Source organism: Coturnix japonica, chromosome 21 (assembly GCF_001577835.2).
Source record: "Coturnix japonica isolate 7356 chromosome 21, Coturnix japonica 2.1, whole genome shotgun sequence".
Classification (NCBI taxonomy): Eukaryota; Metazoa; Chordata; class Aves; order Galliformes; family Phasianidae; genus Coturnix; species Coturnix japonica.
Genome location: NC_029536.1, coordinates 2797693 through 2869097, shown reverse-complemented (window position 1 = coordinate 2869097; position 71405 = coordinate 2797693). Strand labels below are relative to the sequence as shown.

The 71405-nt window shown below is 45.3% G+C and overlaps 2 protein-coding genes across 3 annotated transcripts; both read right to left on the bottom strand.

The window, feature by feature from the left end:
- Positions 1–23893: 23893 nt before the first annotated feature.
- Positions 23894–49415, bottom strand: SPSB1 (splA/ryanodine receptor domain and SOCS box containing 1). Of its 2 annotated transcripts, none has more exons than XM_015882783.2 (3): positions 49262–49415; positions 28761–29589; positions 23894–26046 (listed from the first exon to the last, which is right to left on the bottom strand). In XM_015882783.2, the coding sequence occupies exons 2-3, from the start codon at positions 29452–29454 to the stop codon at positions 25919–25921; spliced, it is 822 nt and encodes a 273-aa protein (XP_015738269.1). In that variant the 5' UTR covers positions 29455–29589; positions 49262–49415; the 3' UTR covers positions 23894–25918. The 2 variants fall into 2 exon arrangements, with proteins under 2 accessions (XP_015738269.1, XP_015738268.1); XM_015882782.2 differs by lacking the exon at positions 49262–49415 and adding an exon at positions 46847–46975.
- A 6307-nt stretch (positions 49416–55722) lies between these two features.
- On the bottom strand, positions 55723–66348 carry H6PD (hexose-6-phosphate dehydrogenase/glucose 1-dehydrogenase). Its single transcript, XM_015882795.2, has 6 exons — positions 66258–66348; positions 64926–65090; positions 63247–63903; positions 62271–62388; positions 60444–60713; positions 55723–60330 (listed from the first exon to the last, which is right to left on the bottom strand). Exons 3-6 carry the CDS (start codon positions 63871–63873, stop codon positions 58973–58975), a joined length of 2373 nt encoding a protein of 790 aa, XP_015738281.1. The 5' UTR covers positions 63874–63903; positions 64926–65090; positions 66258–66348; the 3' UTR covers positions 55723–58972.
- Between the last annotated feature and the right edge of the window lie 5057 nt (positions 66349–71405).

The following is a 71405-nucleotide window of genomic DNA, read 5'->3' as shown; positions in this document are numbered from 1 at the left end:
AATCAAGACAGACTTTTACCACTTGAATGTGAGCATGAAACACCTCAGTGTGGTTCGATCTTTTGTGATGGGCTAGACAGACAAACAAGCAGAGACATTTCTTCTTGTTATATTCAATTACTGGAGAAAGGAAAAGAAGGAACGACAAGCAGAAAAAATGGGAGATTTTTTTACTTATTACACAGCAGTTGCTTAGAATGAATACATCAATGAATAAACAGATCAAGTCATTTCAACTGTTTTTGCTTTATGGATGCCCTAAAAATTTCCCAGCAGATGTACTGCCTCCTGACAAGTGAAAGTAACCCTCCTATCTGTTAGCTTTTCTTCTGAGCTCATTTGGCAGGTGCTTCAGAAATAAATAATGGATTTGAGGATCTCAGGTTAAAACATGCCGGTGAAGACCTTAAATTCATCAGCTTGGATAACGTTTTACATACTGTCTAAAACTGGAATCCCATCTTACAGCCCCAGATCATATTACATCTGTATCTATTAAACCAGATAGATTTGGGAATATCCCCCCACACTACATCAACAACCACTTCTGAATTTGTACAAACTATCATCAGGTAGGAAGGAGAATGAATTCACTGTGTTCAACGTGCCCGTGTTCCATCACTGTGAAACTATAAGCAGTTGCAAACATCTGAGAGTCCCAGACAAGCTACAACCCATCTGTGCTTATACACATGACGGCCTGTTGTACTGTTGCCTTTATCTTATACAACCATCTTTATGGCACAGATCATTGTTTTTCTGACTTGCAGTGTAAAATCAACCAAAGCATTGAGACTCTGCAGGCATGAAAAATAGGAAAGAGAGAAACATATGAGAGAGACAGAGACAAAGGGAAACAATTAAGAAGGACATCAATCATCCACATACCCTCTCTTCTTCCTCCCCTTCCCCTTTTCTATCCCTTTCAAGCAGCTGCAGGGTACTACTTGGTTTGTGTTGGACTAAGAGGATGCTGCCAGGCCAGCAGGATATATTGTCCATTGAGACACAAGGAGCATTATTTAGTCTAGAGACTCTCAAAGGAAATATCCATTTGCAAGTGAAAAATCTCTGGAATTCCGTTTGCTCTCTTCAGTGTTCCTGTATCTCTGCAACCTCCAAATGCAATTACTGCTTTCTCCATCCTCTGTTGGTTCTGGGTTTAGCACTGGGTTTTTCCCTGCCCCAGCCATGTTAAGTAGAAGGTTGAAATACAAGTTTCTATTTCTGTAACTTCTGAAACCTTTTTCCTGTTTCTTTTTGGAATCACTTTTGAGTTCTTTAGCTGTGGTCCAGTTCTGCTCTATTTTCATTTCCTTCACTGCAAGAATAGTTTTAAATTATCTAAGAAACCGAGGTTACCTGCAGTACCATACCAACAGAGCATCCGAGTATTGTATTTGTAGTGCCTGTGTGAGGTGAGCCAGTGCATCATTCCTAGATGTACGCAGAGAGAAAAGGTATTTGTCTAAGGCCAGATATAACATCTGTGAAGGTGATAGGGATTGAATCCAGGTCTCTTCAGAAACAGAGAAAAAAAACAGCCAAGGAGGGAACCAATTGGGTGAAAGGTTCCAACAAACAAGGCACATTTGCTCAGAGAAATATTTCTGGGTGTCAGCTAGCAAAAAAAGCAAATGTACGACTTTGCCTTTATTTTTTGAGGATGAAAAGGATTAAAATAGAACTAAATGGACTAGGGAGGACTAAAGAGACTGAAAGAACTAAAAAGGACTTAAAAAAGTATTGCTCAAAATACCAGATTTCCAAACTGTCATGCTCAAAAATTGCACACTTTTATCTCACCCTCTCCTGCCCATCTCAGGACCTGCTGGATGGCTGAGCATCATTTCCTACTCAGCCAAGGAAATGAACGTGTCGTCTTGCAGTGATCTTTGTCTACCCCACTTTTAACTGGCAGAGTGGAGCTCAGTGGCCTCTAGAAATACAAGGCAGTATGGCTGCCCAGATAGCCAATGAAAAGTCATGCTAAGTCAAGCTTTTTTGTGCATTTTTTTTTCCTCTGACAGCAGTAAGGAGGGCTGGGTATCTGTGTGTACTGTAGCTCATCTGTAGAGGCTGCACAGCTGCGGGAACCAGGCAGCCTTGCTAGAAAGATGATTTCTCTCTGGACCAGCCTGGAGCTTTGACTCCACACAGTTCAAAGAAGAAGGCCACTCTGAAAGCCAGAAGGCAGATGGTTAAAGAACACTGGCATAAAGGACATGATGGCAAAGCTGCAGCAGCCTCCCTCCAGCTGTCCATTACATAGATTTTCCAGCCAGTTGGCTGTGGTCTTTCCCTTTCTCCATTACTTGGGCATCCCAAGTTTTCCCTGGAAACCCCGAGTAATGGACACCTGCTTCTATATTGGTTCCACTCTGCCATCAGTACCAGATGAACAACTCATTGTAAAGCGGCCTGGGAAGTCCAGGAGCATGTCAAACACATGTCCAGCAAACTAGGCAAGTTGATAATCAGGTAGAAACGAGGGCACCTGAGCTCTTTAATGAATACAAGCCACACCTGTATGAACACAATTCAAGGCTTTAAAGATGATGTGACTGATGAAAGTACTCAGCTTCTTTGCATGGGGGGACAGACAGGGGGCAGTCCTAGCAGGTGCAGAAGACCACGATGCCATGTTCAGGTAAATTTCAGGGAGGTCCGCACTGAACTATACAGGCTCCACTTGGCTGTCTTTGCAACTGTGCTCAGGTTTCCTTACTCCCTTCCAGGAATATCAGTGATGAAGTCAGATCTCTCTGGGCTGTAAAAATGTCCTTTCACCATCTACTGTAATGGTAAACCCTTACCTGGAAGGTAATGAGTCCTCCCTCCAGGGCCATCCCTGACTGGCATCAGCTCACCTGAAGGACATGCCTAAAGGAATAGTCAAGGCTTGCCCAAGAGCATCACAGCCAGAGCCTGGTTGTGCCCACACATGCTTTCCATCTATCCCTTCCCATAGCACTCACACTTCCCTATGCTCACGGCTGGAGATTTGCATCATTGTATTCTCTGTCTCGTTATTAAGATTTATCTTTTAATGAGCCCACTGAGATCACTGGAGTGACGCACTTGCCCAGTGATGTCATCACCCACACGACAGCTTCCAAGGCACTTTTGAGTCATTCTCTTGCCACACAGGCAGAGACGTTTGGATTAATAACAAAATCACCTTCCCCTCCCAGAACAGCAGACGCTCAAGGGCTGGGAGTGAGCAGGCTCACATGCACTGAGCTGTTACTGGGAATGACGGAGCCTGGTGGAACTGCAGCCATCTCTTATCTGCTCTGCACCAGCAAAACTTGAGCCAGTCCTTTCCTTCAATTCCTTGCTGTACTTTAAACCTGTCATTCCACAATCTTACTCTACTGATTAGGTCAAATGCTGTTCGTACCTGAACAGAAGCTTGTGCTACATTCTGCAGAAGGACAGCACTTCCTCATACTGTCACTACCTAAGTTTGGCAAAAGTGAGCAGTACTTTTCCAGTTTCTGGGGACTACTGGCTTGGCTGGTGCCTAAGCCTTACTGACGTTATCTTCTCCTTACTACTGGACCCCAGCCTGTGTCCTGGTTCTTCCACTCTGCCTTCTCCTCACCTCCTAATTGCTTCTAGCTCTGGCCAAATTCTAACAGAGACCAAAATATTAAGCACATAAGTACTTACTAGTTTAAACAATGCTTCATACCCAATATTGAAAGTGCTTCCTGTATTCTGATAGGGGGGAAGGGCTGCCTTAGAGACACTGCAGAGATGTCTTTATTTCTCTCTTGTTCCTATTAGCCCATTTGTATTTATTTATTATTCTCTCTTTACTTGTTTTTCCAACTGTGTGACAAATGAAGGGGGGCTACAAGTCAATCAAGAGGATGTGCCTGCATCTCTAACTTCAACTGTCACACTGAGCCCTGAGCAAGAGGATCATTCTTGTTCCTATGATAGATGAATCATAATGCCTGCCAACCAGATCAGCATCCTAAAGTAAGCTACAGATGGTCAAAGCAGCTGTGAGACAATGCAGAACTGGATGGCACTGTGGCTGGTCTGTGCAACTCAGTTCCTCTGCTAAGACTCAAGCTGATGGAACCACATCATGAGGTAAACAGCGATGAACCAAACCCAGCCTCTGCTCCTTTGGGTGGAAACAGCCCCAACATTTTGTGTTGCAAAGCTTGCCAACCAGATTTTGGCTGACCCAGAACCTTTGCCTATTCTCAGAACCAACCAACCAACCAAAGGACATGTGGTTTTTCCACTCATTTTCACCAGGCAGCTAATATAAAGATTCAAGCTTTTTAACATGCCCGTTTAATTGACAGTGGAGCACAGAAATGGGAAGGACAAAAGGAAAAAAACTTCTAGATTTCTCCTGACTCAAAATTCATCAGAATAATTCAGAATTGTGCTGGGAGTTATCATTTTTAGTGCGTATCACATCATGCCTGCCAGATTGCAGATTTCTCACCTCTGCATGCTATAGTCCTGACAGCTGGGCTGGGAAAGGCTCTGGTTAACTGCTGCCATCATTGGATTTATTACACGCATAGATTAATGGCTCTGGCCAGAGCCCCCTTTCGTCTCCTACAGTCTTTCTAGGAACTTAACATTAATGCTTTGTACAATTCTCATTTTCAGTGCTAGAGATTATCTAATTCCATAGACAGACAGATAGTAAATAGCACTGTAAAGCAAGGTTGCCTTTCAACATCACGGGCAATCTACCTATTTAGCCAGCCCTTATGAACTCCAAGCCACTTGCAGCCATGACATAGAACAGCAATGTCCTGATGAGACATTTGCTGGATACCTTCTCACCTTATGTTCTACTCCTGGCATAATTAGGGACTGCATGCATTTAATTCCTTTGATTTGCTCAGCACAGGGTTCCTTTCTGTGATTCTGAGTATAGCTATTTGGCTGAACCATGGCCTCACTCACAAATGAGAATCCAGTTCTTGGTGATTCACTTATTCTTGTTGCAAAAAACATCACTTCTGGCTTGGATTCCCCCCCTACTTGGTGTGAAGACACTGACCATGGCCTTGTGATAAGGATATTATTGTTGAGAAGTTATAAATAGTCATCAGACAGGGGTCACTATGTCTGTGCTACAGCAAACGTGTTAGCCAACATTAGCCCACAAGGAAATGGCATTTCCCACTCTTGGTCTGTCTCACTCTCTCCTTCCTTCCTAGAGGTGTCTGTTCCACAGGGTATTAACGTCTCTCTTCCCAAGTTTTCTTCCTTTCCAGTTCTCATTCTCTGTCTTTATTTCAGTGTGACAGGGTGAGAGACACAGACACTCACTATAGCAACAACACTGCCCACCAGGATTCTCTCCAGTCCTGACACCATGGTTTGGAAAGCACATTCTGACATAAAATTGAGAGGTGCCTAACTAATGCTGCTCCTGTGACAATGATTAAAGTAGTCATGTGCTCATTAAAGAATGTACAGTCAAGTTACAGTAGAGATAAGTAAGGACTGGAAAGTCACAACGCTGAACTGCTCAAGACAAACTGAGGAACAGATATAAGAGGAAGCACCAGTGAACCCACTGAGGAAAGGGCAGTGCTGCTCTTCAAGCAGTCCTTTTCTCACAGCCTATGGGAACCTCAGCTAGGAAACCAGAATTGATACAAGACCATTTTTAGGTAGTAGAAAAAAAGCTGGAAGGGTAACAGTGCTGGTTCCAAGGATGTAGCTGGGATTACAGAGAAATTAGTGTTACACAATTGTCTTTTATGGAGACTCAGTGGCAGGTGAAAGGGAGGACAATGTGCTGTCTTCCCCTGAAGTCTCTGTACTTGGTATTCTCAGAAGTTACTGAGTAGAAGACTGAATTACAAGAGTTCTTAATATAGCAAGTTATATGATCACAGGGCTATTCTGCTTTTAAATTTTGACTCACCCATTTGTACCCTCCTAGTGGTAAAGGTCTTTTCTTTGTGGAAACTCTTCCTACCAAAAGCTGAACTGACTCAAGGGAGCATTTATTTTGGGACACTGTCGTTTAGAAAGAAAACAGAAAAATCAAACCGAGCACTTTTCACGTTTATTCATGACTTGAGTAAACTGCTTCCTGTGCAGACAGAGAAACATAAAAACTAAACAACATCCAAACCCAGAAGCACCGTGCCCCTGTGAAAAGAGCTCTGGGCAGGAATTCAAGAGACTGTGGCTCTGTTCCTAACTTTATACTGTCCTTTTCACTGCTGTTCAATGAGTCAATTCATTGATCTGTGCCTCAGTTTCCTTCTGTAACAGGCATCCTTGGGAGTCTATTCCTCAACACTGTTCAGTTTAGTCTGATTCAGCCTCAGCATGACCCCTGTTCCTAATGTACTTGATAGACTTTGTTCTTTCTAAAGGATCCTGTATTTCAAATGCTTCTCCCAGGAATAAAAGGCAAAAATATATACAAATATGTAAACGAACCACAACTTCAGCAGTCAGGAAGTAAAAACAAATTAAAACATTTCAGACAAAGAGATTTATTTGGCTAGGTGACATCCTGCCCAGGCAAATTCCTAATTGCCCAAAAAGCATCTTGTGAACAGAGCTGTTATTGTGTCCATGAGGCTGTGTTTGATTTGAGGAGCATGGGAAAATGGAAATGGCACAGAAATGAACTCTTTTAGCTAGGGAGGAGAAGAAGGGGTATGTAAAGATGATCTTCACAGGGCCATGTCAGTAATCAGCCTTCCCTCAATGATGGCTTCATGAAGGCACAGCAGAGGCTGGGCTGACCCTTGTGTCTGTCTCTTCTGGCACCTCAAGGAATGCAGTTTCAAATCCCATCTGCCTCTTGATCCTACTGAACAGCAGTGAAACACAACAGAGAGAGAAAAGAAAACAACCTAAAACTAAATATCTTTAAAGGAAGTTAAAGGCCAGATGTTCCTTGCTTCCTGTCTGCTGCTGCCACAGTTGCCATAGCCTGTGGTTGTGGTTAGTCTACAGGTTATATGTGAGAGACCGAAACCAAGTTTATTGGAAACTCCCCCAGCTCTGTGGCTGATCATCTGCAGCAATGCTTGACAACAGATGGCCTGGACAAACCCAAGGTTTATCTCAAAATAAGGTTTGGTTTCTTCTAGGTTCAGATTGAGAAAGATGCTTCTCCTTCAAAATCTCAGATACATAAGCACGGCACCATAAAAAAATGTTTTCGAAGAACTTTGGAAGAGAAAATGGTTTGTATCTTTCTGCATGAGGAAAGTAAAGCAGCTGCTGTATTGCATTTCAGGTTGATAATACAATACTTTCAGTATGCACCCTGTGATTAGATGTGCATAAAAGCCTTCTGCAAGAGCGAAGATAAATGGGCATGTGTGGTCATAACTGGAAATAAATGAGATCAGATATACACCCTCTTGCATGAAGGAAACCAGAGTAGTTCTGTAACTGGCAATAATAAGGTTATTCTACACTTAATGTGAAAGCAAAGGTTGACCCCGTGATCAAAATTAACCATTTTAAGGAGGAAAATACAAAGAGAAGTGTCTGCTATAGTTACAGTTAATTCAGTTAGCTACTTTCTGCTTGAGGAATTACACAAATTCTTCCTTGACATCAATGGAGTTTGGATTGGAAACTGTCTCTTGGATGGATTCCTTTAAAAACTACGATTTAAGTACAGCGAGGAAAAGAATAAAATCCAGTCTACTTCCAACAAGTAAAGAGGATGGAACAAAGAGAGCTGTAGAAAAATTCCGCTTGTTAAGCACCATCTACCACTCTTCCTAATCCCACTAAGGAAGTGTTGACTAAGTGAGGCCAGCAAAGTGTGTTAATGTAGGATCTGCACAGCGCTTTATTCTCATTACACAAACTATACGGCCATTCTTACCAGGTGATGATTTGCCTCCTGAAATGAGCAGGAAACTTTCAAAGAGAGACCACTGATCAAATGATTTTTAAAGCGGCTCCATGTGAGCTCAGGGGTCTGGGTCTGGTCTGAGTAGTCCCTCCCTAGATAACACAAAGAAGATTTACGTGCCAGGCTTGCAGGGTGCTTTGAAATCAGAGGACGACAGTACAGGCCTCTATGTGCATCTGCAGTAATTAACGAGCACATTCTTCCCTGACAGTAAGTTACGGAAAACTCTCCCACGCAATCCAGGAAGTGCCAGGAATGGACACCAGCCCTATTTGTTAGTATCAAGTTGTGGGTGCCAACACTGCGTAATAGCTGCAGATAAAATGTGTTGGGCAGCTGTACCAGCTGGCCAGCCACATACACTCTGCTAGAGAACACTAGTACAGATGATGCTAATGGCAAGCCTCACATTGGTTCTTCACTCTGCGGAACTGGGAGGATTTAAAGACATATAACAGAAAGAAAAGTGCCTGTAGGGTGCCTTTGTGGGTGGCCAATGGACTTCACACAGAAGTGATATCCTCACATGAAATGAAATATTCCTGGCAGTAGAGAAACTGAAATCACTCCCACTCCCTCCACAGCAGGCTTATTCCTGTCTTGTTTTACTGCACACAAATGTTTTTACACTCCTGTGATGCAGGTGAATGCAAAAACTATATCTTAGTGAAAGAAAACATGAGCGCATCAGCTTTGCTACAGTGTACAGCAGCAAGGAAGCATCTCCTCAAACAGCTGATGTGCTCGCGTTTTCTTTCACTAAGATGTAGTTTTTGCATTCGCCTGCTTCAGACATACATAGGATGGCAATAAAGGTCTTAGTGAAAATATGTGCAATGCCTGGGGCTAAAAGGCACCGCAGAATATCACAGCAGTACTTCCCTGTGCAGATTAGGGCCCCAAAGACCTTGCAGCTACCCTTTCTCCCCTTTACACAGGGCACCATCTCTTCTCTCCCTGCCTTTTATTTAATTGTGGTGTAATCCTGATTAGTTACAGCCCATTTCTTGCGTCTTCACAAAGCCATGTGGGCTGCACCACTCGTGCAATGCTGTCTGCCTCAGCTCTCTGAAGCAGAGCCAGGGCAGGACTGAAGCAGTGACCTGTCTGGCCCCTACTCTGGCAGGCAGCCCTCCTGCTCCCAGCACACAGAGCTTCGAGGTGTCTGCAGGTGGATGTCATCCTCCCCACATGCAGTACAAAAAGGAGGAGGCAGAGGGGGGACCTGCACAGGGAGGAAGAGGATAAAGTGGAAAAGAGGCAAGGAAGAACAAAAAACGAGGGGGCAGGGCAGCAAGAAAAGTGACTCCAGCTGTTAGTGTAAATCACATCAGAAATAAGCATGAATCACTTCAAAGATGTTGGGATGAACCAGTCCAAGGAGCTGGATCAACTCCATTTGTGGTATCAATTCGTCTGTGTCAGCAGACAGACATTCCGATGCGGTTGGATTTGATTGCAGCTTATGCCCTCACACACTGGGGAGCAGGTGAGCATAAGAGATTTCTGAAGTCAGTGCCATCCAACTTCTACCAGTGTTTAAAATTGGAGACATGGGTAAGAAGTAAGAATGATGGTCAGGAGCCACACAAAAGGAACGTAACAGGGACCCTTGCTCTCAAAAGATGTTTCTCCTATACCAAACACCACAAGGACGTTTATTGCTAGTTGCAGATACACACAGTATGTGTTGTACTTAATCAGAGGTGAAGCAAACCCATGCGAACCATGGCTGCATGTCCCTCTGGAACCATACAGTGCTCCAATGCAACATCTACACCTAAGGGCTGTTAGGTTAGAGACTGAACCTGACCTAAAAAAGAACATGATTCTCAGAACAGAGTCCTGCAATCACCTGAATAATTTGTAGTTCTAACAATAGTTAGAACTATAGTACAAACTCCAGTTGGAGACTGTTCAAGAAGGGAGGATGTGCTAAGAAAAGGGTGGTGGATGCCCATTCACTATGTATTTAGCCAGGTGTGTTTCTATGAGCTGGATGAGACCCTACAGATGTACCAGTTGTGCTCCCAACATTTCCAAGTGTCGCCTCTGCTCCTGGAAGCATCTCTTTTACCTAAATCTAGAACACAGCTGTTACAGGGCTTCTAAGACAATGCAGCACCGAGGTTCCTGCACATCCAGCTTGCTTCCAGCAACTGTGACATGCACCTCTTGCTGGGGCCATATGTTGTTTACCCCAGTCGTCTGTGTGACTCTGAGAAAATGATTTACTAATTAAACACGACATTTTCAACCTATGAAGTCTGCTTAACCAGCATGAACCACTCTGCTTTCAAGTGGTTTTTGGCTGCAATTTGCAATAATTAGGGGGATTTCTTATGCTTGCCCTTCTCTTCTAAGCAAAGCTATTTTTTTCTGCCTCTGATCTTTAGCCTGGGTGGCATTTGGCCACCAGCTAAGTACAGGTATCATATGCACATCCGGCAGACGTACCCTGGCAGAAAACAGGGAGCAGATCCATCACTACCATCAATCAAGTCCTCCCCACCCCCATCCAGACATATATATTGTGAATAACATCCCCACTAACAATAAAAGCTTGGTGCTGGCCTTGGCAGAATAGAAACAAGCACTCAGAGGATTCCGATAACAACTTGTGCAAATCTCAGCCTGGGCTGAATAAGACTGAGCTGAGCCAGATGGTTTCATCTCAGAACAGACTTTCTTTCTGTAAGCAGCCTGTTTCCACTTACAACAAGGCATGGACCACGCAGAGTTTCCCCTTCTAAAGAGTAGGAAGGAGATAAGCTGATTTCTGTTTTTTTTTTCCTGCTCCAGCATTCATAAAGACATAATAAATGACATGCTGGGACTGTTCTCCTAGTAAGTCTCTTTCTTTGACAGTGAGAATTGAACTGCTCCTTCCCAGCAGAGATTTCCACAACAAGGAGCTCTGTCCTCGATCAGGTGCCTTTTCAATCAAACCTGCAAGAACTTAAAGGCTTAAGAACTTCTTGTTAGACTCATCTGCAATGGTCTAACAGCTGCTTGGGAAGACAGATAGTCAAAGGGCCTAAATCCAGGTTAAATTAAATGAGGTGGTAAAAGTAATGAAAATTACTCTCTGCAGTCAACACCATTTGTCACTGCACTGCTGGGTCACACATGATCTTTGGAGGGGCAGCCACACTTTATATCTGATGCTATCGGCTCTTCATCCATAACCATGATTTGTGTTCTGCATCTGCATCTCTAATTGTCTGGAGACAGCGCTCATCTCAGTATCTCATCTTTAATAATGAATCCACCTCCTAGCCCATCCCTCCAGCTCTCTGCTCCCTCCTGTCCTGACTAATTATTTCAGTCTTGTGCAGGAGTGTGGGTGAAAGCTGATCCAACAGGTCAAAGCATTCCACAGAGAGGAAGTTACGCTGCAATTGCATTTACTCTGCCATGACTTTCCTCCTCTATGTTTTGCAGAATAGTGAAGAAGCTGGGAATTATCTATGTCATGAAGCCTTGTGAATTCAGGGGAAAAAAAGGCAGGGCAGGTTCTCACTCAAAAGCCTCTGAAATCTTTTAATATGTGGTTTGGACTATAACCCAAAGCCTTCTAAGGCCCATGGAAACAGTCACAGTTCTTTCAGTTTTCTTTGGACTGAACCTCAGGTGAGCTGAAAAGATTGAGCAGGTGATATTTCCAAAGCCAGGGGGAACGATTCAGTACTGACTTACACTGAATGGCCCTACCAGAACTGGTGCTAAATGCAAAGATCATCTGTCAATATGTAGTTCTGTTACATGTGCCTGACAAGCAGAAGATAGGAGAGTAAGGGTAGCATAAGGGGGGTGGTGTGAAACAAACTATACTTACCATATATACTGTTGTGGTTCTTTGATGAAGATCAAACTGCTCTCTCTGAAAGCTCCTTACTAACAAAATGAAACAGTCGTGTAGTTCAGGGATAGGCCTGTCCAGCACTGACTGAGAGAGGGAAGATGTTTCTGTAATCACAACTTGCAAAGCCACCAGACTGACTGACAGGAAAAACTGCAGTCAGAGAGTAAAAGCCAGCAAGGGAAAAGGGTTTGCAAAGGAGATGAGGAGGTTGAAGCCAAGTCCAGTGGGAGAGTCCTGGCACAAGGAGAATGAAAGCATCCATCCTCTCTCCTCTCTCCCACTTGCTTGGTGAAGAAAAAAGAAGAAAGAAAAAAAAAAGAAAGCAAAGGTGGAATGGGAAAAGAGTGAGAGAGAGAGAGAATGAGAGGAGGGAGGGAGCAGCAATTCCAACGCGGCTGGAATAACTCTGCTCACTGTAACCTATCCAACAACAGCCCTGGCGGATCATAAAACAGCCTCTCACATCCATGTGGTTTTTGCTGCTAGGAGACAAGGTACAAAACACACAACCTCACTCCAGGCTCTGTAGAACCTTATATTCCCCTCAGACCCAGAGTTCACCTGAATAATTTGCATCACCTAATTAGAACCGAGCCAAGTTTTACAAAAAAAATAAAATATTTCAAAAATATAGAAGATAAAAACCCCCTTTTCCCTTCTTTGTGCCTTTTTCTGTGATTTCAGTTACCATAAAACTTGAAAACTACCTTTCTGGCCTCTTCCCCAGAGAATTTCCACACAGAGGCTGTGTGGAATGCTGGTAGGCCTCAGATGCTGGTAGGCCTCAGCCATGAAGAACAACTGAAAGCTCCAGTCACTTCCTTGCTCAGTCAGGTGTATGTACCTCACTGTCCTGCCTGTGTGGTGGGAACTGCTGACAGCCAGCTCTGGAAGCAGCTCTCCTTTTGGCTGCTGGTAGCATTCCCAGGGTTGTTTTTCCGTACAGACAACAAGAAGCAAAGCTTTGTTTCATACAGCCAGTACAACCAGGCTTTATTTCCCTTTTATTCTCATTCTTTTTAGATTTTACTGTAAAGCGAGATGAAGCGCGCAGTGACACAGCTCTGAAGGCCTGTGTCTGTATTAAAGACCCTACAGCTTACCCATATGGCTCCCTCAAAGGCAAGCAGAGCTGGCAGAGAAGGCAGTGAAGACACAAGGGATCTGCTCAGGTGATGGAGGATGTGAGAAGGCAAGTCTGGGATGGAGTTCTGCCCTCACAGCCAATGCTCACGCTGTAGAGAGGAGCAGTCAAACTGGATGCAGTCTCTTTGGCACGTCTGTGAGGCCTAACAACATCAGTGTTGGTGTGGTAGTGGTTACTGTGCTGTAGGACTGATGAAATGGGGCGCTACTACAGCCTTAATCCAACAAGCTGGGCCAGCAGCCAGCACAGCGAGGTCTGCGTGATAGCAGCTTGATGTGCTGAAATACCACAGCAGCAATGGGCCAGTGTGGTATGTTCTATGGGACCCAGAGGGCACGTCCATGCTGTGAGGCAAGAGGCAGACATGTGGATGCCATGATGGTAGACAGCACTGGGACCCTTATTAGGACTCATAAGAGCCACCACACTTGTGAACAGCAGAGCTTTATTTCTTCAGCTGGGATTTCAGCAGAAGGCCTGTGGGCAGGGGATGTGCTGGAACTGTGGGTTCAGATCAAACTTTAATTCCAGTGACTGTGAGCAACATTCATTCCTAGTGGGTGTATCACAGCTATAGCTTCCGGAGAAAGCAGCCAGTTGAACTGCAACAGGTCCCTGACAGGGAGGGCTGTATCCTCTACAGCCTGTACGCTCAAGCGGATGCAGCTGTATCCTCCCAACCAGGTTTGCACTTGCACTTTCTTTCTCCAGAGCCCAAACAAGTGCTGCACCTCTTCTTGCAGCACCAACAAGTGACTTCCCAAGTGTGCATGCCCTGCAGAAAGCACTCAGCAGGAACTAAAAATGTCTGCCCTCATTTAGCAACCTATCTGCCTTGGTTTGTCTGCAAGAAGAGGCAGCTGGAGCACAATTTAAGAGAGAACTGACTATAACTCAGCCTTTGCAAGCAACATCCACCCTCAGCCTTTCAACACTGGGAAGAAACTACGCTAGAGCTGCTGATGTCAGAGAAATCTGATGGACACTGTGTGCGTCACTGCATTGAGTGAGAGGAAAGGGTCGTCTCAGGGAGGGAGGGCAGACAGAAAACAAGGACCTCCAAGATCACTTGTTCAGAGGATGAGCGGGGAAAGAGGTCAGTTCCTGACAAGCAGCTCAAAACAAATCCATTGTTCTGTGTGAGACTGTATTGTCTCTCTTTCGCCAGGTGTTACCTGGAAAATCCATCTGCAAGTTCCCCCTCCTTTCTCTATTCCTCTGCACTGGCTGCTTGGGGAATGGGGAAATTCCTGAGACAGCTGTAATGGCACCAGCTTCCTGGCCAGTCTCGTCTCACCTTCCTAGAGGAAAAATAGCAGATCTCATCCGATGCCTGGAGGAGGAAGCACCCGGCAGCCCTGAGACAGACCATCTTTTTGGCAGAAGCACCACATTCCATGGTAGGACACATTTCATTACTTAAGAGTTCTTCCCTGGCCTACAGAAATCTGTGTTGTGTGTTCACCATCCAGATGCTGCCCTGTGGTGATATGTAGCATTCTAGAAGCAACGCCGGCCCACAGAAATGGTGTTGTCTTCCTCATCTCCATAGCATTTCCACTACCTGCCAGCACCTTCTGGAAAGGCCAAGAGGGCCAATTTCCTACAAGAAGGGAAAAAACACCCCCCTGGCCTTTCACTGAAGTTGGGAAAAGAATTTCAGATCTTTTCCCTGCTCCAGCTTTGACAAATCCAATGACAAAATCTGATTATGCTCAGATAAGGCCTGTTGGAAAGATCTGTTCAGGTCCCTGGTATGGCGTACTGCTGGGGAGGAGAAATAAATGCAGGTGGGCAGAATCCTTCCATATATTCTTAGGCTTATCCTTTGGACAGTCCAATTTGGAACAAAGCTCTAGACGTAGATTTTGAATCCTAATAAGATCATGAGCAAAATGATGCCAAAAACCAATTTTCTGTCTGTCAGTGCCCTCACATCACAGCACCACTTCCCTTAGCAGTGCCATGGGTACACGTGGAGTACATAAGCCCTTCCCATAGAACTATTATTTAAAAACTACTTGAGATCACATCCCCATAGAAAGGACCCTGCAGAGGCCAGTGGTGCTTATACAGTGCTGACATTATGCTCCCCAGAGTGTTGTATTGGGGGAGCAACACAGAGGAGAAGAGATCCTCTTGTCCTGGTTGATTGATGGTTGCCTTGGTGCACAGCCAGCTCGGGATACCCTGTGCCTGTAGAGAACTTTGGGAATGAAATGCTTAGGAAATTGTAGATCCTCCTGAAGAGTCAGCTAAAAACAGAGCGCAGGTTTTGTAAACATGGTGTGTGCTCACTGTGCAAAGAGCCTTTCTGCTGGGTTCTGGCATTGTGTCTTGTATTGCTGGCCAGGAAGGTTGGTCAGCAGCAGGAATTTGGGGATTTCTTCAAAACGGCAGTATTGGAAAAAATGTTGAAATGTTGACATTTCCCACAAAATGAGAGCTCTGAATTTCGTTTTGGCCAGGAACCATCAGGCTGTATCGCTTTGCTTCTTTTGAAATAATATCTGTGCTCAATACAATTGTGTGGGAATGGTTCTTCAAATGTAAACAGAAGAGAACATGAATGTTTTAACCTTTTCTTTCTGCCCTGTAGTACATAACTGCCTGCTTATTTGTCAAAAGAAAGCAGCCCCCAGAAAGCTTAAGCTTTCTGATCCTCTTGGTGTGGTGGTTTTTTCTGCCTATACTCTCTCTTATGAGCGCTGCCTTTTAAGCTGGTGGTAGTAACAGCCAGCTCAGGTGTTCTTTGCAGACATCACCTGTGTGAGTGTTTAAAACAACTCCTTGTCCTCCTGACATCTAGGCCCTGTGTATGCCAGTTATCTCCTGCATATGTGAGTGCACGAGCCCTTCACTGTAGCCTCGCTCATCTGTTTTTTATAAAGAACAATTGCTATTTCAGATTGGAAGGGCATGTGTGTTGTGCACAAGTATCTTGTCTGCTTCAGAGCAAGGCAGTTTCCAGTGGATGCCACTCTGGTTCCTCTCCTGTCTCCCTCAGTCCTGTCTTCCAGAGTCAAGCAATAAATTCCATCCCTTCTTCTACACAACTTAGCAAAGGCCACATGAGTCATCACCGGGAGTGAGGACAGTGATGTATGTTCCTTTATAATGGTTTCTGCTCAGCTATTCCTATTGTAAGAGGCCTGTTGGAAAGATCTGTTCAGGTCCCTGGTATGGCGTACTGCTGGGGAGGAGAAATAAATGCAGGTGGGCAGAATCCTTCCAATGCTAAGAGACTGGTTCAGAGTCACATTAGGGCCAATGCCTTCTGCAAAGAAGCTTGGGTGGTCACTAATGAGCCATGTGTGTAATTTCTGGAAAGCAGAGCCCAATAAAAAGAAGGTAAAGGACATTAATGGACTGACTTAGACACCACTTCTCACACAGCCTTGTGCATATCTCACTAGTTTGAAACAAAGAGCATAAATCAACTCTGTTGCCAAGCAGCTAGAGAATACAATTTCTTAATGTTGAACAGCTGAGAGTGAACGTGTACATGCGTTTGTAAAAGATATGTCACATATGTATATGCTTCTTTTGCCAGGAATCTGAGTTTGCTATATGAAACTTAAAGTACTGCATCTTGAATTTCCTATAATCAGGACATGTATAATCCTAGTTTCTTTTTCCTTATTCCATTTTAAGTGCCATCATTTTTTTTAACATTCAGGCAGCACTTCAGTGGGAGCTGTTACTGTAGATGACTGTTCTGTGATAATATTTATGTAGCATGTTCTCCTACAGGCTCAGCTCTTGCCAGCTCTGCATCTTTGTTCCAGGCAGCCCTCCCGTTGACTGTTAGCTCTGAACTCTCACATCAGATGTCCGGATAACATGTTTTTTTAGGAAGCTGGCTGTGAGCTGTTCCTAGCAGCACAAGAGTCATCACCCTGCCTGCTCCCTCTGGGAGGCGTTCACCAAGGCTTCCTAGCAGGCTCAACAGAAAGTAGGACACATGGGGACAGCTCTGAATGTTTGTGTTTACCTAAAAATAGAAACCACGCAGTTAAGAGGAAAAAAACAGAATTTGCTTCTGCAACAAGATGCTTACAACAGTGGCATATGGCAGCAAGCACGGTACAGGCCAACAAGCCATCAGACAGTTCTGCTAGTACATCTCCAGTCTTTACGTCCTATATTTTCCCTCCTGCTTTCCTTTCTCATGCGTTTTGGTACCAAAAAGGTAGTTTGAGAACCTGAAAGCTGTCTCAGAATGAGCATCAGCTCAGCCATTAGAAGTAGATCAGTGCACGCTTAGGTAAATGAGTATCCACTCTTTGTTAAGTAGGGTCAGAAAAGCAAATTTAACCATACAACCACTGAGATAGGAAGCAGAGCAGTCCTTGGTCCTACTCATCTCTCTGTCACAGACTTGGAGATTTTGTTTAGATTAGTCACATAATTTGTTCTCTTCCAAAATTTCCCCACTTCATAAAAGCAGATCTTAGTAACAGTCTTGTGAGACTGGGTGCTAAATCTGGAAAATAATTTGAAAAACGTCATAAAAGAAACCTCTGGCAATTAATGCTGCTCAGTAGAATGAGTAGAGGTCTGCAGGTGCACAGAAAGAGCTGACAAAAAGAGAGGAACCCACTATTTCCATTGATAATCTGAGCTACGAGTCCACATTTTATAAAGGTTGTTGATTTTCACAATTAATAAATGTAGGTCTCAGCACAAAGTTCTTTCTTGTATCCTCTCAGAGCTTGAGGGTAGTGAGTTCTGGAGCGTGCTGCACAGCGGTTCTGCACTGCTGTAATGAGGAACAGAAGCTGTATGAAAGCCACCCTTCAGCAGGACAAGCCAGCTGAAGATGTGTATAGTGGAAGCCATGGAAGGCATAAAAACATCTCCTGTGCTCCTCTGTGAAACTCAGGAGCTGTGCTGTGTAACTGTGAGCTTTATCTCCTGGTTCCTTATCTGAAAACTATTTACGTATAGAGAAACAAAACGCTTCTGAGATGCCAAGCATCCCATGGCATGGCCCCAGCTATGTCTGATCTCCTTCAAGAGATGGCAGAGGGCTGTGTCTGCCTTCACACAGCCAGCCTCTCCTGCCACTCCATGTCTGCAAGTTCGTTTGTCAAGAGAAGGAAGAAAAAAACCCCAAAGCCCCAAGACTGTTTTTATTTATGACCATGTCTGTGGGCTGCTCTTTGTCTAGACAGCTGGTATTAGTATCTGAAGTTATCCTGGAATTCGAAATACCATTTATTTACAGGGGAAATAAAAGCCATGAGATTAAACAGTTCGTAAAAGTAATCTGGGAACTGACATGAGGCCCAAAGAGACCAAAGGTAACAAGATCTAGAGCAGGCATCTTCATTTGTCTTGGCCATGGAGATGTTTTCTCTCAAAACAAAACAAAACAACTTCCCTCTCTCAGATACATCCCCCTCCAAAAAAACCCAAACCATAACAAAACAAAAGAAACCCAACAGTTTGGCTTTAGGAAAACATCTTCTGCTTTTCTCCCCATCTTTGTTTGGCTGCTTTCAATATGCCTCCAAACAATCTTCCAAACAAACTGCTCACCCAACTGAAATGAGGGATTGGAAGAGCAGCTCTTATGCATCTAAGATAATGGAAATGGGAAATGGGAGCTGCCATATTTTCATGCAGAGAGAGTCTGGTTGTCACAATTGCAGCAAAACATAATGTTGCCAACTCTGACAATGCTTTCATTTCTGCTTGGAGCAAAATAATCAAAGCAAGCTAGCAAGATCTCAGTCTCTCTCCTTTTGCTGCCATGGAGGCTCTGCCAGGTAAAGATCAGTGCCATCTTTGCACCATGGCTCACATCACTGAAAATGCCTCCTCTGCTTTTTGGAGAGGGTTGAGTTTTGGCTACTGTTGCAAGACTCAATTTGCTAACCCATGGTTCTCACCCAAGCTGACTAAACTTGCCATAGTATGGAAATGCTAATGAGATCAGAGTCTGAAGAGGCAAATTCCAAAGTGCAGAGAGAAAAGGATGTTTTCTTTTCCGCTGGACAAAACACAACTTTTCTGGCAGGCACAAGCAGGACAGTCTGTCCACTTTGGCAATACCCTGCATGCCTGGATGTACACAAGCGTGTTTTTACATGCAACTCAGTTTGATTACACAATCTCCCTCCAAGAGGATTTGGCCAGAAAGATATCTGAGGAGGTTTAGAAATGGAGAGCAGCCCGCAGCATCTCTCACTCTATTTCTAGCACCATTTGGAGCAGCTGACCATTGGGAAAACAACCAAAGAAAAACACCATAAATGTTGATCAGGTTCCCAGCCTGCCATTTCACAAATGCCACAAGGTCACAGGCCTATTTTCAGTCTCCAGCTTATACCTGCTGACTTTCCTCAAATAGCCGGGCCCATACACACCAAACCAGCCCTCAGGCCAAATCCCTCCTTCTTCATTTTCCCAGTGGCAATCCTGAGCCTTTGCCAAGTGCATCTGCTAAGAGGTTAGTAAGTCTTTTTCTGACCAATGATCTCTTGGCATCTCGGGTTTTTCTGAAGCTAAACCTACTTTTGCAGTGTTTACCCCTTCTAGAATGCATAGTTTAAACTCAACTTGGGAGACAGTATGTAATGATGGTACCTGATTCTTCTAGTCTCAAAGTTAAACTTTCTGTGAAGTGCTCTGTAGCTTGTTTAGGTTGCAGAGATCCTACTTGTATGACCATAATATACTTCATTTGCATTACTCTTTATTGAGAATCATAAATGCTTTGTCCTTGTTGAACTGTATTTGAGATCAGTGTTACTGCCAGGCAACCCTGAAGAGAAAACAAGTGTATTTTAGTGAATTAAAGTCTTGACTACAATGTCCTCTTATTTGTATAAGAAGTATCCCTCATAAGGAGTTTAGTACTCACTCTTCCAGCTTTTCCTTTACTAAACCAATTTTAAAGTTCATTTTTAGCATTCCATAAATCTCATTTTCAGTGCTGTAATTTCTTACTGTGCTGCACCGTTTCAATCATCTCTCCATGTAACAGCATTTCGCAGAGCCTATCTCATGCAGAAATATATCTTCCTGTTTTGAGGTTTCAGTGGCTCAGAGTATTGTTATCAAACACCACAGCCAATAATTTCTGAAATCCTGAAATCTGTGCCCTGTGTACACCAGGTAACAATGAAGAATGTCAAAATCTCAGCCGTAATACTCAGATTTCTCCACTTGTCTACTGAAGTCGGTCTTCCCCTGGGTTTTTTTTTTATAGCTCATTAAAGAAAACAAAAAGGGGCTTATACAGAAAGAAAACGTTTGACATGATGAACTAGCTTTGCTGGTAATGTGTGCAATCCACCCAGATGTCTAGACAGTTTGAAAAATACAGATGGCATTCAGAGGTTACAGCTGTTACTCCTCAAGTCTCCCTCTTGTTGGACCTCAAATTAAGTAGGAACAGACCCTATCAATGTTAGGTGGTCCAGTTCCAAAGGAAACATCTAGTGTGTGGCAGGAAATTAAGTTATTGATTCAGTAGGCAGCACTTCACCTTTCAGATCAATGAACCACCTGGTCAGTCTAGAAGGAAGTCCTGCATTCCCAAGGTGCCTGCGCTGGGAAAAGGTAGCAAATAAATTGGTCAGGGCTTCAATTGTGGGAAACCTGCAGTATTTTTTTCATAAAAGAGGAAGATAAAGAAAAGCAACACCTGCATCCTGGCCTGATGCCATCTTAGGCAGGTGTTCCTTGCCTGCTCTGCTTACTTGCCCCGTGTAATGGGAAGCTGGAGAGTATGTTTTCTTATGCAGGCTTCAGAGAGAGCTAGATCCTTCTAAATAATAGTGGCTCTGCAAGAGGTAATGATGTGAAACATGGATAGATGCTTTTAAGAATAGGTATTTTGGAACTCCCAGGACAACAAGGTTATCCAGAAGTAGCATCTCTTTCTTGGTCTGTGCCCCGCAATACCATCACAACACCAAGCTTCACTGAGGCACGAGCTGATGACTGTGGAGCAATCATATGAGATGTGAAAACACAGCACAAGGCGCCTGAGAAGCCCCATGATTCCTACAAACCCAAAAGGCAGCCCAAGCCAAGTGCGGCTGCTCAGTGTTGTAGAGCATGGTCTGAATACGAATGGGGCTGTTTGTGCAGGCCATGGCTGCTCTTTTAAAGAGACTGCAAACCACCTTAACTTTTATACACTGCGGCAACATGTGAGCAAAGGAATGTGGCTGGTCTGTGCTAGTCCCAGAAAAGGTCCCAGATGAGGCCAGCAGATTGGGCAGCAGACGTGCAATACAGAGCCTATGAATAAAACACGCAGACTTGTACCTTCCCTGTGCTACGTGTATATGTGAGCGGTGCGACGGGCAGGAAACCGGCACAGAGATGCCACAGGAACAGAATGCACAAGGGCAGCATGAACAGCCGATGGGAAGAGCAATGCTAAGCAGTAAGCAAGCTGTAAAACACAAGTCAGACAAAACATCTGGCAGCCGCTTCAAATAGTTCTCTGTCTGAAGGGCAGACAAGCCTGCAATAATCTCAAATCAAAACACGTGCAAGGATAGGATCAATGCTCAATGCGCTTTGTGCAACTATTGAATGAGTTTTGTTTCCTTCAGGACTGCTTCGGACGCCAGGAAAGGCTGTGCTTTGGGTTAGGTTTTTAATTTTAATCAACTTTACTAAATAAATCACTATGTATTTCCCTCTCCAGTCAAATGCAACGTAGTTGTTGGCTTAAGATCAACAGGCATTAGCTCTGCATAGGAAGTATATGGGAGAGAAGGAGGGGGGCCATACTGGCAAATGTTTTTCATATTGTATTAACTTATTGAGGCAAGAAAGCGCAACTGCAAAATTAAAAAAGCATAATGCAAATGCTTCTAGTTTGTGCATCGCAGGCACAGGGAACAGGAAGACTGTCTTGAAGAGATTGGGTAAGAATATGACAGGTACAGCCTGATAACTGGGCTCTGCTCAGCAGATTGCTTGAGCTCACAGAAATCATCTCATTAGCAATGTGCGTCAGCACTACAGATAAAGGAGAAAGTCAGCAACTGTCCTTCCCTTCCTCACAGTTCTGTTTATGTTGTCATAGCTTTGGCCAAGACCTACAGCAGGAATTCTTACTGGCACTGATGTGCTACATGCTAACCTGCTCCCAAGAACAACTTTATTTTTGAAAGGAATTTTGACATGACTGCAAAAGTAATGACACACTTCCTTATCAGCTACTAAAGGCATCCAGAGAAAGCTTCCTCTTCGCACTAATAGACTCAAATAACTTTTGCCTTAGCTTGAACAAAAGCTCCTGCTTACCCAGAGCAGCAACATAACAGCCAGATTCTCTGCAGGACTGTCACAGTGCTCCTGTATCGTCAGCAAGGCAACAGCAATCAAACTACTAAAGCCAGAAACCTCCAGTAAAATATGGAGCTAAGTTCCATGTGCACAAATATGATTAGCCAGCAACAGCAGAGAGATGGGAGATGCTGGCCAGTGGAAGAGCAGTCGTTTTCAAGGAGGCTCTAGTCAATACAAGCAGGACTTGCAATTTTTAATGCTGCTCAAGAAAAGGAGCAGGTCTGCCTGCAAGCATGCAGGCAATAGGAGGGGAAGCAGAAAGCCACTGATTCATTAGGATTTGCTAATCTGTGATATCATTTGTTGATTCCAGCAGGTCCAATCCCCATCTTATGACTTCCTCCGCTGTCACCATGGCGCTGTACATAAACATTGCGAACTCCCAGCCTTGAGCAGGTCATTTATTTCAAATATTCCATGCAGCTGGAACACAAGCCTGTTTGGGTGTCTGGAGCCGAGCATGAACTAATTTCTCAGTCTTCTGCACTTGCCCCACCTTACGGGCCCTCCCCAGTCCGCTGTGCTCCCAGCACCCCTCCAAGTCATGCTTTAGCAAAGCAGAGGCAGCCTTACCCTGAAGTTGGCAAGAAACACGTTTCACCCAAGTCCCCCCTGACCCACAGCAGAACAAAACAGCAATTATTCAGCATGCTGAGTACTTAACCTAGGATCCACAAACAATTGTCTTCTATGAATGGGAAAAACAAACAAGATGAAGACTTCCAAAATCCAAAAAATTATTGCCACGATTAGAGATGGACAGGAAACTATTTCTTTTAATTTTTTTTATTTTTAAATAAGAAAAAATATCTCTCACCCAGTAGCCTTATAAGGAAGTTCACAAGCATACCTCTGAGCTTTAGTTGAGCCTCACATTTTGTAGTGTTTATGTGAACTGATGAAATCATTTACTTTTCACACGCAAGCTGGTAGCTGCAGGCAAGATGGAAAAGTATGAGGATAGGAGGCAGAAGTAAAACCTTTGTCATAAGTGATGTTAAGTTCAAAGCCATCTCAGCTCTGGTCTGTCCTGAGCTGCTGATAGAATTTGAGAGCACCTATATACTACTCAGATTGGAAGTAAAAGAGACTGAAGACCCTAGCAGCAAGCAAGGAAGAGTACCTGCTCCAGAAACAGTATAATGCACAACACTTCACAGCCCAGGAATGGAGCCTCTTGTGCAAACAGATCTGTCAAAATTGACCACAACTTACAGCAGTGGGTAGGAATGACTAAAAACTAACATCAGGTGACTTGAGCTAAATCAAGCTGGTAAGCTGAGAGCGTCCAGAACACACTGAAGTCAGAGTTCTTGAGTGCACATGATCCAGTGCCAGATCCCACCACTTGGCTTGACCTGCCACAGCACTCCCAGTAGTTTGTGTGTTGTGCTACTGGCTTGAGAACCCATTTTATTTTACTTTCTTTTGTCCACCATCCCCCTCTCCTAAGATGGAAAGGAGAATTCAGCTGGCAAAATAAAGTGTTAGGTTAGAGCCTTGCTTCCACATGAGCCTCTCACCTGGAAGAAAAACAAATGCTTGCCTACAGTAATATAGGGATAAAGTCTGACAGGATAACTGGAGCCCTAAGTCTATTGAATCCACTCAAATCTATTTGAAGAATCAGGTGTAGAAAACACTGAGCATTTCATACAAATAAAAGTATCGTCAGGCAATATTTAATAAGGTTTATTAGGTTATTGAGTAATATCTACAGCCATAAAATAGGAAGTGAGAGTTTAAAACTGTACAAAATGTAATGGAGAAGTGAGAAGAGATGGAGGCAAAGGAGTATAAGAGTATTAGAAGTGGGGAGAACACAGCTGCTTCCCAGGAGTTAGGGAAGACACCGGTTCAAGCTGAAGGCAACCAAGTAGAGTTCCATACACACTGTATTTTATTGTGCAATTTGTGACCCACCCTGCAACAGAAATGAGTACAAACCCCTATGTTAAAAAAAACCATAAAATATTAGATTTAAAAAAGGGGCATATCACACCCCACCCAGTCTTGGCACCAATTCTGTGCTTTAAAAATATACTATGCAAGTAGTTTAATTTTAAAAAGGTACCCTACAGCAGCTGTTTAAAACATGTTCTTATACATACACCACAAATATATATATTAACATTTTCAACAACTAAACTCATTTGTACCTACACAGAACTGAGGGAATAACTCAAGAGCAAAAAAACAAAACAAAAAAAAAAAACAACAACAAAAAGAAACAAAACCAACCATACAAACATTTTTTTCAAGACAAAGAAATGTGCAAAATAACCTCAGAAAGGCAGCATAGTAACCTGCGGAGAGGTCAAGAGAGCAGCTCCTGCTAGTAAAGGAGTGTCATCCTCTCTTTACCTGGCTACTGAGGCAAGAATCTATTTGGGATGTGCTGATTTTGCCTGAATTGCTAGTCCTGTTTATTGAAGGTCTCCCCTGCCAAACCCCCAGCTCTGGGGGGGTTCTCTTCTTGCTGTGCCTGAAGATCACCCCATTAAAGTTTCAAAAGTTACATTCTGCAGCAACCACTTTCTAGATTTCTGGTCTTCCTATGGCACTACTGTAGTCACACTGCTACTGCCTTCCCTGGGATGACTTCCCCAACCCTAAGCAAGAAACAGAACCATTCCTGCTGCATAGCTAAGTAGAGATTATACTGATGGTCTACAACAGAAGAAAGCCTGGTCTGAGTGACTAAGCGATCTATTCAGGAAGAAAATTCCCTGGAAGTCATTAGAGAACCACTATGTTTCTCTAAAGCTTTAACCTGGATCAGGCTAAACAGAAAGCAGACCTAAAATGGCAAGACCTACAGCTTTATAACAAGTCTCTGAGCTCATCCAGCCTGTCTCACCAAGGAGTGCTTTGCAGGAAGCGTTTGTCCCTTCTTTGACCCCACATCAGCAAGGAATGCCAAACTAAAACCTAAACAGCTTCAATTCAAGAGGAAGAGGGCAGGTGAAGACATGGCGCGGCTGCTCAGTCAGCTGAGACACCCATTCAGAAGCAGCAAGATGGAGAATGGAGCAGGAGAAATGAGAAGGTGATGGTGATGAAAGGGAAAGCAATGTTCACTCTCTATGAAGTATCATTAGAACATGGTGAGAGGTCCTGGCAGGGACAGACACGAGCAATACAACCACCTCCTCCAAATTAAGCATCCTGGTGGAAGGGTTCTTGGTTTTGGTGTCAGGGTTTTTTGGTTTTTAAGAACTCAGCAATGATTTCCTCTTGGTATTCCAGACTCTTCCCAATTCCACTGGCCACCCCATGCCTTTCCATTCTTAGCACCTAGTCTTAAGATATTCACTCTTAGTGCCTTCCCTTCCCCAGCCTACGTTCTTCCCTTAAACTGATATAGAAGGGCCCACTCCCAGGCTCTAAGATCCCAAGGATGCAGTGCAGCCTTTTATCAGTAAAGCAGGGAAGCACAGAGCTTCTGTTAAGTTTCCTTCTTTAAACTGTGCTGGGGAAGTGACTTCCAAGGAACAAAACAGTCATGAAATAAAGACTACTCGAGAGCTTGCCAATAAGGGCACATGGAGATTTTTTTAGCAGTAACAGGAGTACTTTGGCCAAGGATTTCCAACAGTAGCAATGACACAAGGGTCGCAAACCCACTGTCCAGTGGGTCAGCTCCAGACATTTTGCCTTGCTTTCAACTCTCTGTCCCAGAACACGAAGGTCATTGGTAGAGCAGGTAACTCTTGAGGGAGGCTGGCAGTGGCAGGGTAGGGATCTCATTCAGTCTTTCCTTGCCCAGAGCAAGCCTCACAGCTCGTCGACACAAGTCCATCAGAGGCAGTGGTTCAGCTGGAAAAGAGAAGACACGAGACATTAACATCTCAACCTACAAGCTACGTATTCATCTTGTTAACTCTAAAAATCCCTCCCACCCCCCACAAAAACTGAACAAGATGAGCAGATGCTTGTTCACCAGACCCAAGCAATTCAGCATTCACAAATCAGCAGCTTCAGCTCATCTAATTTGGCATCTTGTGAACTAATTGAACAAGATGATACTAGTTTTTCAGGCAGGGTATATGGGGTCCTTTGTTGCTGAAAAGTCATTTGTAGCATAAAAGAGACAGAGGTCAGAGCCAGAGTGAACACATCACATCTGCATGGAAGGAATATACAGATCACCAACAGAAGCAGTGAGAAGCCAAGCCTGTCCTAGCTCACCTGCACACAGCACACTGCTCAAAGGGAGGGGGTTCCTCCTCCACCAAGAGACAGCTAAAACAAGGGCATCCTAAGCCAAATAGGCAACTGGATATCCTTCTAATAGCCTGAGTGCTCAGCATTAGAAAGCTTAGAGACATCTTAGGCCAAACACACCTAAAGACTTGCATTTTTTGTGGATAAGTTTGGCTGAGAAGCTGCAGTTTTCAGAAACTTTGATAGATGCCAACCAGCTTCAGCTTCTACTACAACCCAAATTAATCTGATTGTTCACGCAGCTGCTTTCAGCTTTCCTGGTCTCTCTGCTGTTGATTTTCTAAGCATGATCACGTTACTGTATTTCTTACCAGTCGGTCAATAAAGTGGACAAAAATCCCTTCCTCTAAGATTCATGGTTAACAACTAACACTGGAAAGCTCACATAGAAGTGTTGTCAGTAGTCACTATGTGTTTTTGTTTGTTTGTTTGTAGCAGTTCCCCAGAGTCGTCCTTATGCTTCAAGCATTATTAATGAGGCATCATACCTCTCTAAGTGCACCTCTCCTGCAAAAATAGGTGGGTGGAAAGCAATCAAACAAATCTGTCAGGGCAGTGCTGCTCCTTCCCAAGCCCTACAATTTGTCACCCATGTTCTATGCTGGAGAGTAGCCCCAGGGCTGCTCAGTGCCTTCCTGCAGAGCATAGCTACACTCAGCCCAAGGCACTGCCGCTCTTGCCTGCTCATGACCTACTTCAAGATCCATGCTGCCTCTTTGGCAGGCACAGGTCTCTCTGTACAGCAGGACTACACGTCTCAGTTCTGGCTGCGATACTACCAGAGAAACTTATTACTGGCAATACTCCTTTGGCACTTGCCAGTGTAGCTTACCCTTAAAAATTGTACCCTCTGAAGTACAAACGTACTCTATTCCAAATCTGTCCCAACACCTCTTGCTCCGTATGGAGATAGCTGGGACTGAGATTATCTATCCAGAGGCCAGTAGCCATAGAGAACTGGAAAGTCTGGACTTTCAAAGCCGACAGGCATCAACTTAACAAATAATTCCCATTTAACAGTCTTAAAAGCTGAGAAGATCATCTTCCCACAGAGATTAAGAACTTTGTCCTCATCTAGTTTGCACTGATAATCCAGTCTTTGCAAAGATAGACCAGAAGAGAAAGCACACACATATCTGACCTTCTTCCATTCACAAGCACTACAAACGCTGGACACAGTGCAGCTATTGAACGCTGAGAAGTGGTTAGAGCCAGACACCTTCTTTCTGTGTGTGCCAAAATAGCGTCCTGTCATTCCTGGCCTTACGCCCATGATTCACTCCTATGCCGAGAGCACATTACAACCAAATCCAATACAGGAGGTGGCTGTTTCCCTGTTAAGTGCAGTTCTGCACAGACAGCTCCACAGACTTGCTGGCTCTGAAAGGAGCTGCAAGTTTTAGATCTGACCCTCCCAAAAACCTGGTTACTGGAGCTGCTGCCATTCTGTAAGCTGTTGTGGCAGGATAAGCTTGGTTCTTTCTTTTTGTTGGTGAGAAAATGCTTTGCCAAGAGCTCTCAAGTTCAGAAGACTGCAGTTCTCCAGTGTTATTCAGCCTCTCCTGCTCTAAAAGCTCATCTGCTAAAATGCTGATGGAAAGAAGGCTGACTGCAGGAAGAAAAAAAACATTATGGAAAGAATACACCTTTTACTGAGCATTAAGACAGTTTTTCAACATCCCTACAGTAAGCAAATACTTCCTTTGACTTCTGCAAGTTCCTTAAAGTAACTTCCTCTGAAGTGTCAGTGAATAGCTATAATGCCACTGGATAAGAACAAATAGTTGTCTAACAGAAGCATTTAAGCAGCAGGAGATGCTATACAGCCCTTTTTCCTTGGTCTGACCAGGATGTGTTGCTTTCTACCCACATTAAGACAGGACACATGAAAGATAAGACTAGCACATATGGGCCAGCCGAACCTATTACTAAGCTTAGCAAGGGATTGATGATACTATTAGTAAAAGACCTAGCATGCAAGTTGGCCTGGCTACAGTATCCAGCCCCCACACTAGAAATGAGAACAGCCTGCCATGAAAGAAGCAAGCTACTTTCTTCAAAGATGAGACATTCCATTTCCTCAGACAGGGATCAATCTTCCCACTCCTTCCTGTAGGGAATTTTCAAAGTCCTTTCATAAGGCATTGCAAGAACTGTCCCTCAGAGACCCTGTAAAGAAGCACCAGGATTATACTGCAAACACTGCAACTATCATCAGGAACATCCTTTTTTTTGGACATTTTGGTAGCACATTTAAGTAGCACACAGATTTGAGTCACTAGAACAAATACAGAGGTTATACTCACGGTCAAGTCCATTCAAGTAGCGCATCCTTATTTCACAGTGTCCCCACACTGCGCTCACCACTGGGTACAGCTTTTTCCCTTTAAGTCCCCGAAAGGCAACACCCATATATTGCCCATCCACAATGAAACTCAGCGTCCCATCATCCATGTCCAGAACCACCAGGAAGGAATCCGGCACAATGAAAGTTTCATCTGGTTCTAGGAAGGCAGGGTAGGTTTTACTTGGCTGGTTCTTGCCGTCGTGGTACAGTCTGTTGCGCCCAAGGTCCCATCCCCATGATTCATGGTTATTTCCTACAAGTGTGGTGTACCCTACAGAATGCAAAGGGGCGTCTGCTGTTGCCACCCCTACCACAGCATGTGTGCCTCGCTGCCGCATCGCCCACGTTATCTGCCACACATGCAGTCCTCGTGTGTATCCCACTTTGCCTCTGATAGCGTCTGTGCTCTGAGCCACCGGATGCCGGTGAAATATGAGTTTATCATCCTCCTTCACAAATACATTCAGCGAGCGATCGTCATTGTTCCATGAATGCAATAACTGGACTTCATACGATACAGGAGGCATGTCCAGTAGCAAGTCCAGACGTGTGGGTTTGCTGTAGTCAAGTCTGTGGAGCTCCTGCTTCAATGGCCTGTATACTGGGTCCCTGATATCCACAGTCTTTATTCCACCTGTGACCTTCTGACCCATCGTAGGTTCCAATTTTGCCTGCTTAGAGGCTCCCAAGGCAAGCTCATCAATTCACCCAGCTGCTTCTGCTTTCATTCAACCCTACAGGAAACGTTGCTCGGAGACCTTGTCAAGATGTCCACTAGTCAGTATTGCCTAATGGATGGAAAGAAAAACAAGAGACAAGTTAAACACTACCACACACAGCCTTGCATGCAACATTTACAGAGCACAGTCTCAACCTGTTTATCTTGACAATCCATCCTTCCTTTCCACCAGCAAAGGTAATGCATACCACCTAAGCAGTCTACCCTGCACAGTGTCTGTCTATTTCATTTCTAAGTCACTAATATCCTCTTCAGAAAGGCACCTGAATTCCTCCTCCCTTGTCTAAAGGAGACATGGATTCAGCTACTGGAGGCTCATCATCTTCCAGAGAATGCATTGCTCCTTACTACCACACTATTAAACTATTAAACAGTACATGGGACTAGTTTATACATAAAACTAGTCTGCAGAGCTTTAATCTGAGCCATCCCTAGCAGCAAAAAGTAAAAGTTCTCCACAGCTCTAGATGCTGGAACCAGCCTTCAGGAGAAAGCAAGTCATTCACAATACAGTTTCCATTACAGGAAAAGGAAAGCAGGCTGCATTTCAGGATGGCTACATTCATGTTCCAGCTCAAGAAGAGGATGACAGTTAAGGTCTGCAAATAGAACAGACACTACAAACAACCCTGGTTCCTACAATGTTTTTCTCAGCATCCAAAATAACTCATTCACATAATAGACAAGATAAGCACTTGGCATTCTCCTAGTAGGTACTCCAGTGCTTCCAGATCTGACAGACATTCAATGATTCCAGGTTTTTTCTGGCTAACATTTGTAAATTAGAGTTCTTGGGGAACCCCTACAGTGCAAACATCCCCAAAAGTTAAGGCTGCAAACCCCAAATGTGCAAACACAGGAATTAGCTGGCAGGGTTATCCAGCCATAAATTGCTTTTATTCCTCCCTCAGCACTCAAACAGTTCCAAAAGATAAATAAAAACAGCACTGAACACAAGCCATCTCCCCACAGCAGTGATCAAACAAAGTAGGAGTTGGGCAATAAAATGAGAGTTTACCCACGTGGAGAATTACAAACCTTTTCTAGATCAGCTGACCAAACAGCCATAGATACAGGTTGGAGGAGAGTTCTCTTTAGCCCCACTCCAGCTTTGAAAGTACCTTGAAGACCTGACTGTGCAAGTCCAAAACAGCAGATAAAACCTGCTGAATCCAGCCTAAGGCAACACCCATTCCAGCAACTGTTGACTCCACTGGACTCCTGTAGTGCTATGAGCAGTTACACCTCCATATGGCCCATCTCAAGGAAGCAGCTTCAGCTCCTCTTCTCCAGGAGAAAAAAATAATAATATAAAAATCACAGCCTGACATGCAGAGCCCAGGGAGGAACGAGATTCTTCTCAAAGTTTAGCAGCTTTCCTTCCAGATTTCAGAGAACTCTAAAAAGCTGAATCCAACTTGCCTGCCTAGCTCACTTCACATACCTCTACTGTAGCACTGCAACCACTGGAGCAGCTCTGCTCTCACTCGGCAGCACAAATAACCCTCTGTCAGGCAGCTGCCAAACTGGGGGCAGCTATTAGGAGAATTAAAAGTGGGAGGGGAGCGAACTGGCTTTCTAAGAAAAAAAAAAAGTGTTATTTTAACATTTCCTGAAGTGAGGCAATCACTCGGGGCTGCTGCCAGCTACAGTCACAACACTTACTCACAACCAGGACTTCATCTGGCATAGAAAAAGGAGCATGAATCAGGTCTGCTTTAAAAAGAAGGTTACTGGACATAAGCAGCAAGGCTTCAGCTAGAAGGTAACAGGGAAGGTTTATGTATGCCCTAGGTTAAGGATTAATTCATCAGCTTCCCCACAGCATCTTACTGCTATTCTGGGGAACGCTATGGGAACAGCACACTCAAATCTGGTAATTAAAGAGAAACATAACTCCCTTTCCTTGTCCCCCTTATCATTTGTCAACCGCAGAAAGGAAAAATCCTTGATGTCCTTTAGAAGTGTCACCCCATCAAACACTACTAAGCTGTAGTACAGCTAATTGTAAAAGATTCACTGACTTCATGCATGGCATCTTTAAGCCCACATGCTTGGATGATCCTGTTTCACATCTCAAAGCTGACCCCAGCTCCATTATAAGACTTCCAAAATCACTCTGTTGGGAGTTTTCCCTTTCCAAGGAGATACATATTAATGCTGACTGGATGCTACAATTTTTAAATGTTTTGGTGCAACTCATTTGCTTACGCTGGGAAAAAAAACCATCAGGCTGCTGCAAATGACTCATGTGTTGTTCTGCAGAAAGAACCAGAAGAACTATCTGGCATTCCCAAGGCCTATGGCACATGGACAAAGGCTGTCAACAAGGTGTTGGCTACAACGCACTTGGAAGCCTACAGGCAAGTTCAGCTGTTGGAACATTGATTAGGATAAAGGAACAAAACATTGGCAGGAGGAGAAGAGGCAGAGACTTCCTGAGAGCTGTACAGTACATGTGAAAACACTGTATAGGAAGTAACAACCAAAACAAAGCAGGCTGCCAGACTGCAGGAGTATTGCTGCAGAATATTTCGAAGCGTAATGCTCAAAAGGAGTAAGAGAATACAGTTTGGTACTCTCCATTAGCAAAACGAAGCTTTGTGCCTTATGATTTATTTTGCCTTCTGCCAACATAAGCTTTTATTGTATTTTTTCTCAAGGCTGCTGTACCTCAGAGGGAATCACCACAGTCAGAGACAATAGAGACAACTGAAACACAGTTGGTAGGATACGTCTCACTACTTGCTTCAAGAAGAAAGCACCCCTTCCTGAATGGGAACGAACTCAAACATTCATCGCTTGCCTTAGTTATGGCCCTTTCCCCAAGCAGCCTAATAACACAAGATGAAGGACTGTAGCCAGAATGAAGAGAAATAAAGGGGGCTGCAAGACAGAGCAGGTCAGATATGCCAAAATTCAGGTGCAGCACAGCTCCTTATTAGGGCAAGACAGTCACATCTGCTCAGAGCTGGCTCTGCTATCCCTAGCACTAACATGGCCTAGAACTGCAGAGTGGCATCTTGTCCTATAGTCAGTAGACACAATTATCCTTCTTCATGCACAAGACAATACGGGCACTTTTCCCTCAGCAGGACACAGAGATGCTTACCTTCCTAGCTAATGGATTAACGCTCTGGTTATCTTGACATGAGATGCAGCCAGCCATAAATGAAAGGACACACTAGGGATTCAGGGAGTTAGGTATCCCCCTCAGTTTAGCTATTCACAGCAGGATGATTTGCTGTCCTATAAAGATGTCCTAAGCTTCAGAGCATCTGCTTACCAGAAACAGATCAAGGTAGGAGATAAACCATTTCAAATGAAGATGTCAAAGTCCTTGCAGCTCAATAGGAAAAACATAGCTTTTTTTTGCAGAGCTTCGCAAAGAAAAGAACACATACAGTAGTCAGAGCAGAGTTGGTTTCCAACTTCTAATTAGCAATCGGCACGAATCACATCTCCAAACCAATGCAGTCATTTCAGTTCATTTCACCAAAATGCTGCGTACAACAAAGCAGAAACATCCTCTGTGCCCATGGCCCCTTAAGCTGACAGTCAAATAGAACCATGCTGACGCCATGCAGACAGCAGCCTTAGATATCCAGAACAGGATATTGTTTCCTGGTATCAAATCAACTTCAATTGCTTCCTTAATGTCACCAAGGTCCCAAGGGGAAAATCTCAAGACATGATTTCACATAACTAGATTAAATAAAGCCATCCACGCTCAAAACATTGCTTATCACTCCAGTTCAGTTCATTCCTATCTATGTCAGCACTCAGACTCATTCACCTCATCTAAGCGCACCACAAATGCAATCCAGGCTATCAATGCACTGTATGTAAGCCAAAGAACACTCACCCAAGCTGCCCTCATTGCTTCATCTGAAGCCAAGAGGCTGTTCCTAGCAAGTTCTGTTACATAGTAGGAGGTTACTTCAGGTATCTATATCTCCAAGTGACAGGAATTTTAACAAGGTACTGTGCGTATTTTCAGCTCAATTTCAAAGCAATTTAGCAGTCACAAAGCCCACACAGTGCAAAGTATTTGTACCAGCCATTCAGAAAGTCACTGTCACTGCTGGTACCATTAACAGTGTATTGCAGACAGCACTGTTTCATAACAGACACTGGGCTGGAGACCTGCCTTTCCTTTGAGGACAACAGGCAGCAAAGCTGGCTGCAGAACTCTGCATTACTGACAGCAGTTTCTTACCTCCTCATCTTATGATGTATCTATTTCCATTCTTACTCATGGATGGGGGCCATTACAGAGCAAACACTGTGCTAAACTCATGACAGTGAGACTTTGGCTAGAAATACTTTATGTACTGGTCTTGTAACAGACACAATAAAAGGAGTAAGGCAATTTGCTGTGGTTTCCCAGCATGCGAGTACACAGTAGAACTTCAAACATCCCTAACTTTGCAGAACACTGTCACACAGGCATACAAGCACCTGCATGACAGGATAAGCAGTATTACATGGCACAGTAAGCGTAGCTTAGTTGATCTTGGGACCTTAGAGGAGCCATGGTAAAATACACAGTGAGCAGGGGCTGACTGAACAGAAAGCCAGTGACTTGAGCTCTTTCCTTGTAAAACAGGATGGAGTCCTGAGTTCACCATCCCACACAACTGACAGCACTGCATCTTAGCCAAGGGCTGAGAAACATAGCCAGAGTCCCTTCCCATGTCCCACATCTGCAGCTGCATTAAGTGACCTTCCTTATACCTCTCCCCTTTGCTCTTCTCCAACATCCTGCTGGTCGAGAGTATATGTTTGTAGCCAACTGGTTAAATGCTATTTTCCAGGAGCAGCTTCAAACTTACAGTTTCCAGCAAGTATTTACAGACAGCTGTTACAAACACAGGGAACCGATTGGGTGAACTCCAGTTCCAGGTAGAACTAATCTAAACAATGTGTAAATCACGCTTGATGCCACAGGACAGATTGACATATGCTAAGATGATGGTCAGCACAGCCAATAACCTAACAACCATCTCTCTGCAGCTCTCAAGTCAACAATACATGCAAGTGGACTGCAAACATTCCTTATTTTTAACACACATGATGTGGACAGGCTGTAGAGATACGCTGCTGCTACTTAAGATCAGATGAAGTTCAGCATGGATTCAATCTAGTATCTGCCTTAAGGGAAAGCAGTAGTGTCTTGGAGTCTTGCGAGAGCTTATTCCAAGGAGAAAAACTAGGCTAGCACAGACTCCAACAGCAGAAATCGCCTGCACAACACACAGGCTTTTCACAGTTCCAATTTCCTTGCATGCTCTCAAGAGACAGCTCTGATCTGTTTGCAGACTATGGCAAACCAGTCATACAGCCAGCAGGAAGGCAGACCACATGACTCCTTCAGCACCCCCAAAGGATCACCTTTCTTACACTTTTGAACCTGTCTGACCACCTCGGTCACTTTTTCTTATGTTATTGAGGCTCTGCATGTAAATAAGCGGTATTTCCAGGGGATGCCTCCCATCCCAGTAAGGTTCAAATCTGTTTGGCACACAGCAAGCACAGAAAGCTCCAGTTTTATAAACAAGCTGCACTTGAAAGACTAGTTTGTGGGACTGAACTACCAAGCACACTGTCTAACAGTACTTGTCTTACAATTTCCCTCTTCCTTAGCAACCAACTCTTTTCTATTGCCACATTGTCTTCAAGTTAAAGAGCACCCCCCCCCCCCTTTAAATAAACAAACAAACAAACCCAGCAAAACCCTTCTATAACCAAGGATTACACCGAGGCTTCTGTTCAGGCACCATATAACACTGCCCTTAGAGAACACATTAAGAATTTATCAGCTCCAATACAGCCAAGTACTAATGCAACCAGCAGGGAAGAGCTCTTCTTCAGGACCTGTAGGTTCAATAGCTGCTCAAACCAAGTCTCACAATCTTCCATTGATCATGAATTCTAGTAAAGCAAGCAACAATTATTTTGGCTTGCACTGCCTTCCAGAAGACATCCAATAGATGGAGTAATCATCTGTTTAGCACTGGTATTCAAAGTCAGCACCTGGCCAAGAAGGCATTCCTGCCTCATGTTTCTTTCTCCATCCCTCCGGCACTGAAGCTGTAACACACCTAAATAAGCTGCATTTAGAAAAGCATTTCCTCCACAACTGGACCACTAGTTGTCGACAGCAGATGTTTATGTACAGAGCTATTTGCATTAAAGAACTCCACCTAATCCATAATGGGACACATTCTAGACCCCTGTTGAAAATTCCCATTCCTGTACTAGAAGCTCTTTTCTGCTAAGACTGCAAGATAGGACAAAACAAAGCAATAAGACAAACAACCCAGTTACAAGGCTCTCCTTTCTCCTTGAGATGAGTTCATAAGGGATCACGCCATGGTTTAATGCTAGCAGCAGCCCTGTTAAAAGAAATCTATATTAAAGGTCCCAGCAGTCGTTTACCAGAACTCCCCATCTTTCTCCTGCCTTCCTAAGCAACAGCAGAAAAGAGCAGATCAACTCGTACAGCTGCATCTTGTGCTATCCTCTCCAAGTCCAGGGGAGGTCAGCCTCCTGTTCTAGCTATCCTTAACCCAGAAGCAGATTTTTAGAAAGCCCTTTGCAAATATGTGGTGTTTGAAGGAACAGGGAAAGCAACATGGATCCTAGCTTGCTTGGATCAGCTTGGATCCATAGGCTGACAAGTTAAACCTCACTGTATCGTATCACATAAACTTAAGTATTCCAGTCAACAAAAGAGCTATTCAAATACATGACTTGAAAAATATAATATACAACACGTTATAAGGGTTTCAAGCCCCACTCCTAAAGCTAACATAGTTCAGTCTGCAGCCATGCACAGGCCAGCAGGATTCTTTTCTCATAGGAAAACCATCTGCAGTTTAAGCTATTTCAATGTTAAGGTTGCCCAGCTACAGCCTCCTCCTTCCTCTTTTCATTTAAAGGTGTCACAAGCAGTGCTAGCAGTAAAGCAAAAATCCCCACAGCAGAGCAGCTGCCAAGCACTAGATTACTCAGCCTGTTGCTCTCAAATAGGCTTATTGTGTCTGAAGCTTCAGTACACATCTACATCTAATACAACCAGACTAAACGGGAAGTTGTGCAAGTGACTGGTACTGCTCATCAGCACTACAGAAAACTGAAATATGGGCCATGAGAAGCACAAAAAACCTCAGCCAATTCCAACAGTGGATCTCTGCTCCATCCCACAAGTGCATTAGGTTCCTACAGCACCACAAACAGAATACTGCAAAATGAAAGAGGACAGAGCAGCACGCCCAGTGACAGTGAAATCAGCACCTTGTATAATATCAGCTTAAACAAAACCAGCATCAAACTTCCATTTGCAGCTCACTTGTGACATTGAAATAAGACTACAAGAAAGTTTTATTTCATATAAGACTTTAATGAGAGATTAAAAGCAGCAGTGATGCTGAAAATGAAAAAAAGTAATTTATCTGTCTGTGTGATTTATAGGACAACAATCAATTATGAAAGGTTTTTTGACTATCTTCCTTCCAGGAAACAAGCAACCAAAAATCACAAGTTACAGCCTGGCTGTACATTTAAGTCCTGTTGTCTATCAGCTCATAAGACAGCATTCATTCACAAAAATCAGCTGTCTTCTGACAGTACTACAGTGAGATGCTCACATAAAATCATTACACAATCCAGGGTGAGAAGGACCTCCAGAGGTTTCCAGTTCAATCTCTTCCTCAAAGCAGAGTTGGACAAGTTTACTCAGAGCTTTATCCGGCTTACTCTGATAAACCTTCACAAACAGAGACTGCACAACCCATGGACAAACTGCTCCAATGTTTCACTCTCTTTGTGGTGAGAAATTTTACACTTTGCATTATATATCCTCCTCCCTGTTCAAGTCATTCCAGTTTAATCAGCTAGTTTCAGGCTTCGCTTAGTGTTAATCCTCAGGTCAAATAAATCTTAGTACATAAAGTACAGCCTTTTTAATCGACAGTGAATTACTAAGCAACTTAAACATACATTTAAAGCATTCACAGGTCTTTATCATCTTACCTTGCCACACCAAAAAATCTCAGCCTTTTTCTACACTATTTACTCAGATCACTCTGTCCTAGGCTTTGTTAAGTGTTGAAAAAGAAGAATGAAGGTACATCCTGATGCAAGACGACCCAGTAGATGTTTCCCAGCTTACTCAGACTATAAATTCAGGTCCTTCCTGTCCTGAGGTCTGTGGAGACTGAGGGTGTCGCTACAGAAGACAAAAAACTCACAAGAGGAGACAGTTGAGTCACTGAGGAAGTGATCTTTTTTCACAGACTGTTTAGAAAGCTGCTCTATTCACTTGGCCAAAGGATGTTTTCAGAAGTCAACACCCCTGCACGTGCATCCAAAGCACAGGTTCGTACAATTACCCCAGCCTCTTTAAATCAGGTTTAGGTTTCCTAACCTGAAAGCTGGTCCGGTCTCCAGCATCTGACTATCTGAAAAAAGCTTTCTCCAGCCTCCATCAGTAAGTCTGGCAGGATTTAGTGGGATGAGGCAGACAGCAAAAAGCATATTCACTCGCAAAATAAATGCCTTTTGCAATTCATCTCCAGAAATGTTTGGATTATCCCCCAGTCTCTACTCTTGAGTAACCTGTACTTACTATGGGCCTATGCTGCATCAGATAGCTCCTGTAACATGGCACATAAAGGCAGTCAATCATTTTTTCTATATCCTGACTGCTTGCCAAGCCAGTCAGAGCTTCAATTTTGGAATTCTCCATTTCCCTGAGCCACCTGCTCCATGAACAGCCCTGTGGCTCAGACTTATCCATCAGTCCTGCAAGGGTCAGCACACCCCTTAGAAACAATACTCCCATGCATGCAGTTCAGCCACATCACCCTTTAGGAAGTGCTCCACCTTACAGGAACAGAACTCATCTTTTTAAGTGGAAAAGATGAAAGCCAAAAGCTGGATGTTCACACAAACCTCATGCTCAGTGCGAGTCTTTGAAGACAGGAAGGCTAGGAGGGCAGGGTGGACTGGGAAGAAGGCTGTCTGGCTAGCAGCTATGGATTGCTTCAATACCACAACAAAGCATCTGAAGACTTGTTCTCCTCACTTCCTTTCCTCTGCTGTGCTCCACCTTGAGCTACACAGCTGCCAGTCTTGCAATACTAAACCATGCATCTTATCAGCTGGGAAGAGGACAACCTGCAGGATCACTGCATTACACCAGTGTCTGCCTATTCCCCATGCTCAGCCCCAGGGTGATGAGCCCAAACCTCATAACCCAAACAGAACAGCCAATGATGTCCCCAAGCAAGGAACTTGCACCGTTCAGATTAGTTTCACAGCAGGAATGCTGATTTAACTTCAATATAAAGAACAGTTCTATTATCAAAGATCACTAGATACTTTGCTTTGAAATACCATTTCTCCCTCTACATCAAAGGAATATTAATTTCAGTCTTGCAGTAAGAAGTAGAAGAAATGAAAGCAGCATCTGCTTGGAAGAGATGAATGCAAGATAAAAGGTGTCTGTGACAGAAAGCTGGCAGCAGTCTGATGTTTTCTATTCAAGTTTGACCTGGGAACAACAACAAGCCTTAAAATGCAATAAAAGCCGTGGAAAAACCCGTTCTAAATCCAACACCATAACCGGAAGATGCAATTTTTCTTCTCCAACCACCGCAACAGCCAGATGAGGTAAAGAGTCCAGACAAGCACCTTGGCTTGTTCAAGTCCACAACATCCCCCCATCACAGCTTTCAATTCCTTCTTCCTTTCCAAGCCTCCAGAGTGAAAGCAGTTTCCTAGGGATCTCCCTCAGCAGAAAGGAAGCAGAGTCACACCATGGCAGGACGCCTCCAGAATGTTTTGGCATAAATGGTTTGCAACACAGCCAGTAAAGAAAGGAAAAAAGCATTGGCATTTCTTGTCTGCCTAGAACTGTCTGTTCTCTGCAAAAAGTCAAGTCAGGATCACCATGAGTTTGTTACATAATACTAATTTTTAGATACTGTGCTCAAGTCCAGACCTGTAACAGCAACACAGAGGCACTGAAGTTCGTCACAGAAGTACATCAACTGTGCTCTGCATCTCTGTAATCTTTAATCATTTACTGGCAGTTCATACAGCAGAGCAGAGGATAGCAGCCTTCCTAGCATGGAAAAGCCATGAGGAAGTGCACTCATGTTGTACAATGGGCTTCCATTGCAAAGTAACCAAGTGAGAGCACATGTCCTGTTCACTCAGCTGAAAGAGGGAGGAACATCTAAATACTTTGTTCTCCTGGCCAAAGTATCTCAGACAAGTCCCTCCAAGCAGCCCTTAGGCAGAGTCATGACCTGCTACCCTGACATTTTTGGTGGGGAAAAGGGCTTGATGCAAACACCCATAAGGGACCAGACAAAACAACAGTAAAAAGAGCAAACAGATCGCACAAAAATTATCTATTAAACATGGATCCACCATATGACTTACAGAATCTAAATGCTATGTGTATACTTTGGCTGCCCGCATTTGGCTACCATGCATTCACATTGGTTTTGATTTCATCAGTGCCCTTGCAGAAACCCTTGGCTGATCTCCATCCTTTCACTGGTTACCTTTAAAGCTAACATGGAAATCTATATTTGTGTCTAACCTTTAAAATGTTTGAAATAATCACGCAAAAAGGAGAAGCCAACACAGTGCACTCAGCCTGACCCAATTCATTGCCATTCTCTGGAAATGATGTACTAACCCCACTCCTGAAGTGGCAACCAGAAGCTATGCAACTCAAACTGCTTACGTGAGCAAAAATTCAGAGATAGCCAGATAAATATGCAAACTAGTGCTGATATATTTGTCAACATTTAGCAAACCACTCCATCAGCGTGCTCAGAAAGGCAACCGTGCACACAACAAACCACCCCACAACCACACTCAAAGTGCTGAGCTAAGAGGATACTCCTGGCAGACAGATTACACAAGAGACAGCTCACACTGCCAGCTTTACTGGAACTTACACAAACTCCCCAAAGCGGAGCATTCTGGGATGATGTCTCACTAGATTTCTGCCTTGTCATTAGCCAAAAAAATAAATTAAGGGCATGGTTAGACTGTGTTTAAATATAATTGACCTGGGACATACCATAATTAAGAAGAGACGCTGCGCATCTGAATGAAGGCTACAGCTGGGCAGTGTCAATGTGATGCAATGTTTTGCTTTCACCATTACCTGATATGGTCCTTGGAAATCACTACAACTGTTTGAGATAAGCAGGGTTACCAAAAGCTTCAGCTGGGTTCTTACATCACCCTGAATTGCACAAGGTTTCACATAACAGCAGAACTTCTGAAAGCTGCTCTGGCTGCCTGAAGTTTTGTCCCCATATTAGTGCAACTAGACAAATCAAATTTGAAACCAGAGTAATGTCCTAGAGGTCTCAGTTTATGTATGGATGCTTTTGACTTTTTAGTTGGTTCAGTCTGACAGCAGTCCAAAATTGTAACTTCTGGAAAGAGTAAAGAAAAACATTTACATATGCCTTGCCTAAAAAGTTTCTGCCCACCAATAAGCTCGATGTCAGATATCAAAGCCATACATACAGCCTTACCCTTCCTGTAATGCAGATAAAACATTAAGCTTTCATAAATATTCTGCCCTCTGCAAAGTGAGTAACTGAACGCAGTTTGGGCTTCATGGAAGACTTCCCCATTGCCCATCTCAGAGGCACAGACTTGTTCTGCTCATTTATTTCACAGGGAAGATACACGTGGCAATGATGTTCAGCAAGTTTTGCAAATTACCTGCTAAGTCAGCCTACTGCAAACATACCGACTAGCACATCATGTTCATACAGAAGGCTCCATACCACCCCAAGCAGCTTTCCAAAGGTCTTTCAGTTTTAAAGGAGCACAATCACCTTCAGGGAATGAAAGAGATGATGGTCCTCAATGTCGGAGGTAAACTGGGGGGGGAAATTCCAAGATAGTATTTATCCCTTTTATTTCTACCTTTTAAGTGCCCTGACACCACCACAGAAGCCTGAGTAAGCACAGTTTGAAGAACATAGATGGTGAACATCTCCTCCTTCCTTCCCCAGGGATTCTCAGCAGACTAAACTGTGGGTTTCCTCTCAAGAGCAGAAATTCCAGTACCTGTAATTAAGCTGGCTGCTTTCTGCTCTGACTATTCCAGACATCGCTGTCTGAGTCTTTTCCATTAAGGTTATATATTCAAAAACCTCTCCAGTGTGAGAGATAAGAAATACTGCAAGAGTCAGTGATGGAGCAAGTGCATTAGATAGAAGCTGTCTTATCTGAGCTTTAAACAGCTGCTGGTACTTTTCACAGTTCAAAGGCAACACAAAAGCCTGTACAGTCAACCTATCCTCCCAACATACCATAGTCATCATAGGTCCTCATAAATCAACATGTCTTCTAAATAAGTGTTTAATATAAACATTTGTACAGTCACTTAATTCCTGGTGAACCAAACTATTTGATGTGGGCCACAGAAAGCTCCCATGACATCAGTGGAAAGTTTCCAATTAGGAAACTGAGTTTGAAGTACATGAAAAGACCTTAAGAAGTGTATATAAAGAGGAAGAAACAAGAGATCTGTTCTTAAAACACAGTATACCTGGGAGCGAGCAGACAGAGACAAGATGCCTTGAATTTTCAGAGTTTAACAAGTGAGAATTATGTAGCTACTAAACCCCTTCAGTATTTCTAAGCTTCCCTTCTTTCTAAGGCTGCTCAGCCTCAGCCAAAGTTTGTTCACCTCTTTTTCAGCTGCCAATGAAGTCCTGACTCCTTTTGAGGAGGCCGGCTGGTTCACACACAGCTTAGCCAACATTTGCTGCATACAAGCATCAATTTAAAAGCAATAAGGCGGCCACTGCCACCCACCGTTCAGTCCACCACAGCCTTCTAAACATGGAATAAACACATGCTGTCCAGGATATCTGAAGCCTAGATTATCAAGTAAAGCCACCACACCCAACAGTATTTTGATTCCTTAAAAGCTTCACATCAGACAAAACTTAGCACGCCACATTATTTCTACAGTCGATTCATTACATTAAATACTTATCCTACACCTGTTCCTGGCCGATAATCCCAATGCTTGATTAGCACAAAAGCTGTTTCAGCAGTGAAGTCACTGGCAGGACTCCTGTGCTACTACTTCATCTCAAAACAGCAATTCCAATGAGGCCAAGGGTTCTTTCAAGAACAGTCTTGAACCTGAGACTGGTTGGCAGTTTTATTTCTGAAGGTTTGACAAGAGCCGAATCCCAACAACATAAGAGCACATTGCTCTAAACACATACTGGTGTACTACCTCATCCTTCTCATTCACCTTAATGACCATTAGATAGAAAGTAATTCTCCAACCTCAAATACAAAGGGAGGATTAGTCATCCTTCTTAATGCATGATCTAAAGCACACTCAGCTCCCCAGTGCTCAGTAAGGTTTTACCTGCATAAAAAAACTACCTCCCACTTAGAACTAAGAGCAATTCAATTCTTGTCTCTTCCCAGACACAGAGAATCCATTAACAGTCATCCTCCAACTTGACAAAAGTGTTGTTGCATTTTAACCCCTACAAGTCCAGCTGAGGATAAGCCATGTAACTCGCTCTTATGTGTTTCTAGATACCTAACACAAAGCAGGTCACCTCTCTGGCATAAAGCCCAAACCTGCTTCTCTCTACTCAAGTTAGTCAAGTGACATGGCGTATTTCCCAACAGCAAAGTTCAGTTGATGGAATTTCTGTTTGCCCACATCAGTAATAGTGCCCACAGCAGAAAGCTGATCCCCTGTACACAGAGTCACCCGTCTGGGGAGAGAACATCAGTGCAACCACACAGTAAAGGGCAGAATGAAGGCACCTCGTGAGCTGCAACCAAACCCCTTTCTGGAGAAAAAGGATATCCTTAGAGAAAACACCACCGAGTACATAGATAAGTACAGCTAATAGCAAAACCCTCTTCTGAGCCTAACAAACTCACTAATGCAGCAGATTCACCTTGTAGGTAAGCATCTGGACATACCTGCCGTCCTACAGTGACAGCACACTTGGCAAGTTCCCTCTAGTTAAGTTATCCCACTGCTCTGGCTGTGGAGCAAGCTCAAGGATAGTTGCACAATCTGTCTGCCTGTAGATGTGGGCTACCGCTCCTTCAAGGCTCACTCTCATCACATGTCCCCTCCCACTTGAAGTGTTGACACACAAAGCTGTGCCTCCTGCAAATCCAGTTCAGGGTCCACATGCTGGGCAACGATCTGATTGCTCAGATACCAAGCCTGAAGTTTTAAAGTGATTCCTGCCAGAAGTACAGAATCAGGCCTGTGTTGGCACATGAACTGCCCCTCCCCAACAATCTCACTGGAAGGCAACGTTTTTTAGTCACTTGGCATGCATCTCTCCCAGAGGATCAAAAGCACATAAGGAAATGTGTAGAGTGAACCTTCCAGGAGAGCCGAGTTCCTTCAGTACCTTTTTCTTGCAAGCAGAGAATTCAGAAAGTTAAGCAATTTAGCAGCTTGTTGGTCCTCAAATATATCAAGAAGCTGATAAACTCAGCAAGATAAAAACATGACAGTATTGCCAAATTCCAGGATGAACCTGAGCCACTTAAGTAAGCATGTATTAAGAAGCCTAAGAGTAACACTTTCCCCTTTTTTCCTCCCTCCCAAATGCCAGCATGCAACAAATCAAACCCATATCATGGACAACCAGTAGCACATTACTGTGTTGGTTTGCCCCGCTCCCCTGGATTTTCACTGTTACCCAAACTCACAGCCACTTCACATCACATTAACTGACTTTGGTTCTTTTTCACTTCTACAAACGCTTGCAACAGCTGAACATTGGCAAGACAGCATGCCACATACCTAACCTTACAGCAATATCCTGCTGGAGTCAGTGCCATGTATGCACAGTCCTTCTGCCCTTTTCTTCTTAGGCTGCAAATTAAGCTCCACTAGCAAAATCAAAGACATGCATGTGCCTGAATCAATACCAGAGCCAAATCTGAGGCTGAAACCACTTATGTCTATCTGATCCTTGCTGCAAGAGAGACACAGCTGTGATAAAGCAGGGGGAAAGCAATGCCTTGGCTCACACAAAAAGAAATGTTCAGGTTGATTCACTTCCACCACCCACCTCCAGTTTCTTCCAGCTAGAAGTGCACAACACACCAAATGGAACACCCCACACCATCAGTACTGAGACTGTGTGGGACATCCAGCAAGGAAGTCAAGCCCTCAAGCCATTAGCACCCAGCTGTGACAGCAAGCTACCAGCTAACACCACAGCACATCAACCTGCAGCAGCTCAGGGCTATCGGTAGCCCCAAAATGGACAATCCAAGCAACTGCAGTGCCTGCCCATACCTTGACAAGTCAGCTTTATCTGAATCTATACAGTCCTCAAATCTCTTTTCAGCAGAAGCATCAATGGATTTCTTCTGCGACTACTCTGCAGATCCTCAGTGCTGGTCCTCCTGTTTCATCTCCCCCTGAAACCAACTAGTCCACAAACTAGCAGTTGTTTCTTCACATGGACACCACCTGAAGCTTCAGGTTCCAACACACCAGAACCCTGACACTGGAATAGGACAAAGCAATCCCCCCCTCATCAGCCAAGTTCAATAATGGTATGCTCAGCCTTTAAATAACTATGAAAAAAAACAACTTGAAATAGACTCACACAGAACAGCTGACAACACAGCAGCAGCCCCTCCATACCACGTACTCAGCATCCTAATTCCTCCATAGTGCAGACCAAGACAAAGTCAAAAGTTGCTGCTCCTGCTTTGAAATCAGGCAGGTGTTTGCATGCTGTGCTTTCTGTAAATGTAAAAAGCTTCTGCCTCCCAGGGGAGGTTTTGCAGGTTAAAAGCTTCAGTGTTACACAGTAGCAACACTCCTTCAACACACAAGAGAAAAATCCATCTTTACGTATTTTTTAACAGAGGAAAAAGCAAAGCCTGAAGTCAGTAAGAATAAGATTTTGAGTCACCCCCAACCCTGTCATAAGCCCACGTATCCTAAATCTTTCCTACTCCAACTGCTTGGACAAGCCACAGGGTAGATACCATTAAACAAAGCCTGGTATTAGCAACCATCCAAAGGTGATCAGATAAGCAAACCGTTAGCATTATTTTCTTCTTTTCTGAAAGCCTTAAAGCAAAACACCGAGTGACTGAAGCAAGGCCACACATCAAGCCAGATGTATAGGAAGGATTAGCCTACAGCTGTCCCTGGCTCACAGCCCTGCACTCATCCCTCTGAACCACACTCCCTGGGGCACACACAGCACTGTCAGGCTGCTACAAGCACCAGCTGGCCTAGAAAGCTCTGGACTTTAGGCCTCATCCCAGGCATGGCAACATGCCACATAAAAATACATCTGTCTGTGCCAGTGGTCTATGCCCAGAGCACAAACACAGTAAGCATGCTAAAGAACTGCTCTTCTCTCCATATTCTTTCCAAAGAGAGGGGAAAAGGCAGCCTGCAGTACCAGTCTTTAGGGTTAGGTCGGTTTTACTCCACTTCAGCTTGACAGCAGGACATTAATCACAGCTCAGCTGATGTTCTCTGTACTGTTACTCACCCCCTTTGTATGCAGGGGGTGGACCTCCAGATAGCATCCAGCTCACATCACATCCATCTTATCAGGGAAAGTCTGCTTGTATTTCCTTCCCTTAAATGCTACAGAGTTGAGGCAGCTCACATCACCCCAAAGCTACAGAACACACATAGTTGGGATTTAAGCCACAGTTTGTGTGTAAGAACATTCCTCGATCACAGTTTCCAGATGGGCAGCTCTGGAACATCAGTAACTCCTGAGCCCCTTCAGGATCAGTGCCATACAAGTTCAGGCTGCTTCCAGAGCTCTTGAGCATGTTTGTTCTAAGATCAAACCATAGCTCCATTTCAGGGGGATGGGGACGGGGCAGATTTAACTAACTAATAAACCACTAGTCAGAAAGTCACTGGCTTTTAAATCCCTATGAAACTACGACAGAGGCTTTATCAGAAACAAGTTGGTATGCCTAGACAGGCACACACAGCTGTCAAAAACCTGATCAGCTTTCAGATAGCCTTATAAACAAGAACAAATATTAAGACTTCCCTTGGACACTGCAGTGATATTAAGCAGTGCAGTTGCCACCCAAGCTTTCCAGCACTTCTTTTTCTCTTCTCTTTCACTACCACAACAAACAATTCACAGCATTAGACAGACCTGCACATTTACTACAAAGAAATGCAATAGCTCTCAGCTGGGGAGTGCCTAAAACAAATCAATAATGTAAACTGCTGAAGATCACCTTACCCATGTGCCAGAAGCAGGTGTTCTTTTATGGCGCAGCGCAGCATTATGACAGCCTGAAGTTCTAGATCTCAGTGCTGCACCTCTCAGCTGGACTTGACAGAGTTCTGGTTCTAGCTTAGCACTTAGCACTCTGTTAAGTGTTTGACTTTTTCTTCCAGCACATACCCCCATCCTCACCAAGGACAGCTACACACACTCTAACCTTCCCCCCCCAGTAATTATTTATTGAAACACAGGCAGCTGTTGCAGTTACTCACATGGAGTAGTAACTCAGGGGAAGATCTTTGTTGTTCAGAGCTGTGTAGTAACTGGAAGTGAGTCAGCACCTTGACATCAACCCATCCTATGGTGACCACCAGCAAAGCAGCAGTGACCGCAGTTTGGCAACCTTGGCTCTCAGACATTTACTCACTTGCATTCTGCAGGCATTACACATCTCTGCCTGAAAGCAACCGGTGTCTAACTTATATCTTGTACCAGCAGCTCAATTTGCTAACTCCTGACACACGTCTGCAAACACAGAGAAGCAGAGCAGCAAGTTTCACAGCCAGCCATGTGTATCAGCCTTTGGTAAGGTCAAGAGCTTGTTACTATAATCCATGCATGTCTAATATAGATGCTGAGATAATGCTGCCATAACTCTACCAGTTCACACAAGCAGAAGCTTCCCTCTACATGACAGAAAAATGAGCTACACCAACACAGCCCTGCTGCATTGCCATGCTGTGGTCATCTCATTGACAGCCACTGCCAAACCCAGCTAATCCTTGCTTCCCTTGTCAACATAAGCCCTGACTCCAGACTGAATCAGAGTGTATATGCACATATATATACACTTCAGCCCAAAACTGTAAATACAGCTCATATGGGTGCATCAGATCTTACCATTCCATCAATTCAGGGGCATCACCCACAGAGCATACTCCCACATCCCATGTTCTGTGAATAGAACACTAAGTTGGAAGATTGGTTGTCAGTGGTCTGCACTCATTGACAAAGCCTGGCATACACCACGTCCTGCCCTGCTCACTGTTGACAGCTTTTTAATTTGGCTAGCTCTGTGATTCTTTAATTAACCCTCAGGACAGATGAGAAGAGACAAGCAGCCCTTGCAGATTTCAGTCACTTTTTGCGAGGAAAGGAAACACAGAGGGGCAGAGAGAGAAGAGAGCAACAAGCAGAGCATATTTTCCAGCAGTATCCAGCTGCAGGGATGTGACTCCACACAAACACAGCACATCTCAGTCAGCCAGTTCCTGGAACACAAAACCACATCTCTGAAACATCTCACATAAGTTTACAAACAAACTCCAATCGCATTACAGTGCAATTCAGTAACCTCTAAAGCAGGATAGGGGCTGTGAAAGCTTGCTGCTGATGTACTGCAACAACACGATGCCCCCCAGAGGAATACGCTGCTGAAGTTCATCCCTTGTCTTCAATAGAACTAAGGGGGAGAAGAATAAACTGCAGCTTTGTGCATCCATCATCTGAACCCCTGAGAGCCACAGCGGGGCTGGAGGCCAGGCATGCTGATGAATGGGGAGGGGACAGGCGCACCAGCAGCCGGTTGGCCAGGGAAGACTGTTCCAAAGCCAGTCAAGTGCCTCTCACGGTGCCACTTGCTTTGTAAACAGCAGCACAGCTCCATCACGGTCCCAGTAGCTTCCCGACCGACTCACTGAAGTAACAGCCTTCTCCTTAGGCTAAGAATAGGTACTTTGACCCTATTGAACCTATAAACAGATCTCTTTCACTGAAAAAGATCACATCTGGGACAAAAGGATCATAAACTCATCCTGCATCACTATCAGGGAAAGAAAAGCCCATCTTCCTCTAAGGCAGCAGCTTTGTAATCATTCTGCAAACCTCCTTATCTGGAGCAATGGCTCAGCACATAGATTTCAGAGGCACGGCCTCTGCTGTCACAGCCTGCCTGCCTCTCCATCAGGCACAACAGACACACGCATCTGCACCAGGCTATGGAAACTTAACTCTCCCCTTAAAATAACACTCCAGGTACTTTAGCTATAGGATTATGTAGGCTCCCATTATAACAACACATATTTACGCAGCAAAAAAAGCTGACACATCAATTAACCCCTACAAGGTGTGCTCCGGAGACCACCAAACACAGCACTGCAACCACAATCGCTGAACAAACAACGCCACTTCTTCAACGAGCCCAACTTACTTCAAGTAAGACTTACACCGTCTAAGCCCAGCTATCCGTGGTTATTCTGCACACCCGCACCCGGCAGCCCCACATCACACTCGGGGACAGACGGTGCACAAAGCCACGCCGAGATTGCGAGAGCCCCGCTGCATTAGATGGGGAAGGAAGCAGGGAAGAAGAGGCCGCCGCCCCGGTATAAGGCCGCCGTGCCCCCGCCGCTCGCCCCCATCGGCTCCTACCGTTCCCAGGTCGCCCGCCGGCCCATGGCAGCGGCCGCTCCGGGTCCTGCTCGCGGGGCCGCCCCGTCGAGCTCCCGTCCCTCCGCCCCCGCCGCAGCGGGCAGCTGCACCGCAGCACCCGGATCCACCCGGCGCCAGACGAGGCGAGTGGGGCCTCACTACCGCCCGCACCGTGCCCGCCCCCTACACGGCTCCGCCCGCTGCTCCGCCTGCAGCACCGCCGTGTTTGCCCAGCGGGGGCTGCCGGCTCCTCTATAGCCCCGCAAGGTTGGGGTAGGAGCCGTTCGGAGCCCTCCCTGCCTTCTTTCTGCACGAAAAGCGGCTCAAACAGCCGCCTTTCAACTGCTCTGTTTCATTCTTTGTTGGGGGAAAAAGGGTGCTGCTCGGTCTGTGTAATGGATTTCATGCTGATGGGTGGGCACGCCGTTTCAACGTTTGCATTGCAAAAGCTCTAGAGAGATGTGTTCTAAACAGGTTTAGAAATATAGGGGGATGTGTTCCCTTTTTAAAACAGGTTTAGAAATATAAATCAGGGAAGTACGGCTGTTCATTTCAGTCTTTTTCCAAAAGCAAATGGTAACATCTCTAAGGTGGTTCAATTTCAGTGTCTATAGCAGCACAGCTTGCAGCCATACAGTGGTGGATCCTCATAATGAGGTGAGCTGTGTGCTGTGGGTACCCCCAAGTGACAGGAACTAGACATGTGGATAGGGAAATTTCCTCTCACCCTAAGACCTTCCCCTGCCCATCTTCTGTGCCATGGGGCATAACGGAGCAGTGACCAAGGCGAGAGACCTTCAGGAAGCCCCAGGTATTGCTCACAGAGATTCCAAAAGCAAGTTCTCCATTACCTGCCTCACTGCAGCTCCCCAGGTCTCATCAAAAGGCCAGCACAGCATGGTATTCATGCAGCAGCAGAGATATGTCAGCACCAAGTCCAAGAGAGACGTTAATGAGGTCTGGGAACTGTGTAGGAAACTCATCAGGCTTCAGCTGCTCTGCTGCTCCACCGCAGTGGTGTGAGCTGCCTCCCTGCACAGCACACATCTGTTTCTTGAGGCCTGAATGGTGAAAGCAAGGTAAGAAAGGTCAGGGTCCTGCCAAAGCAGCCGGAAAAACAAAGAGCAAAGGGAAAAGCATTAGGTGTGATGTGATTCTTTCAGCCTGAATGTTGGCTCCCCTAAGTTTTCTGTGATCAGGGTGGAGAGAAAGCAGCATTCAGAAGTTGACATTTGGGCCGGCTTCTTTTGTATCAGCTGAGGTGGAGACAATCTTGTTCAGCTAAACCTATGCATGGATAGTCCAGACAAAAAGGAAGGATCTATGAGCTGTCATACCTTTCTTCTGCAGTAAAAAAGATCAGGATCAGATTAGCTGGAAGAAGCACAATAGGATTTCATTCCATCTCTTCCCCACAGACAGTGAGTTTTGTGTCTGAAAAAAATGCCAAAAAGCAACTGGTGATTTTGGGTCCAAAATTGTATCTCATATGGCAAGATTATATTAGTGATGTGTGAAAAGCAAGATCTTCTAAGGCATCACAGAGTTAGATAATTAAAGCTGACCATTAAAACATAGACCATTATCATCCACAGCAGGGCTGGGCCAGCTCTGCTTGGCCCTTTTGCTTCCAGTGACCTCTGACAATTGTTTTTTTCCATCTATGAAATTAGAATATGGCTCCACAATCTCTGTGAAACTTCTTTAAATATCTTTAGAAACACTGTGGTGCATTATGCGCTCCCTTATCTTGCCAAGAGCACATTACATCCCTCACAAGCAGAGGATATTCTTGTTTTCAAACTGAGGGATGACTTGTCCAAGGTCGCATGCAGGGGATCTGTGCCAGCAATGGGAATGGAAGAGAGGTCTCCCAGGTCTCAGGCTGGTTTTGTAATACCCATTAACCTGTCTGGGACTGAGCAGGCAGCCTCCCCCAAGGGACAGTAGCCTGAAAATGGAATATTGCAGTAGTTTAGGCCCCTTTCCCAAGAAGAAAGTTAAACTAAGAGAGAAACTAAGTTGTACCTCCAGGTGAGATTGATGCTCCTCTTACATGAGGACTAATCATCTCAGCGCAGTGAGTGCTGCTCTGAGCAGGATTATCTTATCCTCTTTTCTTTATGTGACTTCCAATTATGGACACAAGAGCATGAAAACATACCCATGGCAACAGAGTATTTTGTTCCACAGTGAACATTGCTGAAGTTCATCTCTTGTTCACGCTGAGGCAACTGCACTGAAGTTTGGGAAAACAGCAGGTTAACAAGTGGGTTGTAAGGATCCTTTATTGACCCACCCTGTAAATAGAAGTATGTTTTAGTTTACCCAAGCTGCTGCATCCATTCCACTGAATCATTATGGAAATTCAGCCTGTTAGCACCAGCACCACATCAATCCTGCCAGACTATTGCAAAGGTGGCTTTCTGAAGCACATCTTTGCCACTATCAGGTTGGATAGTGAGGAAGCATTTTGAGATCTGGTGCTGGTGAGCCCAGAAGGGGCACCTGAACTATTGCCAGCTGATCTTTCTGAGGGCTGGCTCACAGCCTCACATGTTCTTGCATGCTCATCCCACTTGTGCAGGGCTTTCCTGCCCCAACAGAGATCGCTGTCCCTTAAAGGGACAAGAGAAAATGGGGTGGGGGGGGATAATAGCAGTGGGGAAGCTGGAGGAAACCAGATGCAACAAGTGCTGAAGCAGAACTTTTCAGCTTTGTGGTGGCTTCCAGCCAGATGAGATCACAGCTCCTACAGAATCTTGTCTCCCATTATTTCCTTAATATTTTACTCTCTTCCTTAAGGAGCAGGAACTGCTAATCATCGCTTGCTTTGAATACCCTCTGCATTTGAAGACAACAGTAGCAGAGGGGGGTGGCTGACAAACACTGGTTTTTATGGCCTGCAAATGGAATCCTTTTAAACCTGTTTGGAGAACTAACAGGGGATGAAATCTGGATTAAAAGAGGCTTTTCCACCTCACATCCCTGTGAGTTTATGCTAAGATTACTAAAAGGTGGGCAAGGAGAAATGAGTTGGCAAACCTCTTCTGCTCAGCACTCAGTATCTTACATCAGCCACGGGGTCTGGTGGTGGGCAATAAATAGGACTCTTTGATGGACTGAAGCTAAGCATCAAAATCCTTCCTAAGATTCCTAAGTACAGCTCTCAGCTGCTGCATGTCTTGTAGATACACTTTATGACTGGCTGATAGTAACCTTGCAGCAGTAGATTGACAGACCACGTTCAAAAATTGATCCAATTACTCGGCATTTGGGGATGAGTGTGAAGACAGACAGGCAGCAAACATGCAGCTTTCTGGAGAGACAGAGACTAAACACTGCCAGGAAACATGTACGTGCTACGTGCAGGCTCTGCCTGTGGGAATTAAGGGAGACAATGCGACAGATAGGGAACAATGAGTGTCTGTAGTGTACAGCAACAAAGCCAAAGTAGCTTAGTGTGCTGCAGAACAGAGAAAGAGACTGTTAAGCAGCAGCCCCATGAGGCAGAAATCCTGCCAAGCTGCTTAGAGGACAATCGACAGGCCCTCCTCAGCTGGAAGGTGGCTCAGTGCAATGGAAAAGGCTGTGAAAGAGTGGGATGAAGGAGGAAAAGGAGGCATCCCCGAGGGATCCTTCGCAGAAAAAGAAAACAAAGTCATCTTCCTTTCTGTTACTCTCTTCTTGTGAGTTCAGACCTCAGAACAGACAACACGACGCTTTGCCCACAGCAACGCAAATAGATGAGATGCTGAAGGAAATGAAACCCAGCCTCAGAAACAAAGCAGATTTCAGGTATTTTGCAGAAGGCCAGAAGAGAACATTCACGTTCACCTGGTGAGCAGGGAGTTCTGATTCTCCAAACCTCCAGTTTTATTTGAAGCAACCCTTCCAACACCACCTGGCCACCCAGCTACCTCTGAGCCAGCCTTACTACTGACACAGCTCTCCATGAGAGCACTCCCTAAAACCACAGTACCTCTATGAGCTGGCACAACACTTGGCTGTAAGAAGGATGTGGCATCACGCTCTTTGCTTCTTGCACTGTGCTGCACAAGGCTGCATGTGGGAGGCTGAGCACACATCACAGCCTGAGTGCAAGAAGCCAGTGGGAGCAGGGAAGCAGAAAAATTAGTTCCTGGCCATTTTGATGGGAAAAAGAAAGGAAGCCGTGAAAGCAGAATGGAAAGAGCCAGCACAGCGCTCAGCCCTGCTTGCTGCAGTCACTCACAGTGTAGGGGAGCAGCACCCTCTGCTGCTGGCGTGCTGGTCTCCAAAGCACCTTTTTTCTCTTCCAGAGACCTAAGTACTGCCAGAGAGGAGCTCGGAAAAGAACCATGCAAGTCAAAACAGTGCAGCATGTGGGTGGTTTGTTTGTCAGATGGTTTGGTCATACAGCTGCTGGGAGAGGCGATGCCAGGCAGCATCTACTTGCAACAGATAATAAGGATGAGGAAAGGCCCTGGCTTTGTGCTGAAAAGATTTTGACTGTTGCTGCTCCCTGGCAAGTTCTATTGCTGGTATTGTTTGAAGAGTGTGATTCAACACACAACAGGGAGCCTGTGGACTAAAATCTCCCCATTCCCCCTAGTAGCCTCCCTGCAGCCTCTTCAAAACACCCAAATCTCTGCAGGGCAGCTGATTTGCTATTGCTGTACACTGAGGGAAGGGGAACTCAGCAAGCAAGGTGACTCACCCACAGGGAATCAGGGCAGAGCCCTGCACACAGCTCCTCATTGCCAACCCCAGGCCAGCAGGACCACAAAGGAGCAGGACGTCCATGCATGGAGAGGTGGGACCGAGCAGGAGCCATACAGCCACATGAATCCCAGCTGCCCACAGATTTTTCCTCCTGTTTACTTTTTGCTTTACCCAGATCAAGCTGTTTAACATCACGTTCATCCCACAAGTGCTGTCCCAGATGTGATATCCCCAGGCATACTGAGAGCACTGGGTCTTGTCTTAGTGTTTCTTCCCTCTCCCTACTTGCATTCCTAGCACCCAGCCCCAGGCTCCCTTCCTTCAGGGCAAGTGATGCCCACTGCAGCTTCAATACCCCACAGATCACCCAGATACACGATCCTCTTCCTTTCTGCAGGCAGCAGGAGGGAGTTTCTCCAAATCTTCAGGCACACAAGGTACTGTGTCAGCTCATAAAATACACCCCATGTAAGAAAAGTAACATGCAAAAAAAATGCCCAAACCCTGCTAAAAATAGGCAGGGATCGACAGAAAATAACCTGCTTGACAGTTTGCCTTTGTGCACAAGGTCTTATTTCAGCAATACCGCTCAGAGCCAAACACCATTCACACAAGACCCAGATTGTTTCGTGGATAAGGAGATGCCTACAAAAAGGGAGCCCTGTTTAAGGAAAAAATGAGGCGATGTCTACTCAGAACACCATCAGCACATGGTTAATGTGGGAAATTCCTCTCCGGAGAGCAATATGTCAAACAGAGACAGTGTGTCCCGCTGCAGGGAGCAGTGCGGGGCCATGGCTGGGCGCAGCCTGCAGTGATGCTCACAGGAGAGCCTGGTGCTGCATTGCTACAGCACAGCGTGCCAGCATCTGCAGGGAGCGGCATGGAGTCACACTGCCCACAGACATCTCACAAAGCAGACTGTCTCGGGATCTTGTTTTCAGTCCTCACCATCTCCAGTATTTCCCCTTTTAAGGTCATCCATTTGTTGGAAAGGAAGCAATAAAGCAAATCTCTGTTAAGGAAAGCAATGAGGCTGGAGACACAGATCCTACTGAGGGCTGCCCTTATCTGTGGCTGAAGGAGAAGTCAAGAACAGCATCATGAAATTTGTTTTCAGAATAATTAAGACACTGAAGGTTTTGCTGCTCTTACCACCTGCCTCTGCTCACTGTGCCTGGGGAGGACCCAGTGATGCTGTAACTGCTCAGAGTATCCCTCTTCAGTGACATGCACTGACTTCTGAACTAGAATAAAACCTTTTCTACAGTAGAATTAAAGCATTTCTGACCTGGGTAAGAAAACATTGTCCTGGCCCCATGACATGACCACTACATCTCCTCACCTGGATATCATCTCCAAACACAAGGGCTGCCCAGATAATTCAGCATCGCTAACAGCACTGGAGAGAACCAGAACCGCAGCAGGACAGCACTGCCAGCTGGAGACTTACCTCGGGCACCATCAGGACCGGGCATTTCAGGACCTGGCACTGGGTCCATCTTCTCACCTTGAAACAGCTTTGGCTGCTCCTGTTCTGTAAAGCCGTGGCCTTGTTCAGAACATACAGACATAAAAAAATCAACCTGGCCAGTAAATGCAAATAATTCAGACTCCTGTTTTTAAACTATATTCAATACTGTCCTGTTTGCACACAGAGAGCTTTAACACCTAATGCTAAAACGGGACTGGGGCACACAAGGGAATAAATCAAGCCCGCAGGATGACCATCAAGCTTTGAAAGAACTTAGCAGACATTAATGCTGAAAAAATATTTATTTTTTTATAAATATAAATCACTATTCATGACACAACATGAAAGGAATCAAAATTTACTCATGGGAAAATAAGATTTAACAAGTTGAGTTATAAAAGTTACAGTGAGAAAGAATGAATTCCAGTGTTAGTTTTCTATAGAACAGTAAATATCACACCACTGAACGACAGGAATGCAATGAAGAAACCATCTGTCATTTAAAAAAACAGAAAGGAGTTGTTATCAATGTTCATTTAGGAGAGAAAGACTCCAAGCAGTTACTCCATGGATTTGCTTCTGCAAAGAAAGGTTAATACACAGCCTGTCAGGAAGGTGCACGGCTCCTATTAATAGCTTTTACAACATAAAAATAGCACTGCTCCTTGGCCTGTAGCCCAGCGGATTTCTACCATTCTTCTCCATCAGATTTGCTGCTGGTTCTGCCCTTCTTCCCATCCAGTCTCCTTCTTGCCAGTCACAAACGTTACACGCTGCAAAATATTTACTTCTCATCTGGCAAATGCTGAGTAGTAAAGAGTTTAAAAGGAATGTCTGTGGAAAAAATATATAGACAGTGCTCAAGGAAACCAAACAACCCTGACAGCTATACTCAATGAGAACAACACACACAGGTTCCTAATGGATTTTTATAAAACCAGGCTGAATTTCAGGGTGACCCATTGGAGACTTCCCAAACGATCCCTATCTTCAGCTCTAAAGAACAGCTGCTCTTGGGCTGGCAGTGCTGAGAACGTTATTTAGAAGTGCAAATAAAGCCCTCTAAAAATAAAGATCGGTGTTTATTTTGAAAGGTACCAGCCAAATGTTATAAAAGAACGTGCAGAAACGAGAAACCACAACCGTCACAGTTTGTAAAGCAGGAATAGATTCTGCCATTTGTAACAACGTATTCATTCCCACATAGGTGCATTTTTCATTGTTGTTCCCTCAACCTCAAGTACACAAGAACAGATTCAAGTTAACACGGCTACTTTTGTTTGAAGAAAGAAAATGAAGTTTCAATTTATGGATATACCAGACCTAACACATCTTCCTCTGCACAGCTGTTCCAGCTACTGCGGTATAATTTAGAGCCAGTGTTTGTAATCACTCATCTACTTATTCCAGTTATTTTCTCTTATTCCAGACTTTACTTGCACCAAGGTGCCTGCAGTGCTTGCCTTCCTCCTGCATTTCTATGCTATTTTCTTCCCCTGCAATTTATTTTCACCCTTTTGTGTTTCTGCCCCAAACAGGCAGCAGCAAACGTATTGATGAGCAAGCACAGACCAACCAACCATCCCAGTTGCTGAAGCAGGCCAGTTAAGGCACTTGTCTTTCTTCTGCAGATGACACAGCTACACCTGGAGAAGTCCCATCCTTTCCCATGTAAGAGCCAAGCGATGTGCATCAGGACAGCTCAGCTCTGCTCAGTCAGCTGCAGTACAGACAAAGCTGTTTTTAAGCTGCTTTTAAGCACCATCTGCAAGTTTGGGAGGGGGCTGCCAGAGACTGCAGCCAGCCCCTGAGAACTTGGCCTGTTCCTGCAGCCCACAGCTTCTGCCAGCTCATGTTCTCCCTGGCCCTGTTTGCCCAGGGACTGCTGACAACCAACAGGCTCTCTGCAGTTTGCTCAATGCTCTTTTATCTGCACAATTAGCAGAGGTTCTGATTTCTGCATTAAGATGAGAATTATGCTGGAAGGCAAGGACTTGAGAACCTGGAAGCGTGGGCCATTCAAAGTGTTCCACGTGCTGCCAGACTTGCAATTGGATGCAACCCAATTTGCATCCTCATTACCAGGATCCAGCAGATGCCCCATGCAGGGAAGGATTTGAGGCCAATGCCTATCATTCAACTGCTGCAAACAAAGTCTCCTTCCTTCCACATCCTGGGGAACTGCAGGTCTGTGAAGAGTCACCAAACTCCAGGAGCAATTACTGAGGATCCCACTTTCCTCCTGAGGCTACAGGGCCATGAAGGGTGGCACAGCCTAAAGCCACACAACTCACTGCTGCTTCCTGCAGTCCAGGTGCCATTTTGTGTCAGCACTGGGGTCCCTGCATCACTCTGAGCCCCACCACCTCCATCCAGAATATCCCAAGTTGTAAGTGACCTATAAGAATCATTGAGTCTAACTTGTGGCTCCACACAGGACCAGCCAGAGTGGATGTGTGGAGAAAGTTCCTTGCTATTCTAAGTCAGTGTCCTGGAGCTGAAATCCAACCACCCCCATCCCAAAACTACATTAATGCACAACGTAACGAGGGACACGTGGATGGTTTTTAAAGCTGCCTCCCACAGAAATTTTATAAGCCACTGAATGGCACAGCAAGCTTCAATTCTGAGGACAGACAAAAATGGTTTAGAGAAATGACACAAACACAGAAGATGGATAAGGAAAACAACACTCCTTCGCTGGCTAAACACAAATGACTATTCTGAACACCAAGGTTTTCCCTCAATAATTATTGTGCTGCAAGGAAATAACAGCTTTGTGAACTGCCATGTTCCTTGCCCTGTCCCCATTATTCTAACAGCCTAAAAAGCAGTGTGGTTTCCTTCTCCATCCCCCTGGTACCAGCTACCCACTTAAGGAAAGCAGCAAATTACTGCGTATAGTCTCAGCTCCTGCTGCTCGGCAACTGGCGAAGACCCAGAACTACAGAGAGCTCACAAATTGGTGTCAGCATTTAGGGGCCACATGCCATGAGAGCTGCAGGAGAGCCCAGCCACAGCCTGTACTGGCTGACATTACAATGGGCTGCATGGACACAACAAACAGACTCAAGTGCATGAGACTCATTTTGCTGAGGCCACTGCAACGTCCCAGGCAAAGCTGAGCAGAAGACAGACACGTCATTACCATGTCCATCTTCAGACCTGAGAATAAAGAAGAAAATTTCTGGCAGGTATTTAATTTAATAAGTCTCCCATTGTGTGTACGAGGTAGCTCAGTGTTAATAATCATAAAAGCCTGAGAGGTGAAAACTGAGGCACTTCAAGGTGAGGTAATCTGTCCAATGTCACAGCTCAGTCCTGGCAGAGCCAGCAATGCCGCACCGGGCTCTTGGATCCTGCTTAGCTCTGCACACTGAGCTGAGCTCAAATGCCAGAGGCAATGCAGACCACCAATTTCCCAGAGAAATTCTCTATCAGAGAAGAAGCTGCTGCTGGCAATAGAAAAACATGGACACCCTGTAGGAAAATCTAGGTTTTAAGAGCCAGGACTAGAAGGGACACTAGGAACATCACCCAAGCAGAGCTTCATAATCCATGTACCACACCAGCTGACCTGAGCTGGGGTTGACACCCGAGATAGGCCATTTTCTTGGCTCACGACCCACCCTGCTGATCAGCGTGGTGATGTCATGTTTGCCCTTCCCCATAACTAGGACAAACACCTGTTGGGCCTTGTTGATAAGGGGCAAACTGAGGCTCATCCTCTGGTGAGGTTTGACAGGGCTTTCGGTCAGCACCACAGCCTGAGCCCCTTCCAGGCCGTTCTCAGAGTGGGGGAACAGCGAGGCAGTGTGCCCATCAGTGCCCACCCCCAGCAGCACCAGGTCAAAGCTGGCGTTGGCCACCAGGGCCATGATCTCCTTGGCATACAGCTCTGCGCCTCCATCCTCTTCCACACAGAGCCGCTGGTGCATGTGCACGGGCATGGGGTGGACATTGAAGTAGGGAACTCTGATGTTCTGCAGGAGGTGGTTGTGCAAGCTGAAGAAGTTGGACTCTGGGTCAGTGAGTGGGACACAACGCTCATCCACCAGCCAGAGGTGCGTGTGCCTCCATGGGAAGTCATAATGGTGTCTTGCCAGCCGCTGGAATAGGGCCACTGGGCTTGAGCCACCTGAGAGAGCCAGGTGGAACTGCCCAGAGCGTGCCACAGCTCTGCTTGCTGCCTTCTCGATATCAGAAGCCAGCTGGGAAATCAAGACCTCAGACCACGCTGAGACCAGGGGGCTCTGTCGAAACTTTGACTGGATCGTCTTGTAATCACTTGGCATCGGCCCACCGAGGCTCAGCAATTCCACTGGCTCTGGCTCTGTGAATGCCAGTTCCCCACTCACCATTTCAAAGTCTAAGAAGTTCTGGTTCTCCACTCCACCAGGGTAGAGGCGTGGGGCCTGGTGTGAAATGCTGTTCAGCAGCGGTGTCCAGAATGCCCAGGAGGCCAGCAAGTTCTCAGTGGTTATGAAGAAGTCTTTCCTGCCATGGTAGATGTTGGAGATGAGGACAGAATACGCATCTCTCTCTTTCACAGGGCTGTACATGTAGTAATCAGACAGCAGCTGTCCAAAAACATGCAGGTTTGGCTGCCCTACAACTTCTTTCCAACTGCTTTTTGGCATGATGGGCTTGAAAAGGTTCCTGCTCACCAGCACTGCTGGGGTGTCGAGCACTCCATGTCCGATGTAGAATACAATCTGCTTGGGTTTACATTGGCTGTGCCCTGCATCCCTCAAAGCCTCACTCTGTGTGCAGTAGGCCCGGTTCTTGAAGAGAACACGGACATAACCTACCCGTTCATCCAGAGCTTTTCCAGAAGTCAGGAGGAAAGGAACCCCTTCCCAACGCAGGCTGTCACTGTGAATGAGCACACCTGAAATGACACAGTGATCTCAGCTACTAAATTCAACCTGACATGTAAACAGCAAGCAGATCTGTGAGGAGTTCTCCCCCTCCCAAAACCCAGGAAATCCAGAAAAATCTCACCTGCAAAGGTTGGTGTTCTGCTGACATAGTCCTGCCCCTTCTGCAGCTCCTCCTTTACATGGCTGGCATATGCCTGATACTGACCCAACACAACACTCTGTTTCTCCAGGCCTCGCAAGGACTGCAGGGCCTGCAGCTTGCACTGCAAGACTTCTTCAGCCTTGCTCAGGTTTCCTGGGAGCTCCATGGTCAGGAACATCAGGGCCTCAGTGAGGTGGTTCTGCAGCACGTCCCGGATGACTCCATACTGCTCATAGAAACTGGTGCGGCCTGAGGACAGTGAGGAGGTAAGATACTGATAAATGAACTGAGCGTTTTGCAGCCCTGCCTTCTGCTTGTTTAATGCACGTGCCCAGAGGACCAAAAGTAGTTTGCACTACTCTCCTTCTGATCCAACAGTTAGAATGAACCTACGAAGTCTCTCCCTTTGGAGGGGCTTCTGAAATGCCCCTGCTACTAAAATGAAGATTCAGCCCTGGCAGCGAGCAGCACTCTTTTCTGCCTCTTTTCCCCTGATCCTCTGTCCCCAGGGGGCTCTGGGTGGGCCATACCCTTGAGAGACAGAATTTTGTTCATAAAGCTCTGCTTCTCCCCTGCTTGACTGTTCATTCAGGGGAAGAAAGACAATGCACTCTTCACAAATACGGCTCAAGCTTTCTGTAATCCTTCAGCAGCAGGCTGCACACTGCAGACTACATCATGACCATAGGCTTCCCCTATTGATTGATACATTTATCTCCCTTGCTCTAATCCAAAGGCACATTCATTAGTGTAATCAATGCTGCAGATTTGCCAGTTAGCCAGGCTGAAGCCACACAGAGCAAAGAAGACATCAAAGGAAAAATGACAATGTTTTTCAGAGAGGGGATGGCACAGGGAGTAGCTGGGACTACCCACACACAGCACTGTTATCCACAAGCCTTTCTGCAGTGTTTCCCTCACCCAAAATCAGGTCCTAGCTGACATATAGGCTGCCAAACCAAACATTCTGCAGAGCCTGGTAAGGTTGCACTAATTGAGTTTGTGGTTGCTGGGGGTGAGAAGGAGGGAGGAAAGTAGAAGAGGTGGTTGGTGGAGTGGAAAAGCAACTCTGATGTTGCAGAACTGAGGGCACCTGACATCCCAAGAACTGCTGCGGGTGGCAGTCCATCCCCAGTGCTTTATGCTGAGTACTGCAGAGCAGATGCTGCAGGACTGCAGGGAGATTGCAGCCACGTCCTTCAGCAGGATATCCATACCAGCAACTCTGGGCTTTAATCTTTCTCCCTGCAAAACCAGACTGACCTGGTTTTTGTTAGGTTTGTACTGACAAGCCAGTTTGAGCAATGCCCAAGCAAAAGATGCAAGAGCATCCTCCAAAGAATGCTGCAGCATATCCTCAGTACCAGCTTGATAATTAACAGGACAGGAACAAAAAAAGATTGCCAATAAAATGGCCGGATTATCGCATCACTAAACCAAGGTGGTTTCAGATTGCATCAATTCCAAATGCAATGCTTCTTACTAAGATCTAAGATCCCTGAACTGCAGAAAGCTCCCTGAAATTCCTCCAAAGCTCCATGGCAGAAAAAAGGTGAGGCTTCTACTGGCCTGCAGTTGAGTTTCAATGGGAATCTTTTCTTGGAAGCAGCAAAATTACCTGGAAGGTGATTCAGTCCCCAGCACAGGAAGTATAAGACAGACTCTCTCCATTTCCAGGGAGCAGCACATCATCCACCTGCACTTTTTTGTTTCTACACCAGCACTGCCTCAGGGGCACTTTCATGTAATTAATAAGCCTGCTAGTTCTCCCTAGTTCTCCTAGCTCTGCACACTCGCTTCACGAACCTTTAGCATCCACAGTTTCCTTCAAGACGATCTCCACTCTTTCCACATGATGTCGGTTCCAAATCGGATCCAGAAACTGACGGTTCTGATCTCGAAAAGGCAAGATATGGGCTACAGCCTGTGAAAAGAAAGATTAAAGATCCAACAAAAACTTGCCACATTTCTACACTACGCTATCTCCTCCTCATTGTCCCATCCAGCACTAGGATGAAGTCAGCTCTAGAAAGCTACATAGCAGAAAGCAGAGTGAGCAAGAGTAGGGAAAAATCATCAAGAGCCTGTGATGGGACACAGTGTCATGGTACAACACTACTGACTGTACATTAAAGGTTTTGTTGAAGAATTCTGAGGTTTAATGTGAAAAAGGCTGAAAAGTATGCTACAAGGCTCTCAGTTTATATCCCTCAAAAGACAAAGAGCTGAGTCAGACCATCCTGGGACTAACATACGGCTCCAAAGAGCTGAAATAGATCAGGTGCTTACAGCACTAAAGGCATCTGCTCTGGGAGAAGAAACGGTAAAAAAAGAGGGAAAAAAAACAGCAACAAAACCCAATTAAAAAAAACCCTCTTAGCAAAGGTGGTCTCCTTATAGCTGTTCATGCACCTTTTTGAGTATAATCTGGCTGCGGCAGGGCCATGGCTGGAGCAATTTGCTTTCAAAATGTGCTATTACATTCCTCTAAAACTAGGATGGCTCGTCCTTGAATGCATTCCCTCTGGGACAATGCAGTGCTGCACATCCTGAGCCGTCCTTGCAGCAAGCAGACCCTGCGTTCTGCCTGGAGCACAGGACAGGATGAAGCCTTCCAAATGGTACCACAAAGTTAACATCCCATCAGCTCCATAACACATCAAATTTAAAACTACCTCTAGAAGCCATGGCTAGCAATGGGTCTGTGTGCAATGAAAGAACTGCAAGAAGGAGAGGGCATTGCTTACTGAGCAAGTACAGCTGAGCATTGCATACTTCTTACCTGTTTACCAAGGTAGTGGTCCACCCGGTACATCTCCTCTTCCCTGAAGAAGCTCATCAGCTCTGCAGCCATTTGCTGGGCTGACTCCAGGTCATGGCCAAAAGGTTTTTCCAGCACCACACGTAGCCAGGCACCCGGAGGTGGCCTGCAGCTGCTGTTGATGTGTCGAGCAATCTCTGTGTAGGCAAATGGTGGTACTGAGAAGTAGAAGATCCTTCCTGCCTCTTTCAGCCCCTCCTGGTGAAGCAGCATCTCAATCTCCCTGTTCAGCGCAGTGTAGTTTTCAGCAGTTTTCAGCTGGTGGTATTGGCTCAGCTTCAGGAATTGGTCCTTGAGCACAGCACACCTGTTGGGAGATTCATCTGGGGGACAGGCCAGCCTCTTCAGTACATCAAACATCAGCTTCTGCCCTGGTTCCAGATCTGTCAGCGCAGCCCCATGGAAGGTGAAGCTGTGGCCACTGCTCACTTGGTCTATGTAGAGTTGGAACAAACCCTGCCACAAATACTTCTTGGCTAAATCCCCTGTGGCTCCCAGCAAGACCACAGAGATGTGGCCCTGAGACGCCTCAGCCTGTGATGGCAAGGCTCCCATGAGCAACATGGTACACAGGACTCTTCTCAGCATCTTGGGAGAGGGAAGGCAGACTCAGGAACACTATAGAGAACAGGATTAAAGAAGAAAATCAGTCATTCCACATTATAACACCGCAAAACACAATGTAAAATGTCTCTTCTACCATAGCTCAAAACCCAGGACTTCTGCCTGGAGCTGGTGGAGCTTGACTCTACCTCTAGATCTCATTTAAGGGCTGACCATCACTAAGGCAGCATCTCTTGGAGATTGCTCCCTGGTGGGCATTGCCTCAGCATTTCCCAGTGAAGGCATCCATATTGGTGAGTTTTTCCTCATAAATAACCTTTAGAATATCTGTTACCATCTTTATTTCACCTTACAGTATATCAGTGTCTTCAGACTGAAGCTGAAATCCGTTCTAATGGATATTTCAGAGCTGGCTACAAGTGGACATACACGCCAGCAAATTCAGGCTGCTGCTTTCAACAACATCCTGTTTGGAACTTTGCTCACGTGGCATTGTGCTGCATTGGCACTGCTTCATGTCAATATTGCCACAGCAGCTCAGAGACGAGCACGACCACTGGCAGGTTCTGTTCACAGGCTCTCCTTTAATACACTGCACTTTCATGACTCGTGTAGACCACCACTCTCATGAACACAGCTGAGTTAAGCTCCAACAAGCTACTGGGAGACAAATGGTCCAATAAAACAACATGGGAAGCAATAGTTTCATCCTTCAAATGAAGTCTAGACATGAGCCAGTCTAGATGCTGTCTCATGACAGTTGTGTATGCAGCCAGGAGACAATGCTGGGTTTGTGTTCTGCCAACTGCAGCTTTCTCTCAGAGAGGAGCATGTGGGCACCCACTCATTGCTGCAGCTGGTAACAGCCACTCTCCCTGGCCAAAAAAAACCTTTACTTGGTCTTATTTAGTCTTGTTCCTCTAATTCAAAATAAAGCTCTCTCGCTATTCCATTACAAAGCAACACAGGAGCTAATTCATCTAGATAATAACAACCAAAACTTCTGAACATCTCTCCCTACCCTTTGCTTGAACTGGTCTTCATATATCTCATGTTTCTTTCCCCAACAGACTCACCTGAGTAACACAGGAGCTTTACAAATGATGCAGCAGCAAAAGCAGATGGAAACTCATCTTCCTCACAGCCCCGACTGCAGATCTCTGTCCTGTGGCTGCGGACGCAACGATCAACGGTCAGGTGAGCAGGATTTTGCAAGCAAGATAAGGCAGCTCGTTCCCCTTCTGATAAATGGGAGGAAAGACCCAATTACAGCAAAGGCAAAGTGACCACACTCACAAAGCAACATCTCAGCCCATCCACTGCTGCTGTTTGCAGGATTTTTGCAGGCAACTTATGGCATCTCATGACTCACAGAATCACAGAATGACCCGGGTTGGAAGGGACCTCAAGGATCATGTAGTTCCAACCCCCTGCCTGGCAGGGCCACCAAACATACACCTTTACTAGATCAGGTTGCCCATGGCCCCGTCCAACCTGGCCTTGAACACCTCCAAGGACGGGGCATCCACAGCCTCCCTGGGCAGCCTGTTCCAGGGCCTAACCACTCTCCTAGTGAAGAACTTCCCCCTAACATCCAACCTAAATCTGACTCCTCTGCTTTCCCTGGGAAGCTCCATAGTGCAGCTCCTCAGCCTCCTGTTGTCACTGCCTCCCCTGCTCCTTCCTCTCACCTCCACACTTAAATCCAGCTAACAGGGGTAGCAAGTGCACAGGGGCAGATGTGTGGCTCCAAACCTTTTGCCTAGGCTAGAAATAATCATCACATTAAGCAGAGGTTTGGTTTTCTTTTACCCACCGTGGGGTTATAATGCAGATGACAAAGTCCCCCATGCAATAGGGTCATAGCCTCACTTACTTGAGCAACCTTTGCTCCAAGCAGTCAGACATTGCCCACTGCAAAGCACAGCTGAGGTGCAGCTACCCACTATGGGAAGGGAAAGCCTTGGGTGGGTCATTCTTTTCCATATAACCAAAGAAATAAGCGAGTTTCCAAGCCAACTCAAAACCAGTTTCACAACACTCCCAATTGCAAAACACTGCCCAGAAGCAGCACAGTAAACGCGGGGCTGTTTGTTTACTGCTCTTGTACCGAACAATCACCAGAATTCACATGAAAAGGTAACAACCTTTACAAATGACCAAACCAAATAGGACCAAGTTACTCAATCGGGTTTACAGGGAAACCTAAAAGCACGGAGGATGCTGCGGGAAGCTGCTTTTAGGGCTGCCATGTGCCGCCGGTTCCGGGATGCCCAGCCCACGCATGAAGCATGGAGGCCGCCGTTGCCACCCACCACTAGGAGCCGAACCCCCCTTATCTTATCTTATCTCATCTCATCCTATCTTATCTCATCATCTCCCCTCCCTCCCCCCATCGCCCCACTCACCTCCCTCCCACCCCCGGCTTGGACTGCGGGGTGCGGTGGAGGAGCGGAGGCTGCGGGCGGGCCCGACACAATGTCCCGCCCCTGATCCTCCCTGCGCTCAGAGACTTTATGGTTGGCGGCGGTTGTCACTGGTTATAACGGTCGGGAGGGAGGGAATCTCGGCACAGCGAGGAGCGTCTGGAAACAAGGGAAAACAAAGCTGTGTTCTTCAGTTTCAATTACCATCCTGTTCTGGAGGCTCATCCCTCTCTCTTACATGTGTGTCCAGCTCCATAAACATCCTTTGTGGTACAATGAAGGTGTCGGTGACTGTCAGCACCAAGGTTTGTCTGCAGGATGCAGGTCTATATAAGGGATGAAGGAGACAGCAGTCTGCCCTGCTTCATTAACACTGCATGTTGCTTTGGGACTCTTCCTGTGTTACCAGTGCAGCTCTGGGCTGGATAGAATGCCTCTAGCAGTGGCTCTATTTCTGAAACCCAGCAGAGGGTGGATCACGAGCACAGATCAAGTGATGAAACTGAACAAATTCAACTTGGGGATCTAAAAGAGACAGCTGAACAAAACAGTCTTGCACCAGAGATCTCCCCTAACCAAACCTCTTACTACACAGCATGCTTAGCAAGAAGCTTACGGGAGCCATGCTATATCCCATAGCTGTGTGCTTAACCCATTAATGACCTGCTGACGAGGCCTGCATGGCTTGCAGGAGCTAATCTGAGTCTGGTGCAGCAGGTGGTGGGAAATGGGAGTCCCCATTACAGTCCTGTAATGTGCCCTGGGAGAAAAAAATGGCTTTTCCCATCTATTTGAGCAGAACTGATTGAGGTGCACATCTTCCTGCTGCATGTCTGCCACAATGAATGGGAAGAACAGCTGAGGCCCTGGTCATTGGAGCCTGCTATTCTTATAGGCAGAGCTGGAAGTTGTGAGCAGCGACAGTTGTTTAATATCTTCTGCTGAGAGTCTCCATGTAACTACATGATGCCAAACTTAAATACTGAAGAAGGAGCTGTATGTGGGGGCTCTGCTTTATGTCTTCTTTTTTTCCTTTTTTTTTTCCTTTTTTTTCTTATTAAGTCACTACAAAAATGGTGCAGCTATTTCTGGGCTGAAGGTCAAGATAAAATAGGTTTTTTGACCATGTTAAAAATATCTCAGCTTTTTCATTAAGGAGCTCTAACATCTCATAATTTGGGGCAAGGGAGATTTTATCTGGATGATGGTTTGGATCAGAATGTACTTTTGTCAGAAGAAAGCATGCTTTTGTCAGTGTCTTTTCAGGTACGCTCAGCTAACATGCTCCTTTAAGGGAAGTAGGTCTGGTGTGACAGCTGAGACATGTGATGCCAATAAAGGAATAAAGGTTTGTTAGCAAGGAATGGCTATTAAGGAGCTGGATGTTCTACAAGCAAATAAAGGTGCTGTAGGAAGAGGTTCTGCTTGGTCTTGAGAGATGGTGTTTTAGAGCAGGATGTAATAACTTGAGGAGCCAGGCTTATCAGTCTGGGACATTCTTATGTGCCATAAGTAAAGGCTGTGTTTAAGTACAGCAACTGAAGGTGGCTTGTTTGTTTTATTTTTAATGATTGGGAATAGGAAAAGTAATGCCATATTAGAGTTGAGCGTAGTGGGACTGAGTTGCCTTTCAGTGCTGTGCTCCCAAGCTGGTTTTAGGATGCAGAGTGCTGAGCTTTGGCTAGGATGGGGTTCCTACCTCTAGGAGAGGTAAGGCATGTTTATGCTGATGTTGCCTAGAAATATACTTAAAAGCTCTGCAATAAGCTCTGCAAAGGCACCTGCTACTACTGACTTACAGCTAATAACTGGAGATAGTTTATTCTGCAGCACTTCTTGTGTGCTGCTCTCTAAGTCAGGAGCCCTGCTTGGTCACGCTGCTGCAGCCTGGTCTGGGTCTGGGCTGAGCACATTAAGCCTTAGGAAAGCTCTGAAGTCCTGGGCTAGCAAGCTTGTATGACTTTGAGTAAGGCTGTTAACTGCTGCTGTAAAGCAATAAAGAACAGCTGTACAGCAGCTGGGGTTTTTATTAGAAAATAAAGTTAAACTAGCTAGTGGCTTCTGGAAAACCAGCCTGTGCTAAGACAAGTCATAACAGCAGTCCCCAAACTGGTGTGGGGAAACAGTAAGAAAAGGGGGTTTTGTTATGGTTGTAGGGTCAAGTCAGTGGCTGCAGTACTTAATGAGTTCTGGATCTGCAGTGCTGGTTAAACATCTTCACTGGAAGCCTCGAGGATCCCTGAAAGAGGGAAATCCTCCGATTCCATTTTAAGAAAAAGCTTAAGACGGTAACTGAATGTGTGCTGGGAGGCTGGAGGGCTGAACCAGTGCTGCTCACAGGAGCCTGTTGCAGTGAGGGCAGGTGTTGCTCCCAAGACCCAGCTGCTCTGATTCTGCCTGGGTAGCTTGGCTCCTAAAGAGCTTATCGTCAAAGTAAAGCTGAGACACTCCAAGGTGAAAGAGTATTAGAGTAATACTCCTACGAGCTGCTGGTTCTATTGCTTGTCTGCTTTCCTTTTTTTAACTGTGGCTTTTAAGCTGCAGAGATCGTGGCCAAGTGAGTGGCTCGCAGGTGTGCCACCTGAGTGGAGCAGCAAAGTGTCTTAATGCAGCTGGCTTGCTGGGAGGCTTGAGTAAATGGCATTACTAGCTAATGCAATTACCTCTCTGCTGCTGTCCTCAGGCGGCCATGGGAATAAAACATGACTTAATGCCCCGCTGTAAGCTTCTGTCACAGACACCAGGCAGCAGCAATGCAGCACTGCCGCAGCAAGGATGCGGTCTGCATCCCTCAGCAGCCAGGATGCAACTGCAGCGTGAGCGCTTCACAGCAGCAAGAAGGGGAGAGGAGCTGGGGGGTGAGAGGGGAGCTCATCTTCACCAAATGCTCGATCTGAATTGAAAGAGAACTGATGAATCAATTCAGCTGTGCCCGCTTTCTGTTCTACCAAAGCGATCCTCTCATCAGCTTGGTCATCAGATGAAAGATAAAGTGCTGGCACCTTCCCCAGATATTCCTGCTCCGAGACAAGCTGCTTCCAGTCTCCTGTTTGGTGTGGGGCTAGAAAGGGGGCTTGGAATTTGTAAGACTAAATGTTTTTGTTCATTGTAATGTAGGGGAGTGTTTGCTTTGTCTTATGCATGAGGACTGAGGGAATGGAACAGCTTCACCTGGGGCTTTCGGTACCAGAAGGCTTCACATGTGGCTCCCAGACTGATTTGGAACCCCAGTGGTTTTGAGTCTATATTGTAATGGGTTAATATATTTTGGGAAGAAGCACGAGGCAGGTAATTTGCTGTGTCGCTGTCAGGCTGTGCCCAAGAGCTTTTGTGATACTCAGCTCCTAAAGGCCTGGCTGTGCTGTGGCAATGCTTTGTGCACTGAGCAGTGCAGGTGTGCTCTGAACTTCAGGGCTGGATGTGTGATAAATCACTTTTCCTGGGTTATAGAATATGGGGAGCACTGCAATTATGGAGATACCTGAAGGTTCCCACATGTACTTAGTTAGGAATTAGAGTTAGGGGACCTAAAGTAAATATTGATTGGCTGGTGAACTTTGGAAATCAGCAGTGGGTATTACTGTGCTGGTAATCAGTTTCTTAACTAACTAGTATTCAGTATCAACTCAGATTTAAAGTAATAATTACAGGATGAGTAGTATGTAAATAACACATTTCTGGTAGATTAAATTCTGGAGGTTTCCTAGACTAGGCAGATCTTTGCTCCTTTATTTTACACATCTTCAGGCCCTGGCTTTTGTCAGTGGACAGAGCAACATTTTGACTGTGTCCCCCTTCCACTGATTTCCCATTGACTCATACAAGGCTTACTGTAGCAGTGTGGTTACTTTTCTGTCTAGGAAGCTTTGGACACTACTTAATGGAGGGGAAGAAATCACCTTTATGGTCTAACACAAAGAGTGGCCCAGGCAGCACCTGGTGGCACAATGCAGCATGGAGCATGTCAAAATGCTGATCAACCAGCCCAGCACTGCTGCACTCAGAACAGCTGAGCTGCACGAACACAGCAAAGGTTCTCTGTGCTATCTGATAGCAGCATGGGAAAGCAAAGTCTAAACAATAGCCCTGTGCTCTTATCTCAGTGCCACGTTAAAATGAAGTTGATGGTTTAATGACAGGATCCTTCTTGACCATGACATCTTTGTCCTCCTGTAACAAAATGAAATGCACTGCGATGCATAACTGTGTTGCTATTAATGGACTGCGTTGCAGCAGTGAATTGGCGCAGTGTTTGGGATGATGTATGCTGTTCAGTGCATTCTTTGGCGTATTGCAATTGGAGCTTTGTTTCATTAGAGCAGCGTTTTTGCTCATCTTCACCACTACGGATTAACTATGTGTTGCTGGTTTGAAGAGTGAGTGGCATTGGAGTATCGTGAGACACTGAAATAAAGCAATGTTTCCAAACCTTGGCAGCGATATGTCAAATCTCAGCAAAAGGCTTTGATGTTCAGGGGATGCTCTTCTTGCTGCTGGTTTTAGCCTTCTGGGTGTCTCTGAGGGTGGCAGAGGAAGTGGCTTTCTTTATGCTGAGCATCTTCTGCAAGTTGTTTTAAGCTCTGCCATGCAATAACTGCAGCAGTACAATACTGTTAGCAAAGTGTAAGTAGTTACAAATACCGAGGCAAGTACCCAGCTTTCTCTTTGCTCTTCTGTTGTAAATTGTTGAGAATTAAGCATTTATTAAGAATTTAGGCAATAGTGGTAAAAAGTGGATCCAGGACCCAGTCCCATGAATCCTAAGTTAGATTTCTGCTGAGCAGATGTCAATGACTCCTTGCATGCTGAATGCAAATCTCCATCAGCGTGTGGGGCACCTTACCTGGCACAACAGGGACCCTGTGCATTTGGGTTATGAAATGGCTTGGTGGTCCAGTCAAAAACTAATCCCCAAATGGAAGAGCAATGAAGGTGAAAAGGAAGGAAAAGGCTTTTCAGTTGGTGCCAGGGCTGTTGGATGAAAATAATCAGCATATCTGAAAACTCGATCCAAAAGCTCTCAGGGGTGGTACCGAAAGGCAGCAGTAAATTTAGTTTGACCCTCATGTACACTTGGCATTTTGCTGTGGTGCATTGGAATATATGGATGAAAAATCAACATGTTCCAAA

What these genes read in the sequence shown, in the direction of transcription:
- SPSB1 (XM_015882783.2), bottom strand. Translation starts at nt 29,454, where the DNA reads ATGGGTCAGAAGGTCACAGGTGGAATAAAGACTGTGGATATCAGGGAC. An exon ending in CTACTTGAATGGACTTGACC is followed by an intron (nt 26,047 to 28,760) that starts GTGAGTATAACC and finishes TCTCTTTTCCAG; the next exon opens with CTGAACCACTGCCTCTGATG.
- H6PD (XM_015882795.2), bottom strand. Translation starts at nt 63,873, where the DNA reads ATGCTGAGAAGAGTCCTGTGTACCATGTTGCTCATGGGAGCCTTGCCA. An exon ending in ACCACTACCTTGGTAAACAG is followed by an intron (nt 62,389 to 63,246) that starts GTAAGAAGTATG and finishes TTCTTTTCACAG; the next exon opens with GCTGTAGCCCATATCTTGCC. An exon ending in CAGAACACCAACCTTTGCAG is followed by an intron (nt 60,331 to 60,443) that starts GTGAGATTTTTC and finishes GTGTCATTTCAG; the next exon opens with GTGTGCTCATTCACAGTGAC.